Here is a 72,089-nt window from a genome sequence, read left to right on the forward strand (position 1 = left end):
CATGAGACAGGGAAAATACCTGGGATGCCAGATGACCCTCCCTATAGTTTATGGTGGTTGATAACATGTTGGAAAACCATGTAGTTCAGCACCTACAACCCTCATGGCCTAAACCAACCAGTTCAAATGAATTCCCCTCTGTACTAATCAATCAACCCTACCCAACTTGTTCCCACCAGTGAATGTGCTAATGATGTTTTAGAGTTGTTTTATGATTTTCCTACGGTGTGTGATGATTTGCCAAGAGATGCTATGATGTATGTTAAATCCCTGCCTTCCCCAAAGAGTGTATAAAACTGCTTCAAACCCTGGGCTAGGGGCCTCTCAGCATCACCAGTTGCTGGATGCACATGGAGGACCAAATTAGCTCCCAATAAACACCTCTTTGCTGCTTACATGGATCTTGGTCTCTGGTGGTCTTTTGAGGGTCCTGAATTCGAGCCTAACACGTCTAGGGAAGATTATTGTAATAAAATTCAATTGGTCATGAATTTTGTTAAATCTTTGTGAATTCTATAATTGTTTTGTAAAAGTCAAATAAATTTTTATAAATATATTTTTTAAATTTCCCCCAAAGTAAAAGAAAACAGTACACCACAAATTGACATAAGGATTCAGTGCATTCTTCAAACTTGGTGAGAAATTGACAAGTTCCCTAAAACCCACATCAATTTGTGAAGAAAACCAAAACTATGATCCACTCTTTCAAATACATGGCAAAACTCTGTGGTTCAGCACAGTGACATCAGTTCTTACTGAAAAACTACAGTGAACAAACCACAATGTTCTAGCCTGAGATTGGATTCTTATAAACCTATGGGAGTATTTGAAGATGGAATCATGCACTGTAAGGGTCCAGCGGAGCGTCGGAGGGAGAGACCACACAAGAGACTGGCTCCATGCAATTGGCAAAAGGGGATTTATTGGGGACCCATTCCAGCGCGCTGGGGCTCCGTGCTCACTCAAGAAGGGAGAGCAGCCCAGAGCCCAGAGCAGAGGTCAAGCAGAGCTTAAGTACACTATCTGAAGAGGGCGGTGGGCTTTGCATACATCAGAACAAATCATCAGGAGGCACGGGAAAATTGAACAACAACTCTGAGGCATGATTAGCACATTCATTGGCGGGAACAGGTCGGGTGGGGGTGATAGGTAATTCCTAAGCGGGGGTACACATTCGAACTGATTGGTTCAGGCCCTGTGACAAACTGCACAGGGCCCTAGGCTAAATGGCCAGTAGGGCGTTGTCTTAACTATCTCAGAAATTTCAGGTTCTGGGTGTAACAGAGGAACTTAATAATACCTAATCTTTTACATTTTAATTCAAGCTTTTCAGGTTAGAAACTTTACCCTTTCAGCACACAACTGTGAACAATTCATTATAGTAAATAGACTAAGAACTTCAAAGAGGATAGAAGTGTTTCTAAAATGATTCTAGAAACTTCAAAAGTTTTCCTGCAGAATGATGAAGCTGGAGCCCCAGCACCAGTCACACACTAAACATACAGTCATCCATGGTTAACAAATACATGAAAAAAAAGTTCAATATTTCTAGCAATTAGAGAAATGCAAGTTAAAACTATTTCCTATCACTCCAGTCAGGAGGGCAATTCTCAGGAATACAAGTATCATTAAATATTGGCGAGTAGGTGGGGAAAAGGTTCACTCACCCATTGTTGGTGGAACTGCAGATTGGTGCAACCACTCTGGAAAGCAGTATGGAGATTCCTTAGAAAACTTAAAATGGAACCACCATTTGACCCAGCTATGCCACTTCTCGATTTATATCCAAAGGACTTAAAGATAAGCACACTACAGTGACTCAGCCACAAAAATGTTTATAGAAACTCAATTCACAATAGCTCAACTATGCAATCAGCCTAGTTTCCCTTCAACAGAAGAATGGATAAAGAAAATGTGACACACACACACACACACACACACACACATACACACACACACACACACATACACACACACACACGGAGGTTGAGGAGGGAAAAAATAAAAGTCTATTGGATTAGATAAAGGGAAATTATGGGAAGGGAGGGGAATAGTGTAGGAAAGAGAGTAAACTGAATTGGACATATTTTTTATGTTCATATATAACTACAGACCAGGGTAACTCCACATCATCTACAACTAAAAGACTGGGATACTAATCAGAATCAGTTGAACTCCATGTATGTATAATGTGTCAAAATATACTCTAGTGTCATGGAACACACAGAAATGCAAATACTGAAATTACTCGAATTATCAGGGAAAAAAATGAGGGAATTTTGGGGATCTTGAGAGAGGAAAGATGTCTTAGAATTAGACTGAAGGTACAATCAGGGAGCACTTTTAAAAATTTTTTATTTTATTTTCTTGGTATGGAGGATTGAACCTATGGGCACTTAACCACTGATCCACATGCCACGGTCTTCTTTATATTTTATTTAGAGACAGGATCTCACTGAGTTGCTTCAGGCCTTACTAAGTTGCCAAGGCTGGTTTGAAACTCGAAATTCTCCTGCGACAGCCTCCTGAGCTGCTGGGGTGACAGGCATGAACCACTACACAAGAAAGAACAGAAGATTTGATAAAGAGTACCTCATCAGGTTTATAAGAATTTTCTTTTCAAACACCATAAAGAATGTGAAAACAGTCTCTAGATTGAAGCATTCCAAAATCTAGGCATACATCAATATAACATGATTTTACTAATGAATGTTTTCCAAAGGTTATTGATATGCTCTGTGCAAATACCCCCTTCTCTGAAATCTGGGGGATCTTAGAGTATGTCTCCACTTGCTGCTCAGGTGACACAATCTGAGGCTAACCGGGACCCTAAGATCTCTGCAGCCCTGTGTTCCTGCAAGAGCCCGGCAGGGGGCGCCCTTCCCACACACTCCACCATTCTTCTGTAGGATTTTTTAATTGGAGGAGGAATGATGGGGTCTGACTCTCATTCATGCTTTCATTGCAAGTGAGGATACAGAACAACTCCAAAGCTGAAACCAAGCCTCTTTGGGACAAGACATCAGGAAGCTAGACTCAGTCCCCTGAAACCTGACCCCTGGCCTCATTTAAATGACTTCTCCTCAATAAAAGGGTTCATCCTGTGTGTGTGTGTGTGTGTGTGTGTGTGTGTGTGTGTGTGTGTGTTATTTTCTGAACCTCCTGCCAGATCAGATGGTGTAAATCAGGGATGCATTTGCTTATTGCAGAAACAAAGCCATCCATGTTCCTGGGATGACCACCCGAAACCTTCTTCTTTTTCCTGACTATATAATTACAAGAAAAAAATAAATGTATACACAAGGATCATGAGCTACATTGCGTGACGTCACATGCAGGCGTGCACTCCTAGTTAAAAACAAATTGAAATTGATCCAAAATATCTTAAGAACCACGTGGTTACATAAAGTTAATCAATTCTACTGTGTTAATTATAGGTTATTCCCTTACCTACAGAAATATCCAAGGACTTTAAATATATTTTCATTGATATATCTTTTCTTTTTTTAAAAAAAAATATATTTTTAAGTTGTTTATGAGCCTTTACTTTTTTTATTTATTTGTATGCAATGCCAAGAATTGAACCCAGTGCCTCATGCATGCCAGGCAAGCGGGCTACCATTGAGCCCCAACCCCAGCCCTCATTGATATTTCTTTTTATCAAGGAACAAAGATAATTATTTTTTAGAAATTATTTTCAGAAATTATTTCAAAGTGTAACCAGGAAAAATTCTAAAAGGAATTTCAACAGAGGAGAAGCACACATTGGAGGTCCTAAGAAAAAAGAAATCATTTTTGGGTAAACCAAGATCTTTATATTCTAGATTTTTATGATAAAAATATTTTCCTAAATAGAAATATTTTTATATTATTAATTAGACAGATAATATATAAATGTAAAAAAAAAGATTTATATGTACTGGAATGACTAAAAGTTTTAACTGATTAATTCAAGGATATTTCAGTCTATTTCCCTGATTTTACTCTCTATGCTGATACTGAGCTAATATTTTTGTTCATATTTTGACATGATAAAGACGTATTAAAATATTAAGTTTAATTTATTTAAGCAAGGTCTTTATTGCCCAATGATTCTTATTGTTTAAGGCAAGGATTAATTTGCGTAAATAAATTCACATCCTTGATTAAACACTAAATACATTAAACTTCTAACTTAGATTCTAATTTTTACAATTCTCCTTGGAGACTAAATTTGATTGATTCAAAGACTGTCCATTCTTGCATATTTTGTTTGTTGAATCATTTTGAGATCTAGGAATTTTATTAGGACTGAGGTTCTCCAAATTAAAGTTATATGTTAGTTTTGAGCAATAAAAGTTGCAAACCTTGTAGAAAATTCATGGACATGATAGAAGTTCTCTGATTGGACCTATTATCCATAAAAATATGGTAGGATTTATATAATGCTTAATGACATTTTTTAAAAGACAATGGAGAGACACCTGTTTAAAGGCTAATATTCTGAGACAAAGATATGTTGAGACCTTCTCTCAGAAAGAGATTGAGGATTCCTTTTAAATTGTTAGGATGGACCAACTAGTATATATATTGGGAAATTAAAATAATCAATACAAGGTAAATCTGATCATTTAAATACGTGTACTACTATCTATAACTTAAATTGATGATACTATGACTTATGCCAAGTCTTTACTCAATTTTATTAAATAAAGAAAAGGGGGAACACAAGAACCCAGAGGCACACACTAGATCTTACAAAATATTTGATTTTTTTCTTAATTGTAATATTGAGAATCTCAGGGGATATAACTCAGTTGTTAGGGTGGTTTTTTCACATGCACAAGGCCCTGGGTTCAATCCCCAGTACCACCAAAAAAAAAAAAAAAAAAAAATTGAGACTGCTGCTGAATTTATTGAATCATGTTCACTGCTGCTGAACATGATTCAGTAAGTTAAATCAGGTTTGAAAAGACAGGATTTAAACCTGTCATCATGAAAATGACTGAAAAACCTGACACAGGAAGGTAAATCTTCTAACTGCAGAGTTTACAACCACGTAGCTTCATGAACTTGTCAGGTAAGCAAAAATTATGAAGAGACTTCTATGGACCCATTTCTCAGATCTGTTTTTCTAATTTGTTTTTTATTTGTAGATGGAAACAAAATAAACAATTTTGTTTATTTTCTCATGTGGTGCTGAGGATCAAACGCAGGGCCTCGTACGTGCTAGGTGAGTGCTCCACCACGGAGCCACCACCCCAGCCCTCAGATCTATTTTTAATGTGCATTGTAGTGTGGACTGGAAAGTCAACCCATGAAACTAGATTAATCCTACTGAATGTAGTGGTCAGTTATATGTCGATCCTATGGCAAACAGATTGTCTCGGTTTTTATTTGAGGAATAGACACCATAGGAGAAAGCTAAACCAGATAATCATGCTGCCCTTGGAAATTAAGACTATTTATCTGGACAGTTGTCCAAAGAGAAAGATTGTTGAAATAAAATTTTTCTCTATAGGCCAGTTATTTACATAAGGTATCCACCAATGTAGGGTTGCCCTGATCATTCTACAATAGAAATGGGCACCTTTAGTAAGTATTATTCCTGTGTATTCTTGAGTATTATGCAAATGTCTAGTCAGGACCACTCAAGAGGTCTAGAAATAGTGGATGCATTTAGGCTGGTCTCCTAGAATGGACAAGAACAATTACAGGAGGATGCCTGTCACCTGGAAGTTTATTGGTAATACCCTAACCCTCAGTGAGATGAAACCCAAAAGGATGTTAGGATGTTTGTGTTCTTCCTTCAGAATATATACATCACTGAAAGACCTAACAGACTCCTTACATGTGAGAATTAAGAGAAAAGATGATGACTATCCTGTAGCCTGTATGTATACAACTCATCTGATGGCATCACTAGTATTGCCAGCTGATATTTCAGAGCTATGCTCTGCTGAAGTTAAGGTTCAGGTCTGACAAAGGTGCATGCCAGTTAACCAGACCTAGGCCAGCTCTGGTTCTCATGATCTTTGAAATGACTACTTTAAATATTATCCCTTGCTTCTATGATACAGTCTTTATGGCTCTGTTTCAAACTTACAATATAGGGATTCTCTTAACGTTGAACTTCAATTCCTTCCAAGAGCCTTCATAGTCAGATAAATGCTGATGGATAAACTAGAACTGAGTTAAAATGCTCTAAAGGCCACTGTGATTAATATTGTGACTGAGCCCCCTGCTCCGTGGTTTGTGGAGAGGCTGAAGCGTCATGCCAAATGAAAATGTCTGTATTACCATTGCCAAGTGCAAGGCTTCCCAATAAAATCGAGAAAAGATAAAGAATCTTCTGATGAGTGTTTGGCAGAATAATAATAATAATAAATAATAATAATAATAATAATAACAACAACAACAACAACAACAACAACAACAATAATAACCTGGATCTTCCAAGTTGGTTATGTCCAAGAGATAGTATGTTTTCTACTAATGCCTTTTGTGTTTCAATAGTAGATAATGATGACCTTGGACCAAGAATCCAGTGACTGAAAGATACAATTTCCCAATCGCCTTCAAATATTAAGGAAGAGGAAATATGTGGGGTGCCACTCTGAATAAGCCCCCGCCTTCCAATCCTGAAGCAAGAGGCTCTGATGGATCACTACATCAATCCCTGAAACTCTCTCTCTCTCTGTCTCTCTCTCTGTCTCTCTCTCTCTCTCTCTCTCTCTCTCTCTCTCTCTCTCTCTCTCTCTCTCTGTCTCTCTCAATTTCTGTGAACCCTTAAGGTCAGAGAAGCCATCACAGAACCCAAAGAAAAAGGTATCTGTGTCTCTTGTGTGGTTATTTCCTGCAGCCCAGTTCTCCTGGCATGACCCTGAGTGTTTTAGTGTGAGGAACCAGCAGCCAGTGATGCAGACATGGTCCCTGTCCAGATTTCTGACTCTTAAGCCTGTATGTACTGTGAGCTTCAACCTCACCATGTTGATGTCGTTAGATTTATATCTGCCCTTTTACATTCTATTTTCTTATGTGTTTTTTGAGAGGGGTGGGGATTGGGGATTGAACACAGGGGCACTCAACCACTGAGCCCCAACCCCAGCCCTATTTTGTATTTTATTTAGAGAAAGGGTCTCACCAAATTGCTTATGACCTCAACAGCTAAGGCTGGCTTTGAACTCATGGTCCTTCTGCCTCAGCCTCACAAGCTGCTGTGACTTAAAGTGTGCGCCACCATGCCTGGCCCTCTGAACTACATGACCTGAACTACATCTGTATTGCAAGTTTTATTTTGAGACAGAGTGAAGCTAATTGTGGAGGCTGCTCTAGCAGGTTACTGATCTATTTTTGTTGTTATTGTTTTTTTTTTTTTTTGCTGTTTGTTAATGAAAGTTTCTAATTTTTTTTAAGTGAATGAACTCATTGTAGACCTGGGACCTCCTGAGAAACTGAGGCAGTAAAAAGACCCCCTTGAACCCTTGATTTTTGCAATCACATCAGAAAGTTTTCAGACATGTCGCCCTGTAACAGGCATGAACTTTTTGAAGGGGAAGGGGACATTCTCAAGGGTGAGAGTGGGTCCTCTCAGACAGCAGAGGGACCCTGTGCCTCTTCTGCACTCTAGTTTTATTGGAGTTTGTGGGAAGTTTCCAGAGAATCCTGCCCAGGTGCACTTTTGGAATTTTGACAGCAGGGTGACATCATACTTTCAAGTCTTGAGGGTCATGGCAACTCTATGTCACCTTGGCCCACACTGAGCCATTCTAATTGGATTCTTATCCAAAGAATTATCTTTTCTTCCAAAATCTGGCCTGTGGAAAGAGTCACAAAGTCTGTCCCTGCATAGTCACTTGGGTTCCTCTTAGGGGGTTTCCTGCCTGCATTTTTCATGCAGACCACAGGCAGTTGGCTGAGGTATGTGACATCTCCTGTCCACTTGGGCCAGGCAGAATTGCAGGTAATTGCGTTTTGGAAATCATGCATGTGCTGGTCAGCACGGCGGGCCCATTTTAAAGGATTATTCTCTTAACCGTCTGTTCCCACCATTCTTGCCTGTGTCCCCTAAAAGACTAAGAGACACAGGTACAGAAAAAAGCACAGATTTTGCTGAAAGTGTGACAGAATAGAACATCTGGGCGAGTAGGCAAGTTGCAGTCAGCATTCTATCCTCTGGTTCACAAGGGTCCCCGCTTTCCACCCCAGTTCCTCTTTGGCAAAGTACTATGGGGTGCACCAACTTCCAGATCTTCACCTTGGTTTCCCTGTGTCCCACTGGGCTGTTTAAAGAAGCATGCTGCAGGGCAGAGTGGCACATGCCTGAAATCCCAGTGGATTGGGAGGTTAAATCAGGAAAACTGGAAGTTGGAAGCCAGCCTCTGCAGCTTAGGGAGGCCCTAAGCCACTTAGCAGACCCTGTGTCAAAGTAAAAAAGATCTGGAAGTTTGGCTCAGTGGTTAGGCAGTGCTCAGTTAAATCCCTGGTATCAAAACCCCCACATATTTTCATATAAAGCAATACACCCTTAGTTGTCCCCAACTCCCTTTGTCCTTTTGTGCCAGAAAAGTCTTCTTGGATTGAGTGCATGTTGGACCTAGTCACTTTTGACTTTCCCTGAATCAACACTGTTTCTTTCTCTCTTGGTCAGGGTGACCCCTCCCCGACCTCCTGTGTGTCCAGGGTGGTTCAGGTGCACGGACTCGGGATCTGCCACATCCACAGTCTGAGGCTGTACACGTGACTCTCCATTTTGCTCTACTTGCCCTCAGGCTGCCTTTCTTATATCTCAATTGTACATTTAAGGCAAAATACTCTCACACCCAGCCATGTTTGGTATTTTATTTAGAGTCAGGCTCTCATTGAGTTGGTTAGCACCTCATTTTTGCTGATGGCTAGATTCGAACAAGCAATCCTCCTGTCTCGGCCCCCTGAGCCTCTGGAATCACAGGCATGAACAACTATGCTTGGTCTCACCCTCTGATTTGTCAACTTCTTCATTGGATTGATAGTATCTTGGAGTCACCATCTGGAGTTATTCTCTCAGGCCCATTACAGTTATGCTCACACCCACCTTCTTTGAAGCAAAATAAAAGGGATGCTCAGTGGCAAAGTGCCCCTGCCCTCAATTCAATCTCTAACATGGGGGACAATAAAGGCACCTGGAATTTAATTCTCAGCCCTGGTAGCTATGTGTCCACTTTTCCACACCTCTGGGAATACGACTTTTTACACAATAGCCCCCTTGGCCATGGGCAATATTGTTTGGTAGAATGAACTTGGGCCAGTGAGCTGGATGTGATAGACTTCACAAAGCCCAACTTAAGAGTAGAGAAAAAAAATTGTACTTAATTTCCAAGAGGGGTTAGACATGACAGGCAGTGTTGGCCCCAAGTGGCAATTTTTTATGGTTTATATGCAGGGTTAATGGGCCCAGGAGAGCAGGGATTTGGTTTCTTTCTGGTTGGACTATCAGTTGAAACCCAGGATGCTGAGAGTGCTGGGTCAGCTCCTGGGGCTATGTTGCTTCCTATGGCTTGTGGCTTTTGTTGAAAACCTTGACATGGAAAGAATACACTGGAGGGGGACTTTCTTCTGACAAAGTGAGGTCAGTCTGTGCAATAGAGTGACATGCGTCCAGGGGGCAACTGAGTGTGAGTTCACAGACAGGTTATAAGACCACAGATGCCTGAAGCTTAAATCCTACAGATAATACTAAATCCTAGATACAATCTCCCCTATCTATACATGCCTATGATTACCCTTTCTATAAACCTCAAAGTCCTTGTCAGCATCTGAAGACAGGCTAAGAACAGGGTTTCCTTGTCCTCCTGGTGTAGCTGCACTGGTCACAGTAGAACACCGACACTAAGCACAAAGCACCCATTTTATTTCCACCCCACATTGCTGCCCTAGAGGATTGCCCTCCTTCCTCACCACCCTTTCTGCTGGGGAGGGAGCCTTGGGCATCAGAGCCAACCCCAGTTGCTTCCTTTCATAGATCAGGAGCCTCCTCGAAGAAACAGAGGCCAGGAGATGAGGAGAGTGACTAAATAGTTTTCAAATTTTTTTTATTTTTAGATATTATATATGAGTCATATATATGATATCTTTGAAAAGTGCTTCAAAAATTTGGAGACTGTGTCTTTCTAAATCACATGAGGTCGCATCAGCTAGAGAAAAAATATATACATAAATATAATATTTATATGTATTATATATATTATATATATTATAGATAATATTCTGATTAGATTTATTTGGTGTGAGAAATATATATATATTATATATATAAATATATATTTTACATATAAAAAATATTTTATATATAAAATATATTATATAAAATATCCATTTTATATATAGAATATATTATATAAAATACATATTTTATATATAAAATATATAATATATTATATGTATTTTATAAAAAATATATGATATATATTTTATATATATAAAATATATAGTATATATATAATACATAATAAAATATCATACTTTCTTTTTTAAAGTACTAGAGAATAAACCCAAAGGGGCTTGACCCCGTCCTCTGAGCTCCATCCCCACCCTTTTCATTTTATTTGAAGACGGGGTCTCACTGTTTGCAGATGCAGACCTGACCTTGGGCTCCTCCAGCCTCAGCCTCCTGGAGAAGCTCTGCTTTGCTTTTGTGTTGAGGTTAAACCCAGGGCCTCGCCAAGCTCGGAAAGCACTCTATGGCTGAAGCCCAGCTCAGCGCTAGGCGTCACCTCTGTCACAGAGGCTAAGCCAAGACTTCCCACCTGGATTCGTTCCCAGCACAGCCTGTAAGCTCCTCCTGAAAAGGGCTACCCAATTTCAGCCAGTGATTGGACGATTTCAGCTGTCAGTCACAATCCAGAGGCGGGCCTGGAGGCCATCCATCCGGGTCGCTGGGGGGAACTGTCCAATCAGTGCGCAGAGGGATGGGAAGGGCGGGCTTCCGCAAGCTCCCGGGGTTTTCTTCCTCACCGACTGGGCTACTCCTGCTCCAGGCCCCGTGTTCTCTGCTCCAGGGACCACAGTGACTGCGCTGCCCGTGTTCTCGGGGATCTCGAGTGCCCAGAGGTTCCTCCAGAGGACGCCAGGTCACCAGAGAAGCCAAAAATGGTGAGTTCGCTGAAGAGAGGCGGTCAGCACCTGCCTTGGGGCCTGGCGGGCGGGTGAGCTGCGGACTGGCGCGGAGTCGCCGATGTCGGGTGGCCCTGGGCCCCGCCCCCTGGTTTCCTGGGTTTGGAAGGGTGGCTCAGGTCCCAGGTGTCCCCTTTGCTTTCTACCTGTGGCCCGCATTCACTTTTTCCCAACGTGTAGGAAGCAGGGCCACAAATGCACCTTCCTTCTCCCAGTGGAGCTTCACCTAGTGGAGGTCCTCCAAATTGCAGGCGCCTCCTTCCTTCTAAAAGGCCACCTCCCTCCACCTCACAGCTTGGCCACACATTCTTCTTCCCACTCGTTTCAAATAGACACCGTCTGCTAATTGTCATTATCGCTTAGTGAAATATTGGAAAGAATCAATCAATCTTCCTCCCCCTGTCCCTTCCTCCCTCCCTCACCCCTCTCTTCCTCCTTTCCCCTTGTGTTGGAAGCTGGGCTGGCCTCCAATTTGTGATCCTCCTGCTTCAGTCTCCCGCTTAACTTGGGTTACAGGCCTGTGCTAATGTCCCTGGCAAGAAGAACACTTTTGAAAGCATTTGTTTTCTATTTGTGAATATTATTCTTGACTGAAAGAATGATCACTTAACACTTCCTTATGTTTGGTCAGAATAACTGCTTTAAAGGGAATAAGGGTGTTGTTTATAGATCCCAGGGATATGGAATTCTGGGCTACATCAATAGAGTATAACTGCTCTCTTTTCTGAGAGTGTATGATATAGAGTCACACCAGTCCTGTACTTAGGTAAGCACACAGGGTAATAATGATGTAGGGACAAAGGAGGCAAGGCACTGAAGGTAGCTGGAAACAGTTTTATCTGGCAGCAGCCAGTCTCAGAGGGCACTGTTTTCGCTATAATCAATCCATCCATCCCCTCAACCCCGAGTTCAGGTGGTTTCAGAATTTTATACCCAGCATGTAAGGGGAAGGGCTCAGAAGTTTACATTGTAATACCGGGACCCCCAAATAACTCTCAGACTACACAGTCTCATTCCAGTTAAGCCTTTATTGCTGGCCAGTGGCAGACACTGTGCTCTTGAAAGAATGAGATAGTCAGAGTGGTACCCCTGCCTTCAGTTGGCTCCATATTTAAGCACAAAAACCACAAAAGAGAATTTTGGGTGTTCAGGCAACATAAGCAAGTCTGAAAGTTGTGGTCAGTTAGTCTCCAGTTGGCCCCATAGATCATTCTGTGTTCTTGGGGAATTTTCATGAACAAAAGAATCCAAACTGCCCCAGTTATGAGCTTTTTGAGTGTCATGGCTGAGTTCACAAAGTGGAGTCACCATAGTCAAATTGTCACATCACTCACATAAAAGCTGGTTTTTCTTTCTCTATCCTGACCAAGTTAACCCTTCTAGGACAGTACCTGAGGAGGGGAGAGCTTCTTCTCCCCTTTCTTTCCTCCCCCACCAGCTGTTATCATGGAGCCCAGTTGGTGACTTGTCTGTGAAGCCCAGCTCAAGGCCAGAGGCCTTGTTTGCACATTTCTACACACTATTATTCTGGATACAAGTGTGTAAAAAACTAGTAAGGGGAAGTCCAGCACCTGGAGTGTTGATTTCTTTTCTTTTTTTTTCTTTTTTTTTTTAATTTTTGTTTTAGAGAGAGAGAGAGAGAGAGAATTTTTTTAGTATTTATTTTTTAATTCTCAGCAGACACAACATCTTTGTTTGTATGTGGTGCTGAGGATCGAACCCGGGCCACGCACATGCCAGGCGAGCGTGCTACCCCTTGAGCCACATCCCCAGCCAGGAGTGCTGATTTCTTTAAGACTAGCAGCCCAGTAAAATAGGGCAACACAAAAATAGGAAGTTTATCTACACTGAACTTTTTTGTGGACACTCTTTTGTTGACAGTCCTAAAATTAGCCATGGTGAAGATTTCTGGAGAAACCCAGTTTCAATTTTCTGTGCAAAAAGAGGATGCCACTACAATAATCTCTGATTCCTTTACTGTCCTTCATTCCCAGCTCTTTTCAGTATGATTTTCAGAAAGGATCTGGCTATGGTGCCCAGCCTGGCCTGAAAGCTGTGATCCTCCTGCCTCAGCTTCCCAATCTGTTGGGTTTAAAGGCATCGACAACCCCAGCTGCAGAAAATAGTTCATTTTAACCCAAATATTAATTATCATACTAAGGAACATGGATTCGAGTTACCCTCAATGATGTGTGTGACCCTGCTTTGAAGAGATTACATCACTTCTTTTTTTTTTCTTTCTTTCTCTCTTTCTTTCTAATTTTCTTTCTTTCTTTTTTTCTTTCTCTTTTTTTTAATATACCAGGGATTGAACCCAGGGGCACTGAAACACTGAGCCACATTCCCAGTCTTTTTTATATTGTATTTTCAGACAAGATGTCACTAAGTTCCTGATGGGTCTCACTAAATTGCTGAGTCTGGCTTTGAATTTAGCAATCCACTTATCTTTGCCTCTCAAGGTGCTGGGATTATAGTTGTGTGCCAGTGTGCCTGGCCTCCATGAACTTTTATAAAAAGAAACTGTGTATTACTGCATCAACCAATTGCATTGGTAGGAACATCAGATTGGTGGGGTACAGAAAAAAAATAAAGAAAATTTCTTCTGTATGTCTGTTATTGCATTGTGAGCTTTGGTAGATTTTGGAGACGTCTGGTAAGGCTAGTGATGTATTCTGAGAAGTTGTGAGATTGTGGTCTGATACAGAAATTAAGATGATTGGCTGTTAAAGGGCTTAAGATAGCCCAAGATAATGTTTGCTCTCCATACAGAACCCTGCCTTTCCACCCTCATGGTGGTCTAGTTAGCCAAAGTCAAGTACTCTGAAGGTTCTTTGATGTAGATGCAACTGTATAGAGAACTTGAGTTCACAGCTGTAAAAATCTTGTGCTTTTTCTTTTATGTTCCTTAGGTGTAGGCACCATGTGAGATTTCTTGGGTAGAGGTTCCCTTTAGACACCTCCCAGAGTCCCATGTCCTCAGCCACTATCCTTTCCTGAAGCTGCCACAGAGTGCCCACATCTGCCCTGTGCCTTGCAGGGTGAACAGAATTTCAGACCCTGGGTCAGCTGCTCCCAGAGGACAGCCTGAGGTGTGAGGTGCAGCCTCTCAGGGAAGCTGCTGGGGGCCCTGGGCTGAGGAATCATCTGGAAAAGGCCTCATCTAAACAGCTACTTCTTAGGACCTTGTTTTCCCCAAGCTCTGTTCCTATTCCTTGGAGACAGGTGGACAGTCAGCCTATGGATGCTGGTGCTGAGGGGCCAGGTGAGCAGTGACTCCTGCCCTTTTAGTTTCTCATGGTGTGAAGGAGCAAAACCTCTCCCAGAGCATAAGGACCACCCACCCCAGTGCAGAGGTGTGCAAAGCTGAAAAGCCTCATAGACTGGAGTCATGGTACAGGTGCCTGGGAGGGTGATCCTGGATGCTTTTCATGAGCAAGACCAGGAGGAAGCATGTCCCAGCTGTCAGGGACCTTCCCTGCCTTTTGAGCCTGACACATCTGTGCTCCCTCAGCACCAAAGCTTTCTGTGTATCACTTTGAAATGATGTGCTCACTTATCTGAGGCCCAGGTTTATTTATTCAGAGCCAAATGGGATGGACTATTATTAAAGAGGCAAGAGAGAGGCGGATTAAAATCCACCTTTTTTTGTTGTTGTTAAAAATCCCAGATTACAGCCAGATACAGTGGTGCACACCTGTGATCCTTCCTGCTCCAGAGGCTGAGACAGGAGTGTTGCAAATTTGAGGACAGCCTTAGCAACTTAGCTAGGCCTTATGCAACCTGGTGAGACTGCGTCTCAAAATAAAAAGTAAAAATGACTGGGGATGTGGCTCAGTAGTAAAATATCTCTGGGTTTAATCTCGGGGGTATCAAACTAAAAAGAAAAAAAGAAAAAGAAAACATTTAATTACCTAATTTACCTTTTGCTACCCCTGAGTATGTATAAAAAGTTTGTAAGATTCAGATTTGTCTTTTAAGTGGTTTCAAATTGAAATCCAACCCTGGATTCCTAAATACCACGTAAGATACAGAGAAAGTCTGTCTTGCATTATTGCTGCAGAATTTGAGTCCAATTCTATTAAAATAGTGGTGGACAAATTTATGAATGTGATTTCATGAAAACTAGTATCTGTCCTTCACAAGGTGATGAATTTGACGAAGGACGACAGTTTTTCACCGTTGTTGTCTGACCTTGGCAGGTTCATGTTAACTGTGTGGTTTTATCTTATCAGGAATGGAACCCAGAGGTGCTTAACCACCAGCCCCTTTTAGATTCTTTGTTTTGAGACAGAGTCTTGCTACACCATCTAGGGCTGCTGGGGTTACAGGTGTGCACCATCACACCTGTCTTCATTGTAATTATTAAGGACAATTTTGGCAATGCCTTGATTACCCAATTGTAATCATTTAATCACTGAATATCAGTGAAAGAGTAAATGACACCTGTTTTCTGCAAAGGAGAGATCCATGTGTCTAAATAAGGGTGGTGATCCCCTCACCATGTCACCTAATTCCTGTTCCCTCCCAACTGCCTCCTGGTAGAGTCACCCCTTTGGGAGCTAGCTTTTTAGCTTATGAAACTTGGGTGTAACATAAATGCTCTCTCTATTCTCTCTGTCCTGTACAACATTTTGCCTGGTCTTAGATACAGTTTACTGTTTCCAATTTTTTGAAGAGTATTTTTTTGTTGTTGCTGTAGTTGAACACAATACCTATTTATTTACTTTTATGTGATGCTGATTATCAAACCTAGGGTCTCTCACGTGCTAGGCAAGCACTCTATTGCTAAACCAGAATCCCAACCCTCTTATTTCCATTTTTAGATATAGTTTTTTTTAAGTTTACCTCCAAAATACAGTAAACCATGCCCTAAATTTCACAGTATTTGCTGAAAAGCTCAGTGTTTTTTCAGAGAGTTTAGAACATGGAAACATTCACTCTTCTTTGTGAGAAAGTGTGGTGTCTTTCTACTGATTTTGTTGTGTTTTTATGCCTCTAATTGTGTACCTTTTGTATCATAATCATTTTTCTCTCTCATTACATGTATTTTATCAAGCTACTCTCCAGCCCAAGAGAATTAGTATTGTAGACTGTTGTTTATTTATTTGCTTCCTTATTGAGTGCTGGGAATTGATGCCATGGACTTGCTCATGCTTAGTTATCTTCCAGAAATAAATTTCAATTTGTGAGCAACGTTCTGGAGATGGGCAGGTGTTTTACTGGGGAATAAACCTACAGGCAATCGACCACTGAGCACATCCTCAGCCCTTCTTATTTATGTATGTTTTCTTTTTCTTTTTTAAAAAATATTTTGTATAGTTGTAGATGTACAGAATACCTTTATTTTATTTATTTATTTGTGGTGCTGAGGATCATACCCAGTGCCTCACACATGTTAGTAAGTGGTCTGCCACTCAGCTACAGTCCCAGACCTCCTTTTTATGTTTGATGAAGACCAGTCTCACTAAATTTCTGAGTGTCTTGCTATTTTGCTGATAGAGGCCTCAAACTTTTGCCATTTCCCTGCCTTGACCTCCCTAGTGGCTGAAATTACAGGTGCACATCACTACACCAGCAGTTGGAATGAGTTTTGAAGACTTATCATCCAATTTCTTTCCAGATGAAAATAGTATTGAAAATCAGTTTTCTTGCTTTTGTTCATACTTTTGAAATTTGTAACTATGACTCTTCTTCTTTGCTTTATTTTTGCATTATTATGAAAAAGGTATTTAGCATATCATATTTTTTCTATGTATACATTTTTAAAACTTCATGGCTTGGTAGTTTATTTACTTCTTTATTAGATAATCTTTGTTTTTATGAGCAATTTTAGGCTTACATAGTTTATTAGTTAGTGTTCTCTAGAGTAACAGTATCTACAGGAAGTATGATTATCAAAGGGGATTCATTAGATTGGCCTAATTGACCCAAAGGTGGATGTTCACAGTGGCCATCTACAGGCTGGAGAGCTTGAGAAGTGGTAGCTGCCAAGTCGCAGAGGCTGAATCCTCAGAACAAGGGGGATCAATGGTGCTGCCTTAGTCCAGACCAAAGGTTCTGGAAACTCACTAGAGAATCACTGGCAGAGTCCACTTTGGGAGAGTGAAGAATTTTGTTTCACCCAAGACACCATCCTCTTGGATGGTGCTGCCTAGCTTAAGGAGGTTCTCCAGTTTGGCTCACTATCCCGTATACCCATCATTTGTAGACACACCCTCATGGACACACCCAGAAGCTCATTAATCATCGGCATTCTTTAATTTAATCAAGGTGACAATTTAACATGCCATTACACATAGTATCAAATACCCCTTCTCTCCAGCTGATAGTCTCCACTGTTTTCAACATATTGCATTGGTGTAGGGTGTTTGTTAGTTACTAAACCAGTGTTGAACATTTGATAAAGAGAATGGATGAAGCAACATTTAGGATAAGCCAAAGTTCATCCTTTACTTTAGGGTTCCTCTTCCTTGGATGTGATTGTGTGTGTCACGTCGTATACAAGATAATGTCATACAGAAGAGTTTCACTGCTCTGCTCCCTAAGTCCCTGGAACCCATCAGTTCTGCTAGTGCATCTATAATGTTGTCTTTTTCAGAATGTTCTTGACTTGGAATCTTACTGCACTTGGCCATTTCAAGCTGACTTCTCTCACTTACCAGTGCGCCTTTAAGGGTGCTGTATCTTTCCAGGCTGCAGAGCTCATTTTCTGGGTGATGCTGTTTGGTGTGGTTAAACTGCAGCTTGTCCATTCAGTATTGAAAGGTGCATCTTCCTTGCCTCTAGGTTTGGGCCGTTGTGGATATGGCTGCTGTAGTCACTGCAGTGAGGGTTCCTGTGCCCATAATTTTCACATCATTTGCATAGACATTTGGAGTGTGATGACTTAATTGTACATTTTTTTTGCAATTATGATTAAATTTTGCATTTATTTTATTTTTTTTTAAACAGGTTGTTTTATTGGGGGATTCTTTTTTTTTAAAGAGAGAGAGAGGAGAGAGGGAGAGAGAGAGAGAGAGAGAGAGAGAGAGAGAGAGAGAGAGAGAGAGAGAATTTTTTTAATATTTTTTAGTTCTCGGCGGATACAACATCTTTGTTGGTATGTGGTGCTAAGGATCGAACCCGGGCCGCACGCATGCCAGGCGAGCGCGCTACCTCTTGAGCCACATCCCCAGCCCTCTGCATTTATGATTATGAGCATCATTCATAGTTTTCTATTCAATAGTTTTTTTTATTTAATTTGGATAATATGGTAACTTATGCCTCAGGAAGACTTAGGAGGTGTTAACTCAGTTTCTATGTTCTGAAAACAAAGTAGAAAATTGGTGTCAGTTCTTATGTGTCTCATGAAAGCCTGTTTGAGATGTCAGAGCCTTGCCTCGCCTTTTCGGGAAGTAATTAGTTATTGAGTCTGTTTTTCTCAGCAGCCATGGGCTCATCTGTTTTGTGTATTTCCCCTTGTGTGTAAGTTGTAGGAGATTGTCTCTCTCAAAGAAATGGTCCAGTTTCTGTTAGTTGTCTAATTTGTGTCAAGCACATTTATGATAATCTGAAGTCCCAATGCATTGTTGACGATGACACTTTTAAATGTGTTAGTAGGTTTTCAGTCCTTGTTGTTTTTTTCTTTAATATTGTTGTATATTTTACACTTTTACTTTCTTTCTTTTTATGTGGCAGTGAGGATTGAACCCAGTTTCTACCAAGCACTAGGCAAGCAGTCTTCCACTGAGCCACAACCCCAGTCCCTGTCCTCTGTATTCTTAGCCTTTTGTTAATTAATCAGTGATGCTGATGTTCATGAAGAACTTGATTTTGCAGACTGTGGATTTCCTGATTGTGGTTTCATCAACACTTTCTCTGTTACCTACTGTTGAGAGCCACAGCCGAAGGGGCCCCAGCAAACTTTAAGACTGCCAGCTGATGATTGGCCCCTCTGCGGTGATGCTCATTGGACTGTTTGCCCGCCCTTTCAGCCTACGGAGCTGCTCATTCGGGGACATTTTTGGCTCCACCCACGCGACCCAGCCAATCGGCCTCAAGAGCTGGAGGAGTGGGGGTGGTTGAGAGGCTTGTGGGAAGCCGGTGGAGGCAGTTGGGCTCTGAGGGTTTTTCCTGAGAAGCGTTTTTGTTTGGCGTGTGTGGTTCTAAAAGTGAAGTTTGTTTCTTTTGACAAGTGGCTCCTGAATTGTGCCCAGCCAAACTGCAGCAAACTACCTGTGGTAAATTTAGGTTTACCTTGCTCTTCTTTCTCTGGTTTTCTGAAGTGGCAGTTTTATTGGTTACTTTTAGCTCTTCTTTTCTGAAATGTGCGTTGGATGACTTAGACACCACTACATCGCCACCTCTGGTGTTCTCTATGAATTTCCTATGATGGACTTTTACATTTCTTTCTTTCAAAATGGTCACCTTTTCTCTTGAGTCACCTCTTTGTCCTGTGTCTGTTCAGTGCCCTGTGTTTCATGTCCCCTTTCCTGGAGGCTTTTCAGCTTCTTCTCATCTGATTTCTGCTTTAGCTCTCATGTTCTTTGAGCATACATGGGATTTCACTGGTGGTGCACTTGTAGGGGTGTGGTTTATGTCCTGTGGAGTGTTGCTGTGACCCTGAGACCTCAGTGTGCTTCCCATTTGGTTGAAGGTCCATGAAGTCCTCCTGTCTGAATCATTGTCCTGACAGAGTTGGGCTGATGTCTCTGAGGGTAATTGTGGGTTCTTCATTGTTTGGGGTGGTTCTGTATGGTTTCAGTCCTTGAGTATGCTTCTCTGTAAGTGGCAGGAACATTTTCTTTTTTCCATCACTGTGCAGACATCATAGCATGCTTACAGATTTGAATGGTGGGCTCTTTCACACAGAGTCAGTGTGGGATAGTTCAGAATTCTGGGCTAAAAACTTGTTGCTTTACTACACTCTGGAAGAGCTTCTGCCTTAGGTTTGTTTGCACCACCATTGCTACAGGCACGATGAATCTCTTTCACAACAGACAATCATTGCAAATGTGGCCCACCCTTGATCAAAATGTCCTTGAGCAGAATATTGGTATGTGTCTCATGACTGTATATTATGGTAGTGAACCGGCTGCTGTTAAGAAGAGTTTGACAATCATTGGATATTCATTGTTGCTGTGAGACTTAGAAAAGTAGTGCCTGCTATTTATTAACAAGATTTTTTTCAGAGTTATAAAACTTTGTAAGGCTGTTGTTTGGACAAGGTGACATTTTTGTGTTTTTTTGTTTTTTTTTTTTTTTTTTTTAGAGAGAGAGAAGAGAATTTTTATTATTATTTATTTTTTAGTATTCGGCAGACACAGCATCTTTGTTTATATGTGGTGCTGAGGATCGAACCCGGGCCGCACGCATGCCAGGCAAGCGCGCTACCACTTGAGCCACATCTCCAGCCCATGGTGACATTTTTAGGTCATTGAGTTCTTTCTTTTTTTTTCTCATTTTTTTTATTGGTTGTTCAAAACATTACAAAGCTCTTTACATATCGTATTTTATACGTTAGATTCAAGTGGGTTATGCACTCCCATTTTTATCCCAATTACAGATTGCAGAATCACATCGGTTACACATCCACGTTTTTACATGATACCATATTAATGACTTCTGTATTGTGCTATTTTTACTATCCTCTACTATCCCCCCTCCCATCCCCTTCCGTCTTCTCTCTCTACCCCATCTACTACAATTCATTTCTCTCCTTATTTTTTTCCCATTCCCCTTAAAACCACTTATATGTAATTTTGTATAACAATGAGGATCTCCTTCTATTTCAATGCAATTTCCCTTTTCTCTCCCTTTCCCGCCCACCTCATGTCTCTGTTTAATGTTAGTCTTTTCCTTCTACTCTTCCTCCCTGCTCTGTTCTTAGTTGCTCTCTTTATATCTTTTTATATCAAAAAAGACATTTGGCATTTGTTTTTTAGGGATTGGCTAGCTTTACTTAGCATAATCTGCTCTAATGCCATCCATTTCCCTGCAAATTCCATGATTTTGTCATTTTTTAGTGCTGCGTAATACTCCATTGTGTATAAATGCAACATTTTTTTTTTATCCATTCATCTATTGAAGGGCATCTGGGTTGGTTCCACAGTCTAGCTATGGTGAATTGTGCTGCTATGAACATCGATGTGGCAGTATCCCTGTATTACGCACTTTTAAGGTCTTCAGGGAATAGTCCGAGAAGGGCCACAGCTGGGTCAAATGGTGGATCCATTCCCAGCTTTCCCAGAAATCTCCATACAGCTTTCCAAATTGGCAGCACCAATTTGGAGTCCCACCAGCAATCTATAAGAGTACCCCTTTCCCCACATCCTCGCCAGCACTTGTTGTTTGACTTCATAATGGCTGCCAATCTTACTGGAGTGAGATGGTATTTTGGGGTGGTTTTGATTTGCTTTTCTCTGACTGCTAGAGATGGTGAACATTTTTTCATGTACTTGTTGATTGATTGTATGCCCTCCTCTGAGAAGTGTCTGTTCAAGTCTTTGGCCCATTTGTTGATAGGGTTATTTTTTTTTAAGAGAGAGAGAGAGAGAGAGAGAGAGAGAGAGAGCAGAGTTTTGAAAGAGAGAGAATTTTTTTTAATATTTTATTTTTTTAGTTTTCGGCGGACATAACATCTTTGTTTGTATGTGGTGCTGAGGATCAAACCTGGGTTGCACGCATGCCAGGTGAGCGCGCTACTGCTTGAGCCATATCCCCAGGCCAAGAGAGGAGTTTTAATATTTATTTATTTTAGTTCTCGGCAGACACAACATTTTTGTTTTGTATGTGGTGCTGAGGATCGAACCCGGACTGCATGCACGCCAGGCGAGCACGCTACCACTTGAGCCACAACCCCAGCCCTTATTTGTTTTCTTATTGTTAATTTTTTTGAGTTTCCCAGCACCATTTATTGAAGATGCTATCCTTTTTTCATTGCATGCTTTTAGCCCTTTTATCAAATATAGGATAGTTGTAATTTTGTGGATTGGTCTCTGTGTCCTCTATTCTGTACCATTCGTCCACACGCCTGTTTTGCTACCAGTACCATGCTGTTTTTTGACTATTGCTCTGTAGTATAGTTTGAACTCTGGTATCGCTATACCGCCTGACTCACACTTCCTGCTTAGAATTACTTTTGCTATTCTGGGTCTTTTGTTTTTCCATATGAATTTCATAATTGCTTTATCTATTTCTACAGGAAATGCCCTTGGGATTTGATTGGCATTGCATTGAACCTATAGAGAACTTTGGATAATATTTTCATTTTGATGATGTTAGTTCTTCATATCCATGAACAGGGTATATTTTTTCATCTTCTAAGGTCTTCTTCTATTTATCTCTTTAGGTTTCTGTAGTTTTCATTGTATAAATCTTTCACCTATTTTGTTAGGTTGATTCCCAAGTGTTTTATTTTTTTTGAGGATATTGTGAATGGGGTGGTTGTCCTCATTTCCATTTTAGAAGATTTGGCGCTGATGTACAGGAATGCCTTTGATTTATGCGTGTTGATTTTATATTTGCTAAATTCATTTATTAACTCTTGTAGTTTTTTTGTAGACCCTGTTGGGTCTGTTAGATATATTATCATATCAGACAAAACTAGTGATAATTTAAGTTCTTCTTTTCCTATTTTTATGCCTTTAATTTTTTTCATCTGTCTAATTGCTCTGGCCAGTGTTTCGAGAACTATATTGAATAGAAGTGGTAAGAGAGGGCATCCCTGTTTTGTTCCAGATTTTAGAGAGAATGCCTTCAGTTTTTCTCCATTCAGAATAATGCTAGCCTGAGGTTTAGCATATATAGCTTTTATGATGTTGAGGTAAGATCCTGTTATCCCTAGTTTTTCTAGTATTTTGAACATAAAGGGATGTTGTACTTTGTCGAATGCTTTTTCTGCATCTATCGAGATGATCATGTGGTTCTTTAAGTCTATTGATGTGGTGAATAACATTTATTGATTTCCGTATATTGACCCAGCCTTGCGTCCCAGGGATGAATTCTACTTGATCATGGTGCACAATTTTTTGATATGCTTTTGTATTCGATTTGCCAGGGTTTTATTGAGGATTTTTGCATCTATGTTCATTAGAGATATTGGTCTGTAGTTTTCTTTCTTTGAAGTATCTTTGTCTGGTTTCAGTATCAGGGTGATGTTGGTCTCATACAATGAATTTGGAAGATCTCCTTCTTTTTCTGTTTCTTGAAATAACTTGAAAAGTATTGGTATTAATTCTTCTTTGAAGGTTTTGTAAAACTCCGCTGTATATCCATCTGTTCCAGGGCTTTTCTTGGTTGGTAGTCTTTTGATGGCTTCTTCTATTTCCTCCTTTGTCATTGGTCTGTTTAAATTGTGCGTATCTTCCTGACTCAATCTGGGCAAGTCATATTACTTCAGAAATTTACCGATATTTTCACTATCTTGTATTTTATTGGAATATAGGGTTTCAAAATAATTTCTAATTATCTTCTATATTTCTGTAGTATCTGTTGTAATATTGCCTTTTTCATCCCATATGTTGGTAATTTGAGTTCTCTCTCTTTTTCTCTTCATTAGCATGGCTAACTGTCTGTCAATCTTATTTATTTTTTCAAAGAACCAACTTTTAGTTTTATCAATTTTTTCAATGGTTTTTTTTTTTGTTTCAATTTCATTAATTTCCATTCTGATTTTAATTATTTCTTGCCTTCTGCTACATTTGCTGTTGTTTTGCTCTTCCTTTTCTAGGGTTTTGAGATGAAGTGTGAGTTCATTTATTTTTTGGTTTTTTCTTTTTTTGAGGAATGACCTCCAGGCAATTAATTTCTGTCTTAAAACTGCTTTCATTGTGTCTCATAGATTCCCATATGTTGTGTCTGTATTTTCATTTATTTCTAAGAATTTTTTTGATTTCCTCCTTTATGTCTTCTGTAACCCATTGATCATTCAGTAACATATTGTTCATTTTCCAGGAGATGCAGGATTTATCCTTCCTTTTTTTATCATTGATTTTCAGTTTCATTCCATTATGATCAGATAAGGTGCATTATATTATCTCCACCCCTTTATATTTACTAAGAGTTGCCCTATGGCATAATATATGGTCTATCTTTGAGAAGGATTCATGTGCTGCTGCGAAGAACGTGTATCCACTTGATGATGGTTGATATATTCTATATATTTCGGTTAAGTCTAGGTTATTAATTGTGTTATTGAGTTCTACAGTTTCTTTATTCAGCTTTTGTCTAGTGGATCTGTCAAATGGAGAGAGCGGTGTATTGACGTCACCAATAATTATTTTGTTTTGGTCCATTTGACTCTTGAACTTTAGAAGAGTTTTTTTTTTTTAATGAACATTGCAGCACCATTGTTTGGTGCATAGATATTGATAATTGTTATGTCTTGTTGGTGGATGGTTCCTTTTAACAGTATATAGTGGCCTTCTTTATCCCTTTTGATTAACTTAGGTTTGAAGTTGATTTTATTCCATATGAGTATGGCCACTCCTGCTTGCTTCCCAGGACCATGTGAGTGGTATGATTTTTCCCAGCCTTTCACTTTCAACCCGTGTATGTCTTTTCCTATCATATGAGTCTCCTGAAGGCAGCATATTGTTGGATTTGTTTTTTTAATCCAGGTTACTAGCCTTTACAATCTCTTGATTGGTGAATTTAAGCCATTAACATTTAAGGTGCTATTGATATATTGTTTGTACTTCCAGACATGCTTATTTATGTATTTATTTTAATATGGCTCGTTTTTTTCTTTTTGGTTATATTTTTTGTTCTTCTTTTTACTGGGTTACCTCCTAATGTTAGTTTTGGGTGCTGTTTTTCAATTTCTCTTCTTGTAGTGTTTTGCTCAGAATGCCTTGAAGTGCTGGTTTTTTGGCTGTGAATTCTTTTAACTTTTGTTTATTGTGAAATATTTTAATTTCATTGTCAAATCTGAAGCTTAATTTTGCTGGATTCTGTATTTTTAGTTGGAATCCATTATTTTTCAACGTTTGAAATATGTTGTTTCAGGATCTTGTTGCTTTCAACGTCTCTGATGTGAAATCAGCCATTAACCTAATTGGTTTACCCCTGAATGTAATCTGCCTTCTTTCTCTCGTAGCTTTTAATATTCTCTCCTTGTCCTGTATGTTGGATATCTTCATAATTATGTGTCTTGGAGTTGGTCTATTCGGGTTTTGTATGTTTGGGGTCCTGTAGGCTTCCAGGATTTGGCAATCCATTCCATATTTCATATCTGAGAAGTTTTCTAGGATTCTTTTATTCAATAGGTTGTTCATTCCTTTGGTTTGAATCTCTATACCTTCTTCTATCCCGATGACTCTCAAGTTTGTTGTTTCTTATAACATCCCATATTTCTTGGATAGATTGCTGGTGATTTTTTAGGATTCTTTCTGTGTTGACTATATTCTTCTGAAGTTGATACACTTTGTCTTCATTATCTGATGTTCTAACTTCTATTTGATGTAGTCTATTTGTAATATTCTCGTTTGAGTTTTTAATTTGGTTTATGGTTTCCTGCATTTCTAGGATTACTGTTTGATTTTTTTTAACATCTCTATCTCCTGGTATAGGTCATTCTTTGCCATTTGAATTTGCCTATTTAATTCATTTTCAAAGTATACTTTCATTGTTTGGACTTGCTGTCAAAAGTCTTCTCTAAGATTCCGTTCCATCTGAGTTAGGTATGCCTTGAGTTCTTTCTCTGTCCATTTTTCTGAAGCCTCTAGGTTCTCCTGTGAATTTAAGCTTTCCTGCATTGTTTGTAATCCTTTTTTCCCTTGTTTTTTCATGGTGCTCACTTTGTTTTCCAACTCTGTTTGACTGCTTTGTTTCTGTTTTCTTCTTTAAATTTGTTTTGGTTTTTATAGTTCCACTATATCTCCTTTGTGTTGGGAGACAATGTTTAGAGATGTTGGATTTAATTGTGCTTAAGGCAAATTCATTAGTTTCATTAGAGGTCTACAGAATTTGATGGCATGTATAGAACTGAGGTTTGAACTTAGGATTTTATGATGAGGTCGGGCACTTTGATGGTATTGAGGTTAATATATGTTAGCTTCTTTGGGGGGTTGCTCAAATGCAGGTGGATATTAACAAGAGAATAGACAGGAGTACTTGGGGGTAGTTAAGGGCTTAGTTGGACTATGGACTGTTTCATAGTATTCATCTATTTTCATCTAGTAAGTTGTACGTAATTTGGGTGGTCATGCTTAAGAGGAAAGATGGGAAAAAATAAGGAAGCAAACAAAGAAAGGTAGAGGGAGAGAAGAAAGAAAGAGAAAAGAATAGAAAAGAAAAGGAAATGATAATAAAAAAATAATAAAAGGCAGTAAAATAGAAATTACATTTAAAAAATAATAGTATAATTGTAGAAAAGAAAAAAAATAAAATTAAAGAAAAATTTTTAAAAAATTAAAAGAAAAAGTGACACTGTTAGGCTTCTATTTTCTTCACTTCTAATAGGTGGTGCTGTGCTTTCCGGGCCAAGATTTTGTCCTCTGGCTATAGGAAACAGTCTTTGTGAGGCCGCTCCCTCCTCTCCCCACTGGTGTCTCTCAAAACCTGTTAGCTTAGGTTAATTCCTGGTTTCTAGTCCCCTGGCTTCTCCTGTCAGCAAGGTCTATCCCTGTGAGGTATCTCTCGGCAGTTCAAACTACACTCTGTGCCTGCAGTTTCCTGGACGTGGAGTGCGGCTTTTGGGAACCGGCACTTTATTGTTTTGATTTCCTCCGATAGCCCCTCCTCCTAGAGCTGGTGAAACAGGTTTTGTTTTTGTTGCTGGTGGGAGGGAGGAGTTGGGGGTCAGGTGCCTTTGCTTTTCCCCCACACCGCTACTCAGATTCACTCTGTTAATCATGCCCCCGGAAAGCCGGGGAGAGATTTTATGTGATTTCCCCGCTGTATGGAAAATGGTTTTAATGTCACAGACCTGTTCTATCACTGAATGAGATGCAATCAGTCGAAAATTGGCGATGGTGGCGTCAGCTCTCCAAGATGGTGGCCGCTGGCTTCCTCGGTGGTCTGACCGGTGTGGAGGAGAGGACTGGACTGCTTCCTTCCCCTGTCTCAAACCCAGAATTGAGAACTGAGCACAGTGAGGGCACAGCTGGAAGGCGCCCGCAGAATCAGCAGCGCCTTATCTCTGTGTTGCTAGCTCGCCATTTCCTGCCGAGCTCCGCAGTCTCTAGCAGCGGGGCAAGTCGCTGAATAAGCGGCTTGAATCTCTGTGTGGACAAATCGCTCTCTATTGAGCCCCAGTAACCGATCTTCGGATGATGGAAATCCTTCCTCTAGGTTTTGGTGCACCCCAATTTTGCTGGAAATTCCTAACAAGATAGCATTTGGCCGTTCTAACTCGTCATTCACCTGCATAGTGATGCAGTACATGGGGGTGATGCACTCCATTCGCCGCCATCTTCCAAGTCCTCATTGAGTTATTTCTAAGACACATGCTATCATTCCACTTACCCCATTCTACTTTGTCAGTAACCACAAGAAACTATCAAATTGTCGTGTTTATTAATACATTAATTAAATTAATCAAATAGAGAACTCATGTTTGTTTTGGTCATTTAATAGTAAGCTAGTTGACTAAATTTGTTCTGGAGTAAAGCACCTGCAAACTTCTAGTTGTTCTTAGTGTAATCACACAGAATGAGCTCAATCTCCAGTTAGCACATTGTGACCACCTGTGTGAAATGTTGTCTAAATGTTGTCTATGAAGGAATCTCCTTAGTGACCCCATGCCCAGAGGGTCGGAGTGGGGGCTGGTTCTAGGCATTTCTTTAAGTATGGAACAATAGACTTTCAGAGGAAACAAGACATCAGTAAATACCATGTTGCCTATATTAACCTTATAGGTACAGGGAGCCACTGTAGTTGGCAGAATCTCTCTCAAATGCTTAGTTTCATGATTCCTGCATTTTTCTACTCATCACCTTTTTTTTCTAAAGATAAGTACTATCAGTAGTGCTTATGTTAACTCTGTACCACACAGAACATTTGTAAGACATGTAATAGAGGTGCAACAATTAAAAAAGTTAGGAGTGATCTGGGAGCCTGTCTTTCTTCCTGTGAACTCATCAGAGGAAGGGTATAAATCATTATGATGTTTGCCTTCTGAGTAGCCAATTTCTAGTGTTGGAATGGGTGTAAGAAATTGAGTGAAGTAAAGATTTGATGGACCAAATCATGAAATTAATCAGGAGGCCAGGAAATCATGTGAACATCATGCATGTTGAGTGCAGATTTCTCATGCTGTCAATCTTTCCTGGCCTCCACTATACATTTGTGGGATATTTCAGATCTCAGTGACCTTTGAGGATGTGGCTGTGAACTTCACCAAGGAGGAGTGGGCTTTTCTGGATGCTTCCCAGAAGAACCTTTACAGAGATGTGATGCTGGAAGTCCTCAGAAACCTGGCTTCTATAGGTAATAATGATGGTTTAAAAATAATCAAATCGGAGAACTCATGTTTATTTTGGTCATTTATGTAGAAGGTGAAAAGGAAATCAGTTGATGAATTATTGAAGTATAAATGGCACCTACAGTTTGGCAAAGCATTTCTAGCTCCTAAATATTCATAAAGAGTGTTATATTCTCTCATTTTAGGTAACACGTGGGTAGACAAGACCACTGAATATCAGATTGAAAACTGTGGAAGCAACCGAAGGTAACTGTAATCACAAGAGGAATTCATGAGGGAATCTGAGAACTGTCATATAATTTTTAAAGCAAACCAACGGAAGAAGTATGCATAATTTGAAATTTATTTATTCTTATAATATTTTTTACCAGAAATATGTACTTATCTGTAACAGGTATTCAATCTTTTCAAAGTATTTGACATGCAAAAAGTACTATTAAATCGCATATGTGAATATGACTATGTAAATAATAGCCATAGAGAAGCTGTGTTGCAAAGGATTGTTTCCTTTCAATCTCTTTATTTTCAGGGAACTTTAACAAGTCAGAAAATCTAGCCTTTACATGATGTTGGTAGAAATGTAAAGACCCATAAATAAATAGAAAACTGTGAATGAGTTAGGTATCAATTATGTGCTGGTCACTTCTTCTTCAAAGAAGTTCTATGGTAAACTTCAAACTTTCCCCACAGAATAGTGTGGGGAAACCTTCCAATCGATTCCAATTCTTAATCAAACAAAGAAAAATTTTAATAGAGTAAATCCATGTGACTTCATTATGTGTGCAAAAGATTTCATATGTCTTTCATTCCTTCATAGGCACATCACATCTCACTCTGGACACAAATATTGTAAGCATGAAGAATGTGAAGAGAAACCATGTGAATTTAAACAATATAGGAAATCTCTGGTTTCTCTCAAAAGTGTTCACACACAAATGTTGTTACAAACTGGAGATAGACCACATGAAAGTACAGCATGTGGGAAAGTCATCAGTTCCAATGACATTCAAAGACATGAAGAAACTCATACTGGGTGGCAACCCTATGAATGTCAACAATGTGGTGAAGCCTCTTCTTCTCTCCCAGGTGTTCAAAGACACATGATAACACACAGTGGAGGTAATCGTTTTCAATGTGAGGTATGTGGGAAAGCCTTTCATTTCTCCTCTTTATTTAGAAGACACGAAAGAACTCATTCTGGAGAGAAACTCTATGAATGTAAACAAGATGGTCAAACCTTTATTTCACAGACAAGTCTTCAAAAGCACAGGATCACACACACAGGGAATGTACGTTTCAAATGTAAGGTATGTGGGAAAGACTTTGCTTATCCCAGATTACTTAGAATACATCAGAAAACACATACTGGAGAGAAGCCCTATGAATGCAAACAATGTGGAAAAGCCTTTGCTACATCCTCTGAGCTTAAGAGACATGGAATAACACACACTGGAGAAAAGCCCTTTAAATGTCAACAATGTGGAAAAGCCTTTGCTAGATCTGGTGACCTTCACACACATGGAAGAACTCATACGGGAGAAAAGCCCTATGTATGTAAGCAGTGTGGAAAAGCCTTTGCTAGATCTTTTGACCTTCGCACACATGAAAGAACTCATACTGGAGAGAAGCCCTATGTATGTAAGCAGTGTGGAAAAGCCTTTGCTACATCCCGTCCACTTCATACACATGAAAGAATACATACTGGAGAGAAGCCTTATGAATGCAAACAATGTGGAAAAGCCTTTGCTGCATCCCATCTGCTTCATGCACATGGAAGAACACATACTGGAGAGAAGCCTTATGAATGTAAGCAGTGTGGAAAAGCCTTTGCTAGTTCTAGTTACCTTAAGATTCATGGAAGAACACACACTGGAGAGAAGCCCTATGAATGTAAGCAGTGTGGAAAAGCCTTTGCTAGATCTAGTCACCTTCAGATTCATGGAAGAACACACACTGGAGAGAAGCCCTATGAATGTAAGCAGTGTGGAAAAGCCTTTGCTAGGTCTAGTCACCTTCAGATTCATGGAAGAACACATACTAGAAAGAAAACCTTTGGATGTCAACAATGTGGAAAAACATTTGCTTCATCCCGTAATCTTCGCAGACATGGAAGAATGCATACCGGAGAAAAGCCCTATGAATGTGAACAATGTGGAAAAGCCTTTACTGCTGCCTATTACCTTCAGATACATAAACAAACTCATACTGGAGAGAGGCCCTATGAATGTAAGTGGTGTGGGAAAGCCTTCACTTGGTCCTCTCACCTTCACTCACATGAACAAACTCATACTGGAGAGAAGCCCTATGATTGTAAGCAGTGTGGCAAAGCCTTTGCTACATCTAGTAAACTTCAAATACATAGAATAGTGCATACTGGAGAGAAGCCCTATGAATGTAAGCAGTGTGGCAAAGCCTTTGCTACATCTGGTGACCTTCACAAACATGAAAGAACTCATACTGGAGAGAAGCCCTATGTATGTAAGGAGTGTGGCAAAGCTTTTGCTAGATCTTGTGACCTTCGCAGACATGAAAGAACTCATACTGGAGAGAAGCCCTATGTATGCAAACAATGTGGCAAAGCCTTCACTCAGTCCTCTTACCTTCACTCACATGAACAAACTCATACTGGAGAGAAGCCCTAAGAATGTTAGCAGTGTGGCAAAGCCTTTGCTAGATCCACAGACATGGAAGAATGTATACTGGAGAGGAGCTTAATGAATGTCAACAATGTGGAGAAGCCTTTGCCACATCTTGTTGGCTTCACACATGTGAAATAACGCATACTGCATAGAAATCGTATGAATGAAAACAATTGGTAACTCCTCTGTTATTACTGTTTCACTCATATACATGTAGGAAGTTTACTGGAGAAAAATCCTTTGAATGTGAAATATGGGAAATCAATATTTTATGTCATCCTCAAAGACAAGAGATGCTCACACTGCTGAAAATGTGTGTTTGTGTGTATCTGTGTGTGTGTATGTGTGAGATAGAGAGAGATCGATCAATCAATCAATTAACTGGGGATTTAGTCTGGTGGTGCTCTACCACTGAGCTACATTCCAGTTCCTTTTTACTTTTTATTTTGAGACAGGGACTTGCTGAGTTTCTTAGGGTCTTCGTAAGGTGGTGAGGCTAGCCTCCAACATTGATTCTTCAGAATCAGCCTCTCGAGTCTCAGGAATTAAAGGCATACACCACCACATCCAACTGAATAACTTTTTAAATGTGAAAAATATCACAAATCATTCCATTTTCCCTGTTGCCTTCAAAGCCATTTCACTCACATTGAAAAACAAACCCTCTGAATTTGGGGGATTTGCTACATTCTGTCAGCTTCATTTCCTTTCTTATATATGAAAACACTCATGCACAGAAGCCCTGTGAATGTGAGAAATGTGGGAAATCTTCTGGTTTTCTCATTTTTTTCCTAAGGACTGGAAATATTATTTTGGAATAAAAAGAATAAATCCTATGCAAGTAAGAAATATAAAGGGTTCAGCTGTTCTAGTTTTGTTAAGTTGTATGAAAGGACTCATACTGTAGAAAATGCTGAGGATAAGCCATGTGGGGCAGTATTCAGCTTTCAGAGTTTTCTCCAAAGGCATAAAAGAATTCACATCTGTGAAAATTCTTTTTCTATCTTTAAAAATTGCAGTAACACTTTCAACTTTCCAGGTCCCTTTGAACAGCATTTAAGAAATCACACTGGAGAAAAGCCCTGTATGTAGAAATGTGGTGAGAACTTTTCTTTCACCTTTATGTATATCCCTACAAAAAATATAAACCTCCATCTTTGTCCCACTAGATGTAAATAAAGATCAATGAAATTCCAAGCAGTGATCCAAACAATTTTGTGATAACCCTCAGAACCCTGCAGCTAATCAATGTGCTCCCGGAACATTCCTTAGGTGTCTAGCCTCATGTGCCCTACATCACTAATAAAGCTATAGCCTCCAATCAGGTGATATTGTACAGTACTTGCTGTGGAGAGGGCTGTTTCTGCTCATGCTAAAGGATTCAGTTACCTGTCCTAAGGATTCAAAGCTTCCTGAGCAAAACCTCACCCACAACCTATTCAGGTGTCATGGATCTTGTGGGATCATTGGTAAGAGTTCCTTACATACTTGTGTCCAAATATTGAAGTTTGCCAACATGCCAAAGATGGGTTGATTGTCACTGCTATCTCTGTTCCAGCCTTTTGCTGTGTCTCAGTGCTCATTTGGAAAGGAAGGCCAAAAGAGTGTGCTGTGGCCCTTCTGTTTTTGATAAATATAGCCTAAGCCATCTTGTAAAACTTCTTCTTTAAAAGATAGTTTTGAACACTTCCCAGGATTTCCAAAAACTTTCTTTGCAGCTAATGAGTCAGTTTGGCAATTTCCTAGTTTTACATTTTTGATTTAGTAGAAATATTGCATAGAGGTGTGTGAGCACTTGACGCAGTCTGGACTTTTTTGTAATAAATCCATTTGCCAAAGGCAGTAGTTGCAGGCTTGTTCCTGGGCTGTGTGAGTGAATGCAACTGCCCTGGTGTGTGGGCATTGTTTGTAGGAGTTCAGTCTTTGTGAGTACATCAGTGTAGGAATCAGACTCATAGGAGGGCTACAGAATCTCCTGACAGGTCCTGCCTGTTCCTTTTTGATAGTAGTGTTGTCATGTGAGCTGGCAGGTGGATGGCTACCCTCTGATGGATTTGGGTTTGTAGCTGAGCAAATAGTGAGAATGTACAATGATTAAATGAGAATTAAAATATTCTTTGTCATACCAAAGACATAATTTGGGGGCGAAACAAAAACAAGTAACCTCGTGGACTTTGAATCAAATATTTTCCTTCATGTATGCATTTTCTTACAAACTTTTGTAGTGTGATGCTTATGTTGAACAAACTGCGATAAACATGGAGAAGTTTACTTAATGGTACAGTGTACTAGAAGTTTTAAAGACTTGCAGCAGGCTTAGATTCCATTATTGTTGAAATTTTATGAAAGACTCTGAAATTCTCAAAATTCTTGAGAATCCCCAGGTGCTGTGGCATACACCTGAAATACCAGTGGCTCAAGATTCTGAGGCAGGAGGATTGATTTTTTTTCACTTTTTTTTTTAAAGAGAGAAAGAATTTTTTAATATTCATTTTTTAGTTTTCAGTGTACACATCATCTTTATTTTTTTTTATGTGGGGCTGAGGATTGAACCCAGCACCCCATGCATGTCATGTGAGCACGCTAACATTTGAGCCACATTCCCAGCCCATGTTTTCAATTTTCTTAAAAATTTATATATATATAAACATTTTTTTCCTAAGAATCAAACCCAGTGCCTTCCACATGGTAGGCACATTGTCAACCACTGAGCCACAACCTTAGCCCAAGGGTTCTGATTTGTAAGGTGGCCTCCCTGGATAACAAGGAGTAAAGAACTCAGTGAGACCCTGTCTCTAAGAAGTAACTCAGATAATAAAAAAGAAGGCTGGGAGGTGGATGAGTGGTTGAGTTCCACTGAGTTTGATTCACAGTACCCCAAATAAAAATGCATTAGGAACCAAGTTTTAATAAACCGTATGATGGGTGGATGGGCTTGTCCACTATATTGTTTTTTTCTTTGGATTCTTAGGCATTGTTTACTAATTCAGGAACTCTGTAAAATTCACCAATTCAATATAAAGCAAGTGTATGGTTTTAAAAAATAACAATATAGCAAGGTCCATGAGGGGCAGCTTTCTGCTCTGGGAACCTCAGTAATTGGTAGTCATCACAAGAGGCCATAATGTCCTTATCATAGTTTGTGAAAGCTTCTATTGTGCATGAGTCTCTGAATGTGCTAAACGTGCTTGTCTTTTCAGAGCCTGTTGGTGGAGGAATTCCACATGGAGGTCTCTGATTTATAGATGATGTCATTGGGGAGCTCAAGTGAAACTGATAAGTGAAGAACACATTGGCACATGGTCTAGGGCAGCCTAAAAGGATTCAGATTTTCTTGTCTTCAAAGAGTGTGTCAAGCAACCTTGGAGGAGGATGTCAGCAATTTACGATGTGCTCCTGCAAAAACGTCTCTGCTCAGGTCATTTGTTAAAAGCTGATGAGTAGTCTGAAAATTTATTTGGTCCTGTTAGTGATAATGACAATTTGTATTAGAATGCTATTGAAATAGAGAAAAAAAGAAAATATTAGCCATTTTTAAGGCCAAAATATATACCAGTTGTGATTAAATAGGATCAGTAATTTTCATTATATTTGGTATTGGGTATGGATACTTACAGACGGGACCAGATCATCAAAGTAGCAGTAATCTACCCAAGGCAAATGGTGAGATAGAGAATATCTGTGTTTCTGTAGTTGGTATTTTATTTTTTCCTCTGTGATTATCAGTGACTGTGTTTAAACATTTCAGAATGCCCAGTTAGAACTCTCATTTTTCCATATTTAATGAATTAGAAAATGTTAGACTATTAAATATTCTGAGAAGCACATCAGATTTTATACGAATTTTTAGTTTCCATATACCTTGTTTTAACATACCAAAAATATGTGAAGTGATTTAATTAGAGATTGATGGTGTTTATTTATTTGTTTTTGTTACTTGTGATGCTGTGGCAAGTGTGGCCAAACTAGCAGGTTCTGGCCAGGTTTGATGGGACATTGGAAGAAATAAAGAGATACACATGCAGAAGATACAGCATCTGGGATCGGGTGGAGCACTGCTTTATGATGGAGCAGCAGGTCTAAAAAATTATGCCAGGGGGGCTGGGGATGTGGCTCAAGTGGTAGCGCGTTCACCTGGCATGTGTGGGGCACTAGGTTTGATCCTCAGCACCATATATAAATAAAATACAAGATGTTGTGTCCACAAAAAACTAAAAATATAAATGAACAAATATTAAAAATTATCTCTCTCTTTAAAAAAAAGAGAAAAAGAATTACACCAGCAATCTTTATTGTATATCTTTCATTGATTATATTAAAGACTATGCAAGCATTATTCTTTGTATTTATGAAAGTTACAGTTAGCAACAGTATGCAGCTATTTCCTCCATTACATTCTATAGTTGGATTGTGCAATGTTAAGAACTCTGTGCAACTCTCAAAAAAGTCCACCTTTAAAGTTACTTTAAAGCATCCTTTAAATCAGCGGAACTGGTGAAACATTGTGGTTGACTTAGCAAAGAACTTTGTGCCTGAGAATAATGTCAAAGCTGAAAAGTCTCCCACAACAGAGTCTCCCCCATGGAGAACATTGCCATAACAAGCAGGCATCCTATAGTTTTGCATAGAAACTTTTCCAGTCACCAAGCATGTCACTGCCATTATGTCATTAGAGACCTCCATCTCAGACACTTGTCTCCCAATCACTTTCCTGGTCTCCACAGGGGATTGAACCCAAGGCTGCTTTACCACTGAGCTACACCCTGAACAAGGCTCCCCCTCTTTTTTTCTTTCTTGAGATAGTGGTGGACTCTGTTGCCTAGGCTGACCTCACACTCATCTAAAACTAGAGCAATGTGGTCTCTGAACCTTTACCCCAATGGCAGTCACATTTGCTGGGAACTCAGCTGAAGTGGTTCAATTAAAGTAATGACTTTGGAATTCTATAGGATGTGACTACTGTTTCCAACCAATTCTACCAGGTACTGTTTCCAACCCATTCTACCAGGCCTGGTAGAAATTTGCAAGTCCATTTTTATGTTTCCAGATCATAAGAAAAAATATTTTTTTTCAAATTTTCACAGATGTACCAATATCACACAGACCCTAAGTACTTGGTTTTTAGGGCAGGGATTATGGGAAGTTCGTTGGAATTGTGTGGATCCATCCTGCCTTCTTATATGTCTTCCCTGTTTTCTCTCTCACTCATTATAGTACAAGGGGTTCTTAACCACTAAGCCACATCCCCAGACTCTCTTTCATCCCCATGACAGTAGAATGCATATATACATATATACACACATTTTGGTATATCATACTTGCATGGGATATCATTTCTCATTTTTCTGAGTGTACATGTTGCAGAATCATATTAGTCATGTAGTCAAATATACACATACAGTAATGATGTCTGTTTCAATCAACTTCTATCTATTCTATTCCCACATCCCTCTCTCCTCCCTCCCATCACTTCCCTCAAGTTAATGTAAGGTAAAGCTATTCTGGCCCAGTGTCCCCTCCCTCCTGAATTAGAATCAGCATAATAGAGAAAACATCTTTGGTTTTGCGAGACGGGCTTATTTCATTTAACATGATATTCTCCAACTCCAACCATGTACTAGAAAGTGTCACAATTTTAGCCTACTTTCAAACTGACTAATATTCCATTGATTATATATACCACATTTTCTTTATTCATTCATCTTTTGAGAACCACCTAGGTTGGTCCGTACTCTAGCTATTGCAAGTTGAGCTGCTATAAACATTCATGTGGCTGCTGAGGAGTCATACATGTGAAAATATTTTTTAAAACAACAAGTTGCTGAGCAGGAGAGAATATTTTACATTACTTATTTAATTATTTCATAGTATTCAGAGTATAAAAGGAACTCTAGTGACTCCATAATAAAATGATCAACAAAGTAAAAAATGAATTCTGAATTGTGAACCCCTCAGATATTTCTGCTACTCTTTATGGTGTTTTCTGAGAATGATCTTCAAAATGCTAATTGTTACTTTTTTATCCCAGTCATCTGGAAGTTTCTAGAAAAAGGGCGTCCCTTTCCTGCACTAGGCCTAAGTTCCAGTGGTTTTGCTAACTTCTGTTTCTGGAAGAATTGCTTCTCTCTCAACTCAATTATAGGTATCAAAGGGGAAAATTAAACAAACTACTGATAGACTCAATAATATTTGAGAACTTTCTGAGCCCTGACCTACCCTTGTTCACCCCAGTAATAATTCCAGGCCTTCCAGTTGTTTTCAGAAGTAGTTTCTCCATGTACTGAGCATCTAAAATTAGTGACTTCTGTTCCAGGGGGTATATCCTAAATGTGCAATTTCTATAAGCAACAGAGACTGAGCATGTGCAAATATTCATACATTACAAATAGTTGGATTTGCATTGTTTTTAACTACTTCCAAAAACTAAAATTTGCAGCAGTAGGGTTAAAAATGTGTTAGCAATCACAGATTCCTGTTTCACCACAGAAAATACAGTACACTCTGCTTCTAGCTACTTGACAGCCTGAAATATAACACACTTGCCTCAGAAATTTAATGCATCAGTCAAATGAAAACTTTCCTTCACCCTAAGCAGTCTTGTCAGAAAGCCTGTGATAAAAATCTGAAAGATAGGGGTGGGGTTCTGGCTCAGTTATAGAGTGCTTCCCTAGCACATGGGAGGCACTGTGTTCAAGCATCAGAATGACATAAAAACAAATAAAATAAAAGTGATTTGTCTATCTATGACTAGTAAATAAATAAGTAAAATATTTAGAAGTAAAAAATAAAAATCTGAAAGTAGGTACTCCAGAGCATGTGAGCATGGATATAATGATTCACTTGTAAAAATGCTGGTGAGAATATAAATGGAATAAAGCTATTTTTGAAAATGGTATTAAGGTTCTTCAATAAATTATAATAAAAATGTAATATGATTCAGTAGTAGTAATTCTGGATATGTATCTAAAAAATTGGAGTCATTAGATCATAGAAAAGACTACATTTATATTTTCATTGTAGTAATTTTCACAGATCCTGGTAAAAGAACTGAAGTACTTTTAAGGTAAATGGTAGGTTGGGCATAGTGCCACATACCTGTATTCCCAGCAGCTTGGGAGGGTGAGACAGGAGAATCATGAATTTAGAGCCAGTCTCAGCAACGTATCAGCCAGGCACTAAGCAAATAAATGAGATCTTGTCGGTAAATAAAATATAAAAAAGGAGCTGGTGATGTAGCTCAGTGGTTGACTAGCTCTGGTTTCAACGCAATAAACAATAAATTAAAAAAGAGGCTCAACACATTGACCCTACGCTTTTTTTTCAAAGAAGCAATTTTCTTGCACCCTTTCTGGATTAACTGGACAGGATGTGTTACATTCTTTAACAAACTATTACCTGCAGGGGAAATGCAGTTTCAAAATAATGTTTGTAAGAGGAACACAAGTTACACTAAAAGGGAGACTTGCGTGATCTTGTTGAAGATCAGATTCTGAAACTCAGTGAAATAAAGATAATTCCTACTAACCATAAAATCTGCAAGAGTTTATGATTAAGAATTCAATTATAAATCATGAACATGAGGCTAATTAACCTAAAGATTTTATGGCACTGGATACTTGAGAGTTTGATATTATCCTGCTGTCAGTCCAAAGTCAAAAAGGGTACCTGGGCAGGATCCTTTAAAATTTTTTTTCAGAACTCTAATAAAAATGGAGAGAAAGAGAGCCATGCTCTTCTCTTTACAGAGAGGACACATTCTCTCTCTTTAAAGTGTCACCTTTTTCTTCCTTCACATCATTTCTAATAATCTCATTGTTTCTGCTTTTTTTTCTCATGTGAAATGCTCACAAAGAGAAAGCAAAATCTATAAACTGTCATCTAGTTCTTGGAAGAAAAAATAGAAATACTGCATCCATTTGAAATATAGCATAAAAATAGTTGATAAGGCAAAGAGGGAATGCTGGCATTAAAATTGTGAACAGAGGTGAGTGCAGTGGTGCACTTCTGTAATCCCAGAGTTCTGGAAGGCTGAAGCCAAAAGATCATGAGTTCCATGCCAGCTTCAGCAAGGGAGAAGTGCTAAGCACTTCTTTAAACAAAATACAAAATACTGCTGGGGATTTGGCTCAGGGGTCGAGTGAGCCAATAAGTTCTAGAATGACTTGTTATCCAGTGACAATTAATTGACCCACCATAGGCTGGAACTCAAGATTCAATCACAAGTTCCACAGAAGTCATATAAAAAATAGCTGGTGTCTTATAGATAATGTGGTTAAGTTATTCCTGCACCCTCTGTCTGATAGGGTCACAGCATGGGAGATGCCAAGGCAGAGCTACACCATTTGGAAACTGAAACCATATGGAGGGTTAAATGTATTGTTTATTATACTCATAATATGGAAAATGGGAGTATACATCAATAAATAATAAAAGTACATGTTGACTGAAATGGCAGAAACATTCCCAAAATGAGACTAAAGATACAATTAAGACATACCTGGAGATGTGTTTTGATATCTCTCAGGATTCAAACAATAGTGTTATTTCTCAAAAATTTATGAAGAAAATCTTACAAATCTCAAGGTTCTTGAGAAAAACTTAACAATTTGCACTAAGCCCCACATTCTTAGTCTATAATCTGTGCAACATACATTTCCCTTCAGTAACAGGCCCTCTTTTGCCTTACACAGGAATTCATGATCAAAATGGGAAACACATTGTTAATATTAATGGTAAATGGGTTGTGCTGAAGAGCCTGCTCTTTTGTTAAAGATTACAAAAACATAAGAATAGTTGTATTTTGGAAAAGTATCAAAGAAACTCTTAAAGCAATTAAATAGGTCATATTAAAAAGAAAATTACCTTTGGAATTAAAAATAGAATAATATAAAATTAATATACATTTTAGAAGCACTTCAGAAAAGTGCTTTTAAGTAATAGGCTTTAACTACTTTAAGTGTTTTATTGGGACTTTAGAAGTAAGAAATATTACCAATAATAATAGGTATGCTCTAAAGTTAATGGTTAATGATATAATTATACGTGTGCTTTAAAGTTAAAAGTTAATAATAGGTCACGATACATGTAGTCAAGTTGTGTAGTCTAGCACTTATTGATTGAGGTGAAAATGTAAAAGCTTAATCGTGAATTGCAAAGGTTACAGGAAAATATTTTAAACACTGCACTCAATATCTTAGGTAATTAATATATATCTGAAAATATTGTAACTTTTAAAATTATGTAAATCAAAGAAATTTTGAGCTTTGAAGCTATCCATTAACTACATGAAAAAACACTTGTAAAAAATGTTTAAAAATAAAGGCCCCTCTAGGGACAGCAGGTACTTCTGAAGGCTGCTCATAACTTGCAACTATAGTCCTGTCTCCTCTTCTTTCACCTAAGCCACTCATCCTTCAGGATCCCTGGATCTCTTGTAGCTAGGGCTTGACCTAAACAATGGAGGTTTAATTCTTTTTCTTTTAAATTTAATGTTGAGTTTGTTAATGGGCTGTATTGAAATATATATAAAATCTGTGATTTGTGCTCATATTCTCATAGTACCCCTCAATCCTACCACTATGCTCAAGGCAATATTGCAAATAAATCTGTTTTTAATTGCTTATATTCCAGAGTCTAGAGATCTGACACCCTCCACCTCTTTTTTATTTTTATCATTAATACTAGAAACTTTAAATTTTATTTGTACTTTTCAAGTACAGCATAATTGGTGTAGAAATGGTGGGTGTATATTTGGACTGGTCTCCTAAAATTCAAAAAAGGCAGTTATGCTAGGGTAATGCCATGAATCCTGGAGGATTTGTTAGTAGCATCCTTACCTTTAGGGAAGGTGGCATTCAGAAAGATGTTTGGCACTTAATTGCTGCCTCAGAATTCTTACATTTTACTGACAAAGCTTTACCAGACTTTGTAGGCAAGAAATGTAATAGGAAGGTTCTTGCTACAGCTTATGGGCCTGTGTTCAATCTCCTTATGTTTTAATTACAGGAAATGTAAAAATTAAAAGGGAAGATGATAGATATCTTGTAACATATAGTAAATGTAATTTAACTAATTGTATCACCAGAAATAGTAGAGAAAAAGGAACATTGACACTTCATCAGCCCTCCTTTGTCTTATTACCAGGAAATATTTCAGAGCCATGGTAGGCTGATGCTGCTTTTCAAGTCTTACAACAAACACACGCCCAGCTAGCGAGACCTAAGTGTGCTCTTGGACTCATAATAGTGAGAGTTGTTTCCTTGGTTTCTTTTATTGCTTCCATGGTGACAACTTTGGTGGCCATATCTCAAATATTCAACATGCAAATTTTCTTAATAATTTGGCTCAGAATACTTCCAAGGCTCTTCACAATTAAATAAATATTGATGAAAAGAATGAGACCAAGATAAATGCCTTAGAGACTGCTGTCATGAATATAGATAATGAACTTTCTACTTTGAAATTTAAGGAAATACCTAAATGTCATGCTAGCTATAAGTATGTGTGTGTTACTGCTGCAAAATGTAATGCTTCTTAATGGTAGTGGAAGAAGCTTCAAAACCATTTGTTGGATATTTTGCAGAATAATGCTTGGATCTTTTGGAGATGCATCATTAGATTCAAGATACAAAAATGTAAGATTCATTTTTGAGATCCTACTTCTTTAGCTGATCAAATACTTAAACAGCTTTAATCCTGGAAACATTCTTAAACACTCTGCATGGTATATCCTTGTATTGTTCTCATTGCTACTTATTCTCTTTTGTGTTGTAATTGTAGGATTTTGTGCCCCTAGAAGAAGAATTCAGGAATTCAAAATAATGACCCATCACCTGCTTTTTCAAAGAAAGAAGGACGGATATGTGGGAAGCCCTTCTGAATGACCCATGCCTTTTAGTCCTGAAGCAGGAGGCTCTGACCAGTCACTACATTTGTGGTAACTTGGGTGTTGTCCCAGCGTAGATAGAGAGATGTGTCTTCAGATGTAGGCATTATTCATGAGGGTTGACTTACCCTCATGTGTCCCTTGTAACCCTGCCTCCTTTGGCCTTTTTTGAATAGAACATTCTAAGAACAAGAGTCCTCAAATAAGAGCTCTCTTCTGAATGTGGTCACTTTCTCACCAGCCTCTCGTGATTTTTCTCTTGCCCTCCCTTTTGGGGAGCCTGAGGCCAAGAGCAGAGAAAAAGTCCTGAAGCTTGTGTGAAGGTAAAGTGTGTCTATGTTTTATTTGGTTTCCCTGGAAATTCATAGGAATACCCTTAAGTTAAGCTGACTTTGCAGGTCGGGGGTAGCAATTTGTAACAGTGTGGGCAGCAATATGCCTGACCTGCATGGGCAGCAATTTGTAACTGGTATTTAGAGGGATTACATACACACACACACACACACACACACACACACACACACACACACACACACTGCTTATATTTTTTCAAGAGTCAAAGCTAAAGCAAAAATGCCCCTGAGATGACTAGATATCCACAAGAAGAAAAAATGTATTTAGATACGTACCTCACATCATGTACAAAAATAAAAGTAAAAAAGGATCAAAGTTTTTTGTGTAATAGCTAGAAGCATAAAAGTCATAAAAACAGTTGAGAAAATTTTCATTATTTTGTATGTGATTATGGCTATATAATATTTGTATTTATTTTCATCACGCCACTCAGAATAATCCCCGTTTAAAAGTGGTATGATTTCATGTCAAAATAAACCTTAATGTTATGTGTAACTAAAATTCAAAAATAAGAAATAAAATTTAAAAATGAAGAAAGGCACTGGAGATGTAGCTCAGGGGTAAAGCACCCCAGAGTTCAATTTTCTGTACCAACAAATAATTATTAAAGGAACAAAGACATTTCTGAATGTAAGAGGCTTAATCTTGACTCTGTTGATACTTCTGTGGGTTCGGTGAAAATGAGAACCATTTCCATGATAATTCATAACTTGCTAAAAATATGCCCACAAAATTATTTTATTTCTCTTTTGTGTGACTCAACAATGCATTCATGATTACATGAAGAATCGACAAGTATACAGTTGTTATTTGGGGTCAGAAGTTAATTAGTTAATATTATTTCTTTTACAGCCCTTCAGTTAATATGATTCTACACAATGCTATAGATCATTTGGCTCCAGAGGAATAATCTTTACTCTTGAGAAATTTCAATTTTATTTAAGTCTATAGATTAAGAAAAATGGATGTCCAGGTTTGACTTATACAAGGTAAATGTGGTTGGAGTTTTTCAGATAGAAGTCCCCACTGGAGACAGTGAAATTTTAAATAGTATATATGGAAGTCTACATGAAGTCTATAGTTTAAAAAAACATATTGTCTAAATTATAAATATATTTTTCTTTACCCTTCACAAAATTTATTATGCCACATCATAAACCTCATATCTAAAATTCTATAGATACTTTCTAAATATGTGGCATTATAAGCAGTATCTTTTGGCACATGCCTATAATCCCAGCAGTTTGGAAAGCTGAGGCAGGAGGATCACATGTTCAAAGCTAGACTTAGCAATTGGGCTCTAAGTAAAATTTTTAAAAGGGCTGGGAATGTTGCTCAGTAGTTAAGCTCCCCTGTGTTCAATCCCTGGTACCAAAAAGAAACAAAGAAAATTTGTCTTTTCTAAGAATCTGTTGTTCAATGCAGGGTTATGAGATTTTTACATGTTTTCTGCCAAGAATCTTGTAGTCCCAATTCTCATATTTACACTTTTCTTCCATTTAAAATTAATTGTGTAAAGTGTGAGATAGTGTTTGAGATCATGTTCCAAGTTTTATATGGATAGTTGTTCCAGATGATTTGAGAGCATTTTTTCTATAATGTCTTGGAATTCTCCTTGAAAAATAGTCGACCATAAATATAAGGATCTATTTCTAAATTATATTCCATTTACTTATTTTTTTTGCAGTAATGAATTTGAAACTAGAAACACTCTACCACTGAGATTTATCCCCAGTTCATTATTTCTTTGGTTTTGAGACAATATCTTGCTATATTACCAAGGGTGACCTCAAATTGTCAGTTCTCCTTCCTCAGTCCCCTGAGTTGCTGGTACTATAGGCATCCATAACCATGCCTGGAATATTATTACATTTAATCATTTTGTAAGTGTGACTCAGTACTGATTACAGTAACATTTTCAAAATAGCTTTGATGAAAATGTACTATATATACACAATAAAGGGTCTCTGCATGGTATTTTAACACATATGCCACATCCACTGATGAAATTCCTTTCTCATTTCCCACCTTCACTCTTTAACCTTTAAAAATCACCAACCTAAATTCAGGTTTAGCCCCCCCCACATGAGGGACAGCATGCAGTGTTTGTATTTATGTGTCTAGTTTTGTTTCATTTTACCGCTCTACCCTCCAATTTCACCCAATTGGTTGCAGGTGGCAGGATTTGATTTTTATGGATGTATGCATACATATATGCCATATTTTCTTTATCCATCTGCCCCAGAATTCTTAGGTGATTCTATATCTTTTCAATTGGGATGTGCCTCAATAAACATGGGCATCCAGGTATCAGATGAAGCTTTCATTCTTGTTCATTACATACTCCCAAGTGGGATACCTGAATCACAAGGTAATTCTATTTTAGTATTATTTAGTTGAGATACAAAAGACTTAACCAAAGCCTCATGTGTTGGCAAACATTGGACAATTAGACTACATCACAGTGCCTTATTTATTATTATTATTATTATTATTATTATTATTATTATTATTATTATTATTTATTTTGAGGGAGCATTACATGAAGTTTCCTATCCTCCCAGCAAATTCAGGATCCTTCTCCTGTGGCCTCCCAAGTTGCCTACTTTACAGGCATTTATCACCATTCCTGGCCTCCAGTGTATTTCTTTTTTTATTGGAGACAGGGTTTTGCACTGTTTGAACTTGAACTTACACAAGCTGGCCTTAAACTTGTAATCTTCCTTCTTTAGCCTCTTAAATATATGGGATTAGTCATGTGCCATGATCCAAGCTATTGTTAGTTTTTTTGAGTAATATGCACAGTTTTTCATATCAGCTACCCAATTTACTTGCACATACCCGTGCCTAAGTGTTGATTTTTTTCTACATCCACATCCTGTTTGTCACTTTTCTAATTTATCCATTCTTACTGGGATATGATGATACCTCATGTTTTTTTTTTTTTTTGTGGTGCTGGGGACTGAACCCAGGGCCTTGCACATGCAAGGAAAGCACTCTACCTACTGAGTTATTTCCCCAGTCTTCCTCATTGTATTTTTTATTTGCATTTTCCTGAAGGCTACTTATATTGAATATTCTTCTTCATGTTTGCTGGAACTTTTTGTTTCTTTTGAAAAACTGTCTACTTCGTTTGCCCACTTGAATGGCATTATTTAGTTTTTGATTTTTTGTTTGGAGTTATGATTTTTTTTTGTTCTTTACATATTCTAAATATGAAGATTGCATCAAACACATACTGGGCAAAGATTTTCTCTCATTTTATAAGGATTCCCTCTCCTCTGTTTTTCTTTGCTGCTCGTCAACTTTTTAGTTTAATAAAATTTTTAATTTGGTTGGTGTGAGGAGAGGCTTGTGGAAGCCGGTGGTGGCAGTTGGGCTCTGAGGGTTTTTCCCTGAGGAGCTGTTTTGTTTGGCGTTTGTAGTTCTAAAAATAAAGTTAGTTTCTTTTTGACAAGTGGCTCCTGATTTGTGCCAAGCCAGACTTCGGCATTTGGTGGCTCACACGGGGAGCAACTGAGGGTAAGTAAACTGCTCGCCCCTGAGGGCAGGGCGAGAGGATGGATAGCCATTTTAAGTGTCCTCTTTTGTTTTGCTTCGTTTTTGTTTTAACTTTCCTGTCCCTGGAGATGAGTAAGAGGGAAGAAAAACCACTCACATCTGAGGAAAAACTATTTGCGTCTGAGGAACAGATAGGGAGAAAGGACGGATGCATATGTCAGGAGGATAGAAAGGCTGTTATAATGATTTTGTGTGGTTCCATTTTTATTGGATTCTGTCTCGGTTTGGTTTGGTGTTATCTTGCTGGGTTGTATTATAGTAGTAATACGGGATCAGCAATTAGTAAAAAACAAACCGAAAGAGTGTTAAGTAAATTGTTAGAGAAAGGAAGCTTCCCAGTAAAATCAAGAGCAGTCAGGGCATACGTTGATATAATACAAAAATATAGCCCATGGCTTTTTAAGGAGGAGTTGTTAGATATATCACAATGGAACCATCATGGTGAAGATTTAAAAAGAATAGAAAAGAACAACCCAGGGACTCTGCCAGTTGGCACATTGCCATTGTGGACGTACATATCTGGTTTGCTTAGTCCAAAGCCTTCAGTTCAGACAAAGGTAGAGGAAGAAGAAGACATATTGATTAAAGTAGAAGAGGAAGTCTCTCAAGTTAGTCAGAAAGAGGAAAAGATTCAAGTAAAAGAGAAGGTCTTTCGAGATAGTGAGAAAGAGGAAGGAAGTTTAGAGCAGAAAAATCTATCAGGGGAAAAGTTAAAACAGGAGACTGCTAATAAGACCTTTTTATTAGAGAGCATAAGTGTCCAACCAACAGCACCACCTCTACAGGAGACTGCTACTAACAGCATTCTATCACCAGAGGGCGTAAGTGTTCAACCAACAGCGCCACCTCTACAGGAGACTGCTACTAACAGCACTCTATCACCAGAGGGCATAAGCGTCCAATCAACAGCACCACCTCCATATGCTAGGAGACTCCCAACCCCCGCAGTTGATAGTTGGGATCCTGAGACAGGATCTCAAGTATGCCCTGTATTTGAGGTAGGAGGGCAGCGAACTTACCAGGGTTTAAATTTCAAACCAGTGAAGGAGCTAAAAGAGGCTGTAACAACCTATGGTCCTCAAGCACACTTCACTGTAAGCTTGGTTGAATCCATTACCAACTTAAGCATGACGCCAGCAGATTGGGCTAGTATGTGTAAAGCTGTGCTAAATGGAGGACAATACCTGTTATGGAAGGTTGCCAATGAGGAATTTTGCAAGGAGACGGCTAGTTGAAATGCAGCAGCTGGTTATCCTCAGAGAAATCTAGATATGTTGTTAGGAAAGGGACCTTATGAGGACCGGCAGCAACAAAATGCATATGATCCTGGTGTATATTCACAAATTGCTGTAGATGCAGTTAAGGCATGGAAGACTTTACAAGGACATGGAGGTTTACAAGGTCAATTATGTAAGATAATACAAGGAGCTAATGAACCTTACGCTGAATTTGTAGATAGGCTTATTCAAACAGCTACCAGAGTTTTTGGGAATACAGAACAAGCAATGCCATTAATAAAACAACTGGCTTATGACCAAGCGAATCGTTGGTGTAGAGATATCATTAGACCATGGAAACAGGAAGATTTAAACACATATATTAAATTATGTAGAGACATTAATGAACAAGGGCAAATTGTGGCAGCTGCAGCAAAACAGGCTTTAGATGCCAGAGACATTAATGAACAAGGGCAAATTGTGGCAGCTGCAGTAAAACAGGTTTTAGATGCCAGAGACATTAATGAACAAGGGCAAATTGTGGCAGCTGCAGTAAAACAGGCTTTAGATGCCAGGCCAAGAACATGCTACAATTGTCAACAAACAAGACATTTTAAAAGGAATTGCCCCATAGGAGGAGGGTTTAACAAAACTAGGTATCAAACAAGTAGAATACCGGGTATTTGCCCACGATGCCGTAGAGGGAGACATTGGGCTAATGAATGTTGTTCTCAAACCACCATAGAGGGTACTCCATTACATTGGGCTAATGAATGCCGTTCTCAAACCACCATAGAGGGTACTCCATTATCAAAAAACGAACAAGGACAAGGTGTTTATCCACAATATCGTGGACAAAGGCATCGGGCTCCATTGCCAAAAAATGGACAGGGGGCCCCAATGCTCCGGGGCCCCAAACCACAAATATACGGAGCACTGGAGGAATCCAGCAATCCCAGCAACCCCATCAGGGTAGTGCCCAGTACATCAGATCCCTCATCAGACAAACCAGAGGGAGCGCAGGGTTGGACATCTGCGCCTTCACCAAATCAGTACTAACTCCAGAGATGGAAGTTCAAATCATTCCCACAGGGGTAAAAGGACCTCTTCCCAAAGGAACAGTAGGCTTATTATTGGGACGCAGCTCTTCTACTCTAAAAGGACTTTTGATAAGTCCTGGGGTAATTGATTCCGATTATGAAGGTGAATTAAAAATTATAGCCAGTTCTCCAAAGGGTATATCAGTAATTTCACCAGGAGATAGAATAGCACAGTTACTAATAGTACCAAGCCTACATGATAAATTTCCCAGTCATGCTGTAGAAAGAAGTTCCAAGGGATTAGGCTCCACAGGTGTAGATTGGGCTATGCTTTCTTTAAATTTAGATTCTCGCCCCATGCTAAAACTAAATATTCAAGGATATGAATTTAATGGGCAACTGGATACAGGTGCAGACCTTAGCATCATCTCTCATCAGGAATGGCCAAAACATTGGCCATTACAACAAGCCACTCAATCGCTTCGAGGCCTAGGAGTGGCGACTAATCCTGATAGAAGTGCAATGGTATTAGATTGGAAGGATCCTGAAGGATGTGAGGGAACTATACAGCCATATGTATTGGATCATCTTCCCGTAAATTTATGGGGACGAGATGTCTTAGATCAATTAGGTTTGACATTAACAAATAATATCAATCAAAATGCACCCACTATTATGGCTAGACAAGGTTTTAGGAAAGGAAAAAGATTAGAAAAACGAGAACAATGTATAGCAGCACCAATACAAATAGATCAAGGAACAGACAGACATGGGTTGGATTTTCACAAAGGGCCACTGAGACAATAAAAATTACATGGAAATCAGAAAGACCAGTATGGGTTCCTCAGTGGCCCTTGACTAAAGAAAAGACACAAGTAGCCCATGATCTGGTCAAACAACAATTAGTGGAAGGACATATACAACCTTCTGTATCTCCCCATAATACTCCCATTTTTGTCATTAAAAAGAAATCTGGTAAATGGAGATTACTGCAAGATTTAAGAGCCATTAACAATGAAATGGTCATTATGGGACCTGCTCAATCGGGGATTCCTCAATTGTCTGCTTTGCCAAAAACTTAGTATGTTTTAGTTATAGATATTAAAGATTGTTTTTTTTCAATTCCAATTCATCCTGAGGATAGTCCACGTTTTGCATTTACTATCCCTGCACTAAATCATGAAGGTCCTGATCAGAGATATGAATGGAAAGTACTCCCTCAAGGGATGGCTAACAGCCCAACTATGTGTCAAATTTATGTTAACAAAGTAATCCAGCCACTTAGAAATCAAAATCCTGAACTACAAATATTTCATTATATGGATGATGTATTATTAGCACACAAAGCTAAAAACACATTGCTAGAATGTTATGCCACACTTACAAACTTATTAAAAAATTATAATCTAGAGATAGCAATAGATAAAGTACAATTAAATTTTCCAATTAATTATTTAGGAGTTCTATTATCCTCAACCATGGTCCGTCCACCAAAAATTCAAATACGAGTAGATTAACTCAAATCACTTAATGACTTTCAAAAGTTATTAGGAGATATAAATTGGATAAGGCCTTATCTAGGTATTCCAACAGGAGAATCGGGACCTTTATTTGATATCCTAAAAGGTCCATCAGATCCAAATTCACCCCGAATGTTAACGCCTGAAGCAAGAAAGGCATTAAAAATCATTGAAACATATATGGAAAATATGCATTTGGATAGAATTGATATAAGTTTGCCTTTATTATTTATTGTACTACAAACAAAAAATATTCCTACAGGAGCATTTTGGCAAGAAGGTCCATTATTATGGATACATTTATCTTATTCTCCTAACACTATTCTTACTAGGTATCCTGAGGCTGTAGGACAATTAATATTCAAAGGAATAAAAACAGCAAAGGCAGTGTTTGGAATTTCTCCCCATAAAATTATTACTCCATATACTATGAATCAAATTGATGAATTAGCTAATGAGTTAAATACTTGGGCAATAATCATGTGCAAATCTAATGTTTCATTTGATAACCACTTACCATCTAATACTTTATTGTCTTTTTGGTCATTGCATCCTGTAATTTTTCCAAAAATGACAAGAAAAACACCTATCATGAATGCTCCAAATATATTCACTGATGGGTCAAATAATGGTACAGCAGCAATAGTTACACCTGATCAAACTTTTACATTTTTAGTACCCAAACAATCAGCTCAAAAGGTAGAGCTTAATGCAGTATTACAAACTTTTGTGATGTTTAAAGATTCTGTATTTAATTTATTTTCTGATAGCCAGTATATAGTTAATGTTATAGTATCCCTTGAAGATGCTGGTAGGATTTCCCCTTCTTCTACAGTTTTCTCTTTGTTTTCTACTATACAAAGTTTAATCTGGGACAGAAAAGATCCATTCTTTATAGGACATATCATAGCACATACAGGATTGCCGGGAGCCCTTAGTTTGGGCAATGATTTAGCAGATGAAACTACACATGACATACATATTTTCTCTACACTAGAAGAAGCTATAAATTTTCATAAAAGATTCCATGTCAATGCTAATACTTTACAAAAGCATTTTAAAATAACTAAGGAACAAGCTAGACAAATAATAAAACAATGTCAAAATTGTGTGACCTTTTTACCACAAGTTAATCTTGGAGTCAATCCTAGAGGATTAATGCCTAACCATATTTGGCAGATGGACGTCACACACTTGCCAGAATTTGGAAAATTAAAATATTTGCATGTTACAGTTGATACTTCTTCTGGATTTTTGATGGGCTCCCTTCATGCCGGCGAAAAAACTAAAGATGTTATAGCTCATTGCTTACAAAATTTTGCCACTGTGGGCATTCCAAAACAGTTAAAAACAGATAATGCCCCTGGTTATACGTCTACTTCTTTTAAACAATTTTGCTCATCATTTGGCATTACTCATATAACAGGAATCCCATACAATCCACAGGGACAAGGCATAGTTGAAAGAGCTCATCAAACTATTAAAATTTACTTATTAAAGCAAAAAGATGGAATTGGGAAGGGGTATATATTCCCCAAAGATAAACTTAAAATAACCCTTTTTACTCTAAACTTTTTAAATTTGGATTCATCAGGACTTAGTGCTGCAGAAAGGCATATGTGTCCAAAAAATGTACATAAGCCCAAGGTACTTTGGAAAGATATTCTAACAGGACAATGGAAAGGTCCTGACCCAGTAATTGTCTGGAATCGGGGGTCTGTTTGTGTGTTTCCACAGGAAGAACAGCAGCCAATTTGGATTCCAGAGAGATTAACCAAGGTTCTGAACCAGTGATTGTCTGGAGTCGGGGGCCTGTTTGTGTGTTTCCACAGGGAGAACAGCAGCTGATTTGGATTCCGGAGAGATTAACTAAAATCCTGACCCAGTGATTGTCTGGAGTCGAGGGTTTGTTTTTGTGTTTCCACAGGGAGAACAGCAGCCGATTTGGATTCCAGAGAGATTAACTAAAGCGATTTCTACAGACCAAAAAGAAGATGATTTAGCTCAAATCCATAATAGCTGATATCCAAAACTCCAATTTGGTTATCCTTACATCTGCGACAGAACCAGGATGCTTTTTTCAATATCTATTTTATTATTGCCCTTTCCCATATCATGAAGTTCTATTTTATTTTTTTGAGCTCATACAGACCTAGGTTAATGTTTTGCTGATCAGTTCTATCTTTTTTTTTGACTATAGAGTTTTTAAACATTGCAATAGAGATTTTACCTGTAAAAAGTTATAAGGCCTTTACTATTATGTTATGTGTTGTATGTATTATATTATGTGTGCACACTTGTGTTTTGTGTTATATGTTTGAATGTACATATGTCCAATGTACGTATTTCCATGTATCATATATGATGAGTGCTCATGAAAAGATGGATCCAAATATTTTTTTTTAATTCACGTGATTTAAATGGTTTAATTTAAATTGGGTAAATAACTGTTAAGAATTGTTTTAATATGTAAACAAAAAAGGAGGTTAACAGATCTGTTTGTTTACTCTCACCTTTCATTTTCATTATATTTAATAATTCTCTTCAATATAATGTAAATTGTTAAGAAAATTGTTTTCTTTTAGTGCCTTCTAGAATGTTACACAATTTTTTCTTTAGCCATTATTGCCAGAATTTCTATCTTCATCCCAGTGCCGATGAAGATAATATAAATTGTTAAGAAAATTGTTTTCTTTTAGTGTCTTCTGGAATGTTACCTAATTTTTTCTTTAGCCATTATTGCCAGAATTCCTATCTTCATCCCTGTGCCAGTGAAGACAAAGATAAAACTAATCTACAGTTTCTGCAATAGCCATCACTGAACTGCTTACAGAACTTGCACTGAACTGCTTACAGAACTATGTGTCACTTGTATGCATGGTGAACTATCTGTTGGTGCAGCGATTTGTGGTAGTGTTGGGGTATTTTTTGCTGATGATATCATCGGTGGTACAATTTTCCCAAAAGGAGCCATCAATTGACTTGGTATATCTTCCTCCCTTCTGCTTGTCATGATCATTCAGCTGAGACCTCTCCACAGGTGTGGCTATATACTGGACCGGTAGTCAATAACGGGTAAGATCCAATTACAATGGTACCAACCTAAGACAGGAGGCTGACGCCCTGAGGTCAGCTCATCTGAAGACGGGTAAGGACCATATGTAGTATTGGACAACCTAAGGCAGGCTGGTCCCTAAGCCACATGCTTGTTGTTTAAACAGAGAGGGGGAGATGTTGAGAGCCACAGCCAAAGGGGCCTCAGCAAACTTCCAGCTGCCAGCAAGCTTCAGACTGCCAGCTGATGATTGGTTCACAGTGGCCCCAGCAACATCTAGCTGATTGGCTCCTCTGCGGTGATGTTCATTGGGCTGTTTCCCTGCCCTTCAGACTGCCAGCTGATGATTGGTTCACAGTGGCCCCAGCAACATCTAGCTGATTGGCTCCTCCACGGAGCTGCTCATTGGGGGACTTCTTTGGCTCCGCCCACGCAACCCAGCCAATCGGCCTCAAGAGAGGAGGATTGTGGGAAGTTGAGAGGTTGGTGTGAGGAGAGGCTTGTGGAAGCCGGTGGTGGCAGTTGGGCTCTGAGGGTTTTTTCCCTGAGGAGCTGTTTTGTTTGGCGTTTGTAGTTCTAAAAATAAAGTTAGTTTCTTTTTGACAAGTGGCTCCTGATTTGTGCCAAGCCAGACTTCAGCAAACAAATGTCTAGAATCATGTGACTTACCAAAACTGAATAAGTTAAACAGATCATTTTTAAGCAATGAAATAGAAGGCACCATCAAAAGCCTACCAACCAAAAAAATAAATAAATAAAGCCCAGGACTCAATGAATACAAGATCATCAAAGAAGAACTAATGCCAACACTCCTCAAATTATTCTATGAAATATAAAAAGAGGGAGCACTTCCAAACTCACTCTATAAGGCCAATATCTCCTTCATTCTAAAATCAGACAAACACAGAAAAGAAAGTGTACTTCAGACCAATACCTCTAAAAAGCAGAAGCAAAAATTCTGAATAAAATTCTGGCAAATCAAATACAAAAACATATCAAAAAGATGGTTCATCATGATCAAGTGGGATTCATCCCAGGGATGCAAGGTTGGTTCAACATACAGATATCAAAAAATGTAATTCATCACTTCAGTAGATTTAAAGATAAGAACCTTATGATCATCTCAACAAATGCAGAAAAAGCATTTGACAAAATACAGCACTTCTTCATGTTCAAAACACTAGAAAAACTAGAAATAACAGGAACTTATCTTACCATTTTAAAGGCTATTTATGCCACGCCTCAGGCAAACATCATTCTAAATGGAGAAAAACTGAAGGCATTCCCTCTAACATCAGAAACAAGACAGGGATTCCCTCTCTCACCCCTTCTATTAAATATAGTTCTTGAAACACTGGCCAGAGCAATAGAACAGATGGAAAAAATTAAAGAATAAATATAGGAAAAGATGAACCTTACCTAGCAGTATTTGCTGATAATATGATTCTGTACCTAGAAGACTCAAAAACTCCACTAGAAAACTTCTAGAACTAGAATTCAGCAAAGTAGCAGGATATAAAATCAACACCCGTAAATCAAAGGCATTTTTGTATATCAGTGACAAATCCTCTGAGAGAGAAATGAGGAAAACTACCCCATTCACAATATCCTTAATATAAAAAAATACTTGGGAATTAACAAGAGGTGAAGGATCTATACAATGAAAACTATGAAACACTAAAGAGAAATCAAACACCTCAGAAGATGGAAAGATTTAACTTGATCTTGAATAGGCAGAATTAATATTATCAAAACGGCCCTACTACCAAAAGCACTCTACAGATTTAATGCAATTCTGATCAAAATCCCAATGGCATTCCTCATAGAAATAGAAAAGCAATCATGAAATTTATCTGGAAAAATAAGAGACTCAGAAGAGCTAAAGCAATCCTTAGCAGGAAAAGGGAGGCAGGTAGCATTGCTATACCAGACCTTAAACTATAGTACAGAGCCACAGTAACAAAAACAGCATGGTTCTGGCAGCAAAACAGGCTGGTAGACCAATAGCCCAGAGTAGAGGTCACACAGACAAACCCACAAAACCACAATTATCTTATATTAGACAAAGGTGCTAAAAATATGCACTGGAAAAAAGAGAGCATCATCAACAAATGGTGCTGGGAAAACTGGAAATCCATATGCAGCAAAATAAAATTGAATCCCTCTCTCTCACCATGCATAAAAGTTAACTCAAAATGGATCAAGGATCTAGGAATTAAACCAGAGACTCTCCAAATAGAAGATAAAGTAGGCCTTATCTCCATCATGTGGGATTAGGCTACAGCTTCCTTAATAACACTCCTATGGCACAGGAATTAAAACCAAGAATTAACACATGGGATGGATTGAAACTAAAGGTTTTTATCAAAAGAAAAAACCAATAGAATAGAGAGCCTACTTTCTGGGACCAATTTTTAACCCCTCATACATCAGATAGAGCACTAATATCTAGGGTATATAAAGAACTCAAAGTCTTAACACCAAAAATAATCCAATCAATAAATGGGCCAAGAACCTGAAAACACACTTTGGAGAAGAGGATATACAATTAATCAACAATTATATAAAAAAATGTTCATCATCTCTAGCAATCAGAGAAATTAAAATTAAAACCACTCTAAGATACCATCTCATTCAAGTCAGAAGGGCAGATATTATGAAGACAAACAACAGTAAGTGTTGGGGAGGATGTGGGGGAAAGGCACACTCATACATTGCTGGTTGGACTGCAAATTGGTGCAGCCAATTTGGAAATCAGTATGGAGATTTTTTGGAAATCTGGGAATGGAACCACCATTTTACCCAAATATTTCTCTTCTCGGACTATACCAAGAAACAAAAATAGCACACTACAGGGACACAGCCAGGTCAATGTTTATAGCAGCACAATTAACAATAGCTAAACTATGGAGTCAACCTAGATGCCCTTCAGTATAAATGGATAAAATAAAAAGTGGCTTATATACACAATGAAATATTACTCATCATTAAAATAGAACAAAATCATGGCACTTGCATGTAAATGGATGGAGTTGGAGAAGATAATGCTGAGTGAAGTCAGCCTATCCCCCCCCAAAAAAATGCCCAACGTTTTCTCTGATATAAGGAGGCTGAATCATAGTGGGTTAGGGAGGGGGAGCATAGGAGGAATAGATGAATTCTAAATAGGGCAGAGCGAAAAGGGAGGGCACAGGGGATTAGGAAGGATGATGGAATGTGATGGACATCTTTATACAAAATTCATGAAAATTTGAAACATGAAAAATTGTGCTCTATGTGAAATCTATGTGAAACACTGTTGTCATGTATTTTAAAAAATAATAAAAACCATAAAAAATCATGACCTAAAAAACATCTAGAAAAAAGAAAGAAAGAGGAAATAGAGAAAGAAAGAAAGAAAAAAACTGACTGAGATAGGATGCATTTGGTGCTACACACCTGATATATCCAGTGGTCTGGAGGCTGAGGCAGGGGGATCACAATTGTGAAACATACCCTAGCAACCGAGTGAAACCCTGCCTAAATTTAAAAATAAATAGGCAGTAGTAATTTTTAAAATTAAGAAAAAATTAAATTTTTTAAATAAAAATTTTAAAAGGACTGAGGATAGTGTTCAGTAATAGGGCACCCTGGTTCCAATTCCCAGTTTCACAAAAGGAAAAAAAGAATGAAAAAAAGTCCTTTTCAAAGTTACAGAAAAAATATTTTTAAATTTATACATCGTATATATGAATACAAAAATTCTATTTCTCAAATGACTCCATTAAAGAGAACAAGGAGAAGTGACAGATGAAAGAAACCAATTGCCTCACCTTTAACCAAACTCTTCTAAGAAAGGAGAACAGAGACTACAAGAGAAACGCAGGCAAGAGCCATGAAAAGCCCCTTCAAATAGCAGGTATCTAAATGTCCCTTCATCACAAAGCAATCAACGTCTTAAGAAAGAAGGGACTGCACCATAAAGTCAAATTGAACAAAAATTGAGACAGTGTTGAAGAATATGTTGGGTTATCATGAAGGTCCACAGAAACAGATGTGGACCGTACAGCACCTGTCCATATGGGGACACAGCAACGCTCCTCCAGAGTTGAGACCCAGGGTCTGGTGACATAGGATGTCCATTTGGTAATAGATAAATAATAAACTATGGAAAATAACCATTTCTGCCAATCAGCCACATTTTGTTTGCCATATTGCATACAGTTTGACAAATGCTATGAAACACTGTGTCAGTTTTATATAGCTGTCACATAAATGTCACATTTCACATATAAGCATACTTAAATAGTACATCTGCAGAATTTGAAAAAATACAAATACAGATCAGCAAAAGACTGAATTACACATCCTGGGTATAGATGATAGGACTCCTCATTATAAAGAGGACAGCTTCCCTCAGGTTCATCTATGACAACACCCATCAAAATTTCACCAGGGTTTCCTTTTCAGTGAAGAAGAGACCAAAGCAATCAGTTTGAAAATTGTGCTGGAAGGTTTAACTGGTATGAAATTAGCCAAGAATTCTGAACTCTAAGAGCAAAAGCAGGAGCTATCATTACCAGGCACTAATGCATGTAATAATATTATCATAATGGAGTAATTTGAGGACCAAAAAATCACAAAGCAGAAATTTCATAGATGACTCCATATGTATGTAAATGTCATTTTTATTATGAAGTGAAATGAAAAGGCCTAGATAAATGCCACCATCTCCAGCAGAGGATTTGATGTGAATGAACAAGACAACCCAATGTGAAGGGAGGTGTGGGAACTGGAGGCGCAGAGCACTGGTAGGGCTTGGGTGTAGAATGTGTGTGGTAATGGATTACATTCCAGAATCCGAAGAAAGCACATAATGAGTAAGATTATTTTTCAAAATTATACCAGAATAGGAGGCTCCTGGATACTCTTCACACATTGATGCAGCAAATAAACACCTACTTCTGTTTCGAGTCCCTCTTAGATAAAGTTATACATGGACTGAGAGACCTATGCATTGGACCACTCATAAAATCTCTACCATCCAAAGGGCAGGCAAAGTTTGGGGACACGTGGGCATTAGTCCTGCCTTGAGCAATGTGCCACATAATTGGGACAGAATACCCCCATCCAGTGTCACCCAGGGTAGAGGAAGACTGATTGGGTCACAAATGGAGCACATTGAACACTAAATGACTTGTAGCTGAAGAAGCAATCTGTCTGGTGCTCATAGAAGAAAGAGCTGGATATACACAAGTATCAGGATGAGAGAAAAAGGAGTGCTTTTCTATGGCCATGGAGGGTCATGAGCTTTATCCATGGGACCAGAGCAGAAGGGGAGTGAGGTCTCAAGGGTCTCAGTTTATCCCTAGAAGGGATTTGCAACATGATCTGCAAACTGTGGTTTCTAACAGTTGAGCACCTCTCTAGCCACTCCCAAAGAGTAGACAGGACAAATGTAGTCCACCCAGCAGCCCTGCCTGAGCCCTCTCCCTGCTACCTCAGTAATAACTCCAGGTCTAACCAGTTCTTTCTGGAAGGAGTATGTCCAGGCACTCAGGGTCCCAACATTTTTCCCCATCTCATGGACTCCATCCTCACCCACCAAGCTTTGGGAGCAGTGGCAACTGTGCATGTGCACATCTCCCTGGATAACAAAGAAGGGGCTTCACATTGGTGTCTGAGTATTTCCCTGTGCTACAATCCACACCAGGAGTGCAGCAAAAGCGTCAAAACCCTATTTCTTTCTGGAATAGGCTCACACCACCTTTCTGCAATGAGCACAGGCAGCCTGGGTTCTAACAAATTGCATTAGAAATTCAGTCACCAGCCAAGTAGGAGACCTTCTGCAGTCCCACTCCAGCTGTGGGAAAGGCTCCTATAAAATAGGCGAAGGAACTAGTCCTCCAATGACGTGGGTATGGAGAAAGAGACCTGCTCACATGGGGCTAGAATATCAGTTTAGTGTAGCCATTTTAAAAAATAGAATGGAGTTCTTTAAAAGCTAACAACCACTCTGGATGCATTTCCAAAGGAACATGAACCAGTGTGTTAATAAATGGCTGCATGCCCATTGCTGTTCCAGGATCCACAGGAGTCATGACAGGGAACTTCTGGAGTGGCTTCTCTATAAGGAGACTCCTCCCAGCCTCAGGGCAGTCACCTGCTCCCCTGAGAAACTACTTCCCCTAAATGCATCTGCTCATAACTCAACAGGTGGCATATATGTACCAGATGCTCAGGAGACCTCAGATGTGCCAAATGTGGGATCCCTGTGTCAGGCAGAGCCAAACCAAGACCAGAAAAAATATTGCAGAGAGTATGAGACCCCTAGGAAATGCAGTCCACAGGGGCTTGCTGAAATCAGTTCATAGGACCAGGATAATATATTAATAGTTATGGGATATTCAGATTAAAAATAGTGTAAAATACCATGGGTCAGTTTTACATGCGTGCCATATGCAGGTTGTATTATGTATAACTCTGATGCACTAATTAACAATCCAGCATGCTTTACCTTAATGGAAGCACCCAATCCTAAAATTCATCCACAAAGTTAAATATATGTAAACTTAACCAAGAAATTTTTGAAGTATAACAGCAAAAAATATAAGAGAAAAAAAATAAGAAGAAGTTATTACCTAACACGTGCATTGTGAAGCTGTTCTGTTACAATTGTCATCAAGGAATCACGACGTCAACAGAGTCCACCCACGAAACCACGTGGTTGTAAAAATCATACACTTAATTGCAACAGAAAAGTCATTATAAATCAAACCATCAACAGGCCAATCTCAGCAACTTAGCTAGACCAGCGGGCAGAATAAAAACTAAAAACTACCAGGGAGAGAGCTCAGTGGTAAAGCAACCTTCTGTTAACAACCAAAACACAACAGCCACCAAAAAAAAAAAAAAAACCAATAAACTACACAAAAGTAGCTTAGGAATAGGCAAGGTCCCTGTTCACCGCAGCTTCCCTCCTGCAGGAAAATGGTGTTTGGAAATTTGATTTTTTTAGGGGGTGCCGGACATTGAACTCAGGGGCACTCCACCACTGAGCCCCATCCCCAGCCCTATTTTGCATTTGATTTTGAGGCAGGGTCTCCCTGAGACTCCAAGTGTCTCACCCACTTGTGGAGGCAGGCCCTGACCTAGCAATCCTCCTGCATCAGCCCCCACCCTCAGCCACTGGGAATGACAGGTGTGCGCCATTGCCTGGCTTGGAGATTGGATTCTTCTTATAATCCCACCTGTCAATCACCACAGCCCGGGAAGATGCCAGGCTGCCTCCCTCACCTTCCAGAGAGATAGGACTTGAGCAGGGGCTGAGGCTGCCCCAGGGGATGGGGAGGCTGCCAGGAGTCTTCGCCATGTCAACGCTCTCCACCCAGCTGGCCAGGTTAACAGAGGGGCACTGTCCCAATGGGCTCAGGCCTGAGGTTGAAGAGAGCCCCCTGAATCAGGGTCGGCCAACTCCGGTTCCCCACACAGCCGGTCCTGAGAAATGGACTCCCTGCCCCGCCTCCCTCCTGAGCCTCTCTGTCCAGGCACCAAGTGCCACTGCACACTCACCATCCCCTGGTGCCCAGGCTCCTGCATGGCAGGGCCACCCGGGATCCTGGGCACGAGCGAAGCCTGAGTCCAACTGCAGGAATCTTAGTGGAACCGCAGACAACAGAGAAATAAATCCCATTCCGAGCGTGGAGGCCCGCCCCCTGCTGCTGTCTACGCTCAGGATTGGTCAGCGCTCAGCATGGGGGCTTCTGATTGGACAGGGAATCAGTCAGTCTCCGCTCTCCACAGCCTGAGCCCAGAGAGCCTTCTTTTTGAGTGACAGGGGGGGTGATATCTGCTCCAGGCAAGGAGGAAACAAGAATGGCAGAGTTTGGGTGCAATTTTTTTCTTTTCCTTTTGAGGTCTGGGCATTGGGTTAGGGTCAGAGTGACCAGAATTCTAAGTTCTGTTGGGTTTTGATGTTAGGAAATTGAAGTCATTTCTTGAAAGTTTCACCACCTTGGCCTCCTCCTATAATAAGACCACCCAGAGCGTCTTCAGGTGCTGACTTGTCCTCTGTTCATCTGTGCAAAATTCTCCAAGCAGAACTGGCCTTTCGCCCCTTGGGAACTGCCCAGTGGTGGAGGCTCTCGACTGGGCATGGCAGGCGCCCTGGAGGAGGCTCCGACCAGGTTGGCAGCATGAGCGCTGATGTTCCTCCAGCTGAGTTGAATCTATCTGGAGCCCACGTTGAGGCTGGAGGCAGAGTAAGGAGAAGAGCACAGAAGAGACCCTGAGAGCGCAGACCTGGGTAAACCCCAGCTGCACCCGGGCTCACGCATCTCTGGACACTGGGCGTTGAATTCAGAGGACTTGTCCTCTGAGCCCCGTCCCCAGCCCTAGTTTGAATATTGTTCAGAGAGACGGTCTCACTGAGTTTCTTAGCATCTTGCTTTTGCTGAGGCTGCCTTTGAATTCCCCATCCTCAGGCCTCAGCCTCCCCAGCCGCTGCAATGACAGGCGTGTGCCACTCTTATTTCCTTTCTTTTTGAGAGAAATACCTGCAGTGGCCACAGGATAACAGCCTTGCACAGATCAAGGCTATCCTGGGTGCTCTCCCTGGTTCCCAGGCAGTGGGATCCTGCCTCCTCCAAAAACCAGAGACACCCTGTCCAGGTGTGCATCCTTAGTATCAGCTGAATATGCTGCACTTATCAAGAAAAAAAAAGAGAGAGAGACCCTACCTGCTTTTCTTGATGCAAACAAAGACAATGTGTTTCCAAAGAGAGCTCTGGTCTTGTCCCCCCAATTCAGTGGTGCAAAAAGTCACATAATACAGAGAAGACTTCTCCTTAAGAGGGGCGCAAGGGTCTCTATCTTAACGAAAAAAAATTTGCGTTTGACTGGGAGTCCAGGAAAGACAACTCCAGATTTTTCTAATTTGGAAAATAACTCTATAGACTCAATGCAACTTGCTCCTCTCTGCCTTAATAAATCATGGAGGCCTCGAGGTTACCTGCCCCCTGGGAAACCTGCAGATGAAGGGGGGTTGGTCTTTTCTTCTCCCTGCAGTACCCTGAACCTCCACCTTCCCACAGGCTCCAACACCTTTGACAGCATCCAATGGGGGAGCGGTTTAGAAAATTCTGGAATGTACCTAAAGACATTTCCTCATCTGGCTATGATGCTATCAATTTGGTCCCATGGTCCTTTTCAGTACTGTTTATCTTCTTCTGTTTTATTGGTTCATCTTAGATATACATGACTATAGAGTCCATTGTGGTAAACTTATCCAAACATAAAAATATACCTTATTCTCCTTAGGACCCCATTCGTGTGGGTAGATTCACTTAGGTATTTTCATACAATTAAATAGAAACATTATGGTCACTTCATGCTACTCTCTGTCCTGTTCTTATGTCCCTTCCCTTCCTGTTGCTCCCCTTTTCTCACATCTAGTGAACTTCTCTTCTTGACCCCCATTCCTTGTGAGGTGGATAACACATATCAGGGAAAACATATGCCCTTTGATTCTGGGGGATTGCCATATTTTACTTTTGCATGATAATCTCCAGATCCATTCATTTACTTGCCAGTGTTATGAAGTCATCCTTTTTAAAAGCTGAGTAATATTCCACTGTGTATACACCACAATTTCTCTATCTATTCATCTGTTGGTGGGCATTTAGGCTGGCTCCATAGCTTAGCTAGTGTGAGTTGTGCTATCATGAACATTAATGTGGCTGTGTCCCTGTAGTATGCTGATTTTAAATCCTCTGGACATATTCTGTGGAGAGGTATAACTGAGTCAGAGGGTGGTTCCAGTGCTAGTTTCTTGAGGAATCTCCATCCTGCATTTTAGAGGGGTTGCCCCAATGTGCAGTTTCTCCAACAAGGTGTGAGCATTCCCTGTCCCCCACATCCTCACCAATTTATTGTTACTGTATTCTTGATAATTGCCATTCTGACTGGAGTGAAAGAGAAGCTCAGTGTAGTTTTAATTTTCATTTCCCTAATTGCTAGAATATGATGCCTTTTCAGTATTTGTAAATAATCTTTTCTATTGGAGTCGGACACAATACATTTATTCTATCCGTTTATTTTTCTGTGGTGCTGAGGATGGAACCCAGTGCCTGCACATGCTAGGTGAGCACTCTATAGCTGAGCCCCAGCCCCAGCACTCATTTTCAGTATTTTTTACATTTACTTGTCAGTAACAGCAGCCCAGGTATTTGGGGGACCAGTTTTGCTGCATTTGTGAAATGGGAACATTTCTCTTGAAGGAAGACTGAGAAGGTCAAGGCACATGCCCAGGATTCCAGGGATGAGCAGTACATGATTGTCTTGTCCAGGATAAGGAGAAGATTATGTGGCTGAGAAGAGGGAAAGAGCTGAGGACACCCTGATGCCAGAACCCTTTCTTACCCCATGAGGGAAATGATTAATGGTTCTTGCTGTTACTTTTCTTCCCAAAATGTAAAATTTCCCTAAACTGCCAGTTCCACTAAATTTAGGTCCCTGGATGGAGCTCAGATTTGTCTTGAGAGGCAAGGAAAAGTGAATAACCAACCCAGTGGTTCCAATAACCAACAAGCTAGACCTTGGGCTCCTTGGGGACAAAACACTGGGTTTTACCCAATACGTAACAATCCAACAGCACCTGACACCCAATTAATGGGGGATGGAGAATTGGATCAGAGGGTGGGAGGGTCTGTGGGTGGCCAGCTGCAGGAGCTTGCCTCTGGGGTGCATTTCTTGCATCTGGGAGGTTTTGCAACACCAATGAGATAAACAGAGTGGCAAGAAAATTGGCAAAACTCTCTGCAATATTCTAGCCAGGAAAATTCATAAGCACTTTAAGAGCATCTTAATGTTTACCCTCAGTCAAATGTGCCTCAATCTGAATGAAACCATTTAAAAAGAGTTGTCACCATGAAAAGTTTCTGAAATCTGCTGGTTTGTGGATCACTGCAAATCCATATGAGTCCATGGCTAAGTACATAAGTAAAAATAGAAATCTAATAATGAGAATTTTCTTAAAACTTCTATCCTGAAAACACTGCCCTATTTGCTTTGATAACTAAATGGCCATTTAATCATTCTTCTACCAACACTTGAGGTCTATATAGAACTGTGGAACACGTCTGGTTGGGGCAGAAATGTTGAGATACCAAGAAGAAAGTTACTCTGAACCTCAAAGGAAATGATTCATAAATCACCAGAATGCAGGAATGCCCACAAAATATTTGAAATTAAAAAAAAGGGACTGGGGTTGGGGCTCAGTGACAGAGCACCTGCCTAGCACCTGTGAGGCACTGGGTTTGATACTCAGCACCACATTAAATAGAAATATATAAAATAAAGGTATCCTGTCCAACTAAAAACTATTTTTAAAAATAAAGATCAGATTTATAAAAAAGCAACTCCCTGCAATGCAGCATTTCTTCGAGACCAGCTTCCGCTACCCCCAAATACTAGCATGATGTGAGCAAGGTAAGAAAAATGGGTGAGAAATTGCAGAAGTCTGATCTGGCCCCATCTCTAGTCCAGCCCCACTTAAATGTCCCTCTCCAAATAGCAACACCTCAGACCACGTATTTGCTGTCTCTCCCTTTAGAGCTTTCTCACATTTTTCCTTTCTTTCTTCTTGTGGTGCTGGCATTGAACCTGGGACCTTGTGCATGCAGGGCAAGCACACTACCGACCTAACTGAATCCCTGGCCCCTCACGTTCTTTCCTGAATGTGCATCTGGTTTTTAAATAGGTCTGTTCACGCACCTGACAATGATGAAGTTGTTTTCTGCTTTGAAAACCAAGGAACCTACTTTTTCTGAGCTGATGTCCCTCTCTCTCCCTGAAATCCCTTTCCATTACACAACCTCACACAGCAAAAGTCAGACTTGAGCTTTGGAATTGTGTGTGGTTTTTATTGTTTGGGGTCTGATATCACATACATCACTGGAGGGAGGTAACTAGCAGCCATGCAGTTTTTTTAATAAGCAAAAAACAAGGTTTGGTAGCACATGTCTATAAGCCAGGCATTTGGGAGGCTGCTTCAGGAGGATCTCAAGTCAGAGGCCACAGTTGGCCTCTTAGCAAGACCCTGCCTCAAAATCAAATATTCAAAGTTCTGATATTGGGTGAGTCTTCATGAACAATGAAGGGTCAGAATTCCTGTTTCAACAGTCTCCCCTTAGGATGCTGTGTGTAGGTATGTGACTGTTACCTTCCAACAGGACCTAGAGCTGTTGCTGGTGTCCACCTGTATTAATAAATAGATCAAATGAATTGAGTAAATAAGTAAAGCAATAAAAAATCTGACATTGTTGCTGGTAGTAATCCCAGAGATACAAAGGTTATGTTGTGTTTCTTGGATCTTGTGTTAATGCAAGAGTGAATTCTAGATAATACATAAAATGTAATCAAAGTAGAGCAAAGATTATTGTCCAAGAAATCACTATCAAGAAGGGGGGAGGAAAACCGTGAGTCTTCTCTGACATCTCTAGGCCTCACACCCCTTTGATTTTCTGGTTTATGGGAGATGCTGTGCGTGATTCCAGAGGTCTGCCCATGGAACAATTTCTACTCTTAACTGGCAGTAGGATGACATTGTGTTTGTAGGTTCCTACTCCACATGGTCTTGTCCAGAGACACCAAAGCAAAACCCGAGTGTGTGTGTGTGTGTGTGTGTGTGTGTGTGTGTGTCTTTGTGAATTTTACTATAATAAAAATTTTATTAGGGCAGCTATTTTGAAGACAAACAACAACAAGTGTTGGTGAGGATGTGGGGAAAATGGTACAGTCATACACTGCTGGTGGGACTACAAATTGGTGCAGCCAATATAGAAAGCACTATGGAGATTCATCGGAAATCTGAGAATGGAACCACCATTTTACACAGCTATCCTGTGGAGCCAACCTAGATGCCCTTCAGTGGATGAATGGATAAAAAAAAATATGCATTATTTATACACAATGGAATGTTATTCAGCAATAAAAGAATAAAATCATGTGTGTGTGGAGATTATGGTCTTGTTCTCTTGGTTTCTGACTTTTGGTTTCTGACTTTTAGGAAATAGACTTTTTTCTGAGATTCTCACCAGTATCTTTGCCTTTGTCAAATGGTTATTGCAACTTACTTCTGTTTCTTGCTGTCTAACTTTTGTGGTTTTTTCAATATGAGGTATGAGGTATAAGTGGATTTTAAGTGGATATTTTTAATGTAGGAGTTCACTAATTACTATTAGAAGCATTAGATGAGCTCAGAACAGTAATAAAATTTAGTATCATCAGTTATTTATGTGCATAAGAAAATAAGTAGCAAACATAAAATTAAAGACAGTTCTAATGACCATAATATCAAAAGCAAAATACTTGGAAATTTTTTCAAGAAATGTGAACACTTGCACATTTAACATGGCTTGTTTTTAGAAAATATAACATTATCCCTAAGCCACCTTCTTTTTTGTGGTGACTTTAACTCATAAAAAAAGATAGGAATTAAAAGTTTCCCCTGTGATCCTGAGGACAGGACTTAGGTATGGTCTACCAGTGAGCTCTATCATCATCCCATTCTTATTTTTCTTTGAGATATGGTCTTGCCAAGTTAGTGAGGCTAGACTCAAAGTTGTGACCCTCAAGGCTCAAGTTCTAGGGCAGCTAGGGTTACATGCATGTGCCATCACAACCCTGGTAGGGATTAGTCTTTTATGTTTTCTTTAGTTGTAGTGGACAGAGTATCTTTATTTTATATATTAATTTTTATGTGGTGCTGAGGATTGGACCCAGTGCCTCACATGTGCTAGGCAGGTGCTCTAACCCTGACCCTAGACCCAGGGATTAAATTCTTGACTTTAATATTATAGGTTGGCTCAGGATAATATCTACGTTTGCAAACGTGTATAATGTCGCCATTTTGTGAGTATAATGTAGAGGCCACAATGAGAGAAAATGTCTATCCTTATCATTGGAAGAGGAACATCAACTGTGGATTTACCTGCAACTTAGTATTTGAGGATTTCCCAGATATTACAAATATAAGCAAAAGAGACATGAGATCAAGGCTCTGAGGAAGGGGGACTAGGTATATCAAATTGTGAGGCACCAGACAGAAAAACAAAGCTAAGCTAGCTTGGTATGGAGAACAGTTTCCCTCAGATTTAACTGTAGGATCAGGGTCCCAGAAGATAGAGAAGAAAATAAACCATTTACTGGGTACATTTTAAAAAGATGATAATGGGTAGGACTTGGTCAGAAGTCATCATTATCACCCCCCCACCCACACACCCACACACATTACTTCATTTTTACCTCTTCCCCACTTTAGCAGTCAAGTCAACATCCACTCCTCAAGGTGCATCCTAGCATGAAGAGAAAGGACTGAGCCACAGTACCCTGGGGACCTCAATGGGCACATCTTTGCCTAGCTTATGGCAGAAACTAGCAAATGGCAGAAACTAGCAAAGGAATGGAAGAGTTCAGGAACATCTCTGTCTTCTCTCTTTCACAAACAAATAACTAGAGATTTCAATTATGAATTGATGGATGAAGTGATATTGGGAGTATTGGGTCAAATATTTGGAACACTGAAAATATAAATGTTCAGCAGCCTTAATGTCTTATTTCTTTTTTATCTTTGTCTTTATTTTTAATGCTGTGGATTGAGCCCAGGGGCACTTAACCTCTCAGCAACATTCCTGATCTTTTTTTTTTTTTTTTTTGTAACTTAGTTAGAGACAGGTTTTCACTGAATTGCTTAGTCCTTTCCTAAGTTGTTGAGGCTGGCTTTGTATCAGCATCCAGAGACACTGGAATTACAGTCATGCACCACCACACCTTGCTAATGTTTTATTTCATTATTTGCACAAGAGCAGTTTTTCATGTAATATAACCTACTGAATGCTCTCAAAATATTGCACTTTGTGAAAAATTCAAAGAGAGAGCTTATTAACTTTATATTAACAAACTTAAAGAATATGTTTTTCTTATGCCTTGGCTTCTTTTCACTTGATAAAATCAGGTTAGGACCTAGTTTTCTAGTTTCTTTATTCTTTTTTGGGGGGATGGGTTATAATAGGGATCGGTCCCAGTATCACTCAACCACAAAGCCACTTTTCCAGTCATGTTTAATTTTTTTTTAGAAACAGGGTCTCACTGAGTTGTATAGGTCTCTATTAATTTACTGAGTCTGTCTCTGAACTTGTGAATTTCCTGCCTCAGCCTCCCAAGTAATTGGGATTGCAGGTACATGCCCCCACTCCATGGTTCTTCATTCTTTTGTAGTTGTTGCTTTCTTTTGTTACATAAATTCAAGTTGAATAACAGTATGTTTAACAATACAGATATAGAGAAGAGCCAGTGTTGTAGGTAAGCAATTGAACATATCCACCAGAAAGTATATTATACATTCACCATGGTGTATTACTCAGCCATCAATACAAACTCCTCTGATGGTCAGCAAAATAGATGAAATTGGATGATGTCATGCTAAGTGAAGAAATACACAATAGTGTCACATCTCATATGTTAACTAACATAATATCATGTGCAAGTACAATAGTGATTAGTATGGCTGAGGAGTGTGTGGGGGCATCAAGGGCAGAAGAGGATGTTTGGATATTATGAATACATGTTTATGCGTATATATAAACATCACACTGAATCCCATAAGTATTTGCAATTGCTATGTGATGATAAAACCCATCATCTCTCATAATTATCAAATTCTGCACTAAAACACAATCCTGCTGTCTTTTGGAATTTCCATTATATGATGAAATATTATTGATGAAGCTCCGTGATAACAACCAGGCTCACCCTACACATCCATTCTATTTTATTCCAGGCTCTGAACATAGAGTATACAATGTATTTGTGCATCTGGATCATCTCACTTAGCCTAAAGTCCTCCAGCTTGTCTGTGTTATTGGCGAATATTCTTTTGTTTCTGGGGCTTGGACCCAGGGTTGCCTTACCAGTTGACAGAGATCCACCATCATTATCTTTTTCAGTTTTAAGACAGAATGTTACCAAACTACTAAGGCTAGCCTTCAAATTTTGGCAACACTGCCATATACACCATTCTTATTTTAAAGTTGAGTAATAAGTGAAGTGTGGAGGCACATTTCTTTTGTTATGCTGTGGACTCGATAGGCTGATGGAAAAGAATCATGATCTTGGAGCCAGCTTCACATCTTGGTGACACCCACTGCACCTTAAAAGACCTTGTCTCAAAATATTTTTTTAAAAATTGAAAAGGTTATATAGGTATGTTGATACATTTCTGTGTAAACACAATGATAAATCTCTCTTTCTCTATTATCTGTAATATACCATAGGTTCTTCTTCCTGAGTTACTCTTTGGAAATTTAGGTTGTGATAGTATTGCAGTTAACTTGGGAGGGTAGATATTCCTAAAGATGGATTTTATTTCCTTCAATTGTTGAAATGGTTCATGTCAGGTGTCCATTTGAGTGGATTGAGATACCCAAAGAATTGGTGTGGAAGATCTCTGCAGGTGTCTGTGAGTGTGCTTCCAGAAGGCTGAGTCAGAAAGCATGGGTAATACCTGTAATGAACATATATATTGGTGTTCAATAGGTTTGATTTAAAAAAGGCAAGAGAAGCAGTTGCTCACTTATGCTCCAAGCTTTTTGAAGTTCCCTTTGGGGACTTGCACCATTGGCTCTACCTGGGTCTTTCTAAAATTTTGTATTTGTTTTATTTAGTTATCCATGACAATAGAAAGCATTTATATACTTTGATATATCATACATAGATGGGATATAATTTCTCATTTTTCTGAGTATACATATTGTAGAATCACGTGGGTCACACAGTCACATACATACATAACGCAATAATGTCTTTTTCATTCTCTTTCTTATTGCCACATCCCCTGCCTTCCTCTCCTTTCACTTTCCTCTACCTAATGTAAGTTAATGCTATTTTTTTTCTTTTGCATTACAATTTTTAGTACACATATATACCACAATTTTTGAATCTTTTTTATGTAACATTTGTTGACACCCAATTCATTCTTCATACATGTATTTTGGATGTATGAAACATTCTACCATCCTTGCTAATCCCTGTCCTTCTTCATTTTCCTCCCACCCCTCTGCCCTATCTAGAATTCATCAATTCCTCCTTTGCTCCCCCTGCATACTCCACTGTAAGTCAGCCCCCTTAGGTCAGGGAAATATTCGGCATTTGTTTTTTTTGTTTTTAGAGTGGGGGGACATAGGCTAACTCCAGTTATTATCTTCTCCAACTCCATCCATTTACATGCAAATGCCACGATTTTATTCTTTTATTGCTGAGTAAAATTCCATTGTGCATATATGCCACATTTTTTTATATATTCATCTACTGAAGGGCATCTATGTTGGCTCCATAGTTTAGGTATTGTGAGTTATGGTTCCATAAACATTGATCTGGCTGTGTCCCGGTAGTATGATGTTTTTAAACCTTTATGCTTAGACTGAGGAGAGAGAAAGGTGTGTCAAATGGAGGTTCTATTCCCATATTTCCAAGGAATCTCCAAACTACTTTCCAAATGTGCTCATCAATTTGCAGTCCCACCAGCAGTGTATAAGTGTACCTTTTTCCCACATCTTCACCAACACTTATTGTTGTTTGTCTTCATAATAGCTGCCATTCTGACTCCAGTGAGATGATATCTTAGAGTAGTTTTTATTTGCATTTCTCTGATTCCTAGACATGATGAGCATTTTTTCATATATTTATTGATTTTATATCCTATCCTGACAAGTATCTGTTCAGGTCTTTAGCCCACTTTGATCAGGTTATTTGTTTTTTCACCTACCAGGATCATTTAAGTCCTCTGTTATGGACCACAACTGCTTCATTTGCTTTCTCATATTGTGAAGCTTCCAGCTTCTTGGACTGAGCTGTTACCAGTTTCCCAGTGTTACCATCCTGTAGGCAAACATTTGGTGACTATTACTCCCATGATTATGTGAGTAAACATAATAAGCTCCCTTCTGTATACACATGTACATTTTTTTGTGTATTCTACTTTTCTGAAGAATCCTAAAAATACAGGCATATTCTCAATATCTGGGTCATATGGCATCTCTAGTTCTACTTTTTTGAAAAACCCCCTTATAGTAATTTTAATGTCTATTCAAATTTATATTCCTGGCAAGGATGTCCAAATGTTTCTTTTTCTGCATATCCTCTGCAGTATGTGTTACCTACCAACATTTTGAGGATTGAGCCCACAAGCGTGTGGTTTTATCTCATTGTGATATAACCTGAAAGCATAAAAATTTCAGAAGAAAATGAGAAAAAAAATTTTTCCATTTGTGCTGGCAATGGTTTTAGATAGAATATGCAGAGACTGTACAAGGAAAAACAGCTGAGACTATATAAAAATAAGAATGCTTCTATACAGCAAAGGAATCAATCAATGAAATGTAGACTGGTTAAAGAAAATCGCTTCTAGCCCCATGTCTGAAAAAGCTCAACATCCAAAATATAAGAAACTTACACAACTCACCAAAGTTTAATATAAACCCCTCATAACCTAATTTAAATATGGTAAAATACTTAGATTCTGCCCTAAAATTAAACAAGTGTGTAAAGACATATGAACGTTACTCAAGATCACGTATTAGGTACATAAAATGATAATTTAGCTTTTCTGCTTTATTTGTCTCACAGATTTATGGGTGCACACTCTCCATCTTTCACGGGGTATTTGAGATCAATTATCAAAATGCCAGGTTATCATTTTCCCACGTTATGCTTCCTCATTATTCCATGTTAATTGCCAAGAAAATATTGAGCCTGGAAAACAACAATATATAGATAAATTGCTAGATAATCATCAACTTTTAAAATTACTTCAGATATCAATAGAATACATTAGTAGATCCAGATGTGAAGAAATGTAAAATAGACCTGCAAATCAACATTTAACTTTACAGCTTCTCATAATAATACTTGCAGTTATGCTGATATAGGAGCATATGCCACTAGTCTTCACTACCTCGAGGCCACAGCAGGAGGAGGAGTTAGGCTAAGAAATTTGAGACCAACCTGGCAACCAGCTCTTAAAATTGATCCACCAAAAAAACCAAACACTAATAACATTTTTTAAAAGGTGCCTTCACAGGTGATTTCTACGAAACATGTAATAAGGAATCAGTAATAATAATTCATGATCACGTCTAAATGTAGAAGAAGAAAACTGACTAATTCTGTAAGACAAGAATTACCAGATAACACAGCATAAGAATAGAAATTGCAGACCATCTTCATATGGATGTTGACCTAGATATTCAA

The 72,089-nt window shown here is 39.0% G+C and overlaps 1 pseudogene; it reads left to right on the forward strand.

Annotated features, from left to right (window-relative positions):
* The first annotated feature begins 10,972 nt into the window (after positions 1-10,972).
* On the forward strand, positions 10,973-31,325 carry LOC144371217 (uncharacterized; annotated as a pseudogene).
* Positions 31,326-72,089: the final 40,764 nt, after the last annotated feature.

This window comes from Ictidomys tridecemlineatus, chromosome 16 (genome assembly GCF_052094955.1).
Source record: "Ictidomys tridecemlineatus isolate mIctTri1 chromosome 16, mIctTri1.hap1, whole genome shotgun sequence".
In the NCBI taxonomy this organism is placed as follows: Eukaryota; Metazoa; Chordata; class Mammalia; order Rodentia; family Sciuridae; genus Ictidomys; species Ictidomys tridecemlineatus.